Raw genomic sequence first — 60599 nt, forward strand, 5'->3', positions numbered from 1 at the left:
GAAAATGCGATTTAAGCAATAAAACTAAAAATGCTTATAAAACATAAACCAAACGTTGCAGGTGGTCATTTCTGCATGCGCAGTGATAAACTGGGCACTCTGAAGCCCCCAAGAGCGCTTTTTACTATGCCAACCTAACCAGAGTGACGGGAGAGGCACCATCCAGAAAACGTGCTCAGCTCGTCGAGAAAATGCGATTTAAGCAATAAAACAAAAAATGCTTATAAAACATAAACCAAACGTTGCAGGTGGTCATTTCTGCATGCGCAGTGATAAACCCGGCACTCTGAAGCACCCAAGAGCGCTTTTTACTAGCAATAGTTCTCAGCTCGTCGAGAAAATGCGCTCTAAGCAATACAATTAAAAATGCTCATAAAACATAAACCAAACGTTGCAGGTGGTCATTTCTTTATGTGCAGTGATAAACTCGGCACTCTGAAGCACCCAAGAGCGCTTTTTACTTTGCCAACCTAACCAGAGTGACGGGAGAGGCACCATCCAGAAAACGTGCTCAGCTCGTCGAGAAAATGCGATTTAAGCAATAAAACTAAAAATGCTTATAAAACATAAACCAAACGTTGCAGGTGGTCATTTCTGCATGCGCAGTGATAAACTGGGCACTCTGAAGCCCCCAAGAGCACTTTTTACTATGCCAACCTAACCAGAGTGACGGGAGAGGCACCATCCAGAAAACGTGCTCAGCTCGTCGAGAAAATGCGATTTAAGAAATAAAACAAAAAATGCTTATAAAACATAAACCAAACGTTGCAGGTGGTCATTTCTGCATGCGCAGTGATAAACCCGGCACTGTGAAGCACCCAAGAGCGCTTTTTACTAGAAATAGTGCTCAGCTCGTCGAGAAAATGCGCTCTAAGCAATACAATTAAAAATGCTCATAAAACATAAACCAAACGTTGCAGGTGGTCATTTCTTTATGTGCAGTGATAAACTCGGCACTCTGAAGCACCCAAGAGCGCTTTTTACTTTGCCAACCTAACCAGAGTGACGGGAGAGGCACCATCCAGAAAACGTGCTCAGCTCGTCGAGAAAATGCGATTTAAGCAATAAAACTAAAAATGCTTATAAAACATAAACCAAACGTTGCAGGTTGTCATTTCTTCATGCGCAGTGATAAACTCCGCACTCTGAAGGACCCAAGAGCGCTTTTTACTATGCCAACTTAACCACAGTGACGTGAGGCGACCGGGCGCGGACGCTAACTCACGCCCGGCAAGAGCGCTCGGAAGGCGGATAGGCTTTCACGGAAGCCCCGCCAGCAGGTCCGCGGGCCATTTAGGGTCCCATAAGTGACCGTGCGCGGTCTCTAACTCACGCCCGGCAGGAGTGCTGGGAGGGCGGATAGGCTTTCACGGAGGTACCGCCAGCCGGTCCGCGGGCTATTTAGGGTCCCATAACTGACCGGGCGCGGTCTCAAACCCACGCCCGGCAGGAGTGCTCGGAGGGCGGATAGGCATTCACGGAGGTCCCGCCAGCCGGTCCGCGGGCTATTTAGGGTCCCATAACTGACCGGGCGCGGTCTCAAACTCAGGCCCGGCAGGAGTGCTCGGAGGGCGGATAGGCATTCACGGAAGTCCCGCCAGCCGGTCCGCGGGCTATTTAGGGTCCCAACACTGACCGGGCGCGGTCTCAAACTCAGGACCGGCAGGAGTGCTCGGAGGGCGGATAGGCATTCACGGAGGTCCCGCCAGCCGGTCCGCGGGCTATTGAGGGTCCCATAACTGACCGGGCGCGGTCTCTAACCCACGCCCGGCAGGAGTGCTCGGAGGGCGGATAGGCATTCACGGAGGTCCCGCCAGCCGGTCCGCGGGCCATTCAGGGTCCCATACATGACCGGGCGCGGTCTCTAACCCACGCCCGGCGGGAGTGCTCGGAGGGCGGATAGGCATCCACGGACGTCCCGCCAGCCGGTCCGCGGGCCATTCAGGGTCCCATACATGACCGGGCGCGGTCTCGAACTCAGGCCCGGCAGGAGTGCTCGGAGGGTGGATAGGCATTCACGGAGGTACCGCCAGCAGGTCCGCGGGCCATTTAGGGTCCCATAAGTGACCGGGCGCGGTCTCGAACTCACGCCCGGCAGGAGTGCTCGGAGGGCGGATAGGCTTTCACGGTGGTACCGCCAGCCGGTCCGCGGGCCATTTAGGGTCCCATAAGTGACCGGGCGCGGTCTCTAACCCACGCCCGGCAGGAGTGCTCGGAGGGCGGACAGGCTTTCACGGAGCTCCAGCCAACAGGTCCGCGGGCCATTTAGGGTCCCATAAGTGACCGGGCGCGGTCTCGAACTCACGCCCGGCAGGAGTGCTCGGAGGGCGTATAGGCTTTCACGGTGGTACCGCCAGCCGGTCCGCGGGCCATTTAGGGTCCCATAAGTGACCGGGCGCGGTCTCTAACTCAGGCCCGGCAGGAGTGCTCGGACGGCGGATAGGCATTCACGGAGGTACCGCCAGCCGGTCCGCGGGCCAATTAGGGTCCCGTAAGTGACCGGGCGCGGTCTCTAACCCACGCCCGGCAGGAGTGCTCGGAGGGCGGACAGGCTTTCACGGAGCTCCCGCCAGCCGGTCCGCGGGCCAAATAGGGTCCCATAAGGGACCGGGGGCGGACGCTAAACCACGCACTCAACTCGGCACTCTGAAGCACCCAAGAGCGCTTTTTACTAGAAAACGTGCTCAGCTCGTCGAGAAAATGCACTCTAAGCAATACAATTAAAAATGCTTATAAAACATAAACCAAACGTTGCAGGTGGTCATTTCTTCATGCGCAGTGATAAACTCGGCACTCTGAAGCACCCAAGAGCGCTTTTTACTTTGCCAACCTAACCAGAGTGACGGGAGAGGCACCATCCAGAAAACGTGCTCAGCTCGTCGAGAAAATGCGATTTAAGCAATAAAACTAAAAATGCTTATAAAACATAAACCAAACGTTGCAGGTGGTCATTTCTGCATGCGCAGTGATAAACTGGGCACTCTGAAGCCCCCAAGAGCGCTTTTTACTATGCCAACCTAACCAGAGTGACGGGAGAGGCACCATCCAGAAAACGTGCTCAGCTCGTCGAGAAAATGCGATTTAAGCAATAAAACAAAAAATGCTTATAAAACATAAACCAAACGTTGCAGGTGGTCATTTCTGCATGCGCAGTGATAAACCCGGCACTCTGAAGCACCCAAGAGCGCTTTTTACTAGAAATAGTGCTCAGCTCGTCGAGAAAATGCGCTCTAAGCAATACAATTAAAAATGCTCATAAAACATAAACCAAACGTTGCAGGTGGTCATTTCTTTATGTGCAGTGATAAACTCGGCACTCTGAAGCACCCAAGAGCGCTTTTTACTTTGCCAACCTAACCAGAGTGACGGGAGAGGCACCATCCAGAAAACGTGCTCAGCTCGTCGAGAAAATGCGATTTAAGCAATAAAACTAAAAATGCTTATAAAACATAAACCAAACGTTGCAGGTGGTCATTTCTGCATGCGCAGTGATAAACTGGGCACTCTGAAGCCCCCAAGAGCACTTTTTACTATGCCAACCTAACCAGAGTGACGGGAGAGGCACCATCCAGAAAACGTGCTCAGCTCGTCGAGAAAATGCGATTTAAGCAATAAAACAAAAAATGCTTATAAAACATAAACCAAACGTTGCAGGTGGTCATTTCTGCATGCGCAGTGATAAACCCGGCACTCTGAAGCACCCAAGAGCGCTTTTTACTAGAAATAGTGCTCAGCTCGTCGAGAAAATGCGCTCTAAGCAATACAATTAAAAATGCTCATAAAACATAAACCAAACGTTGCAGGTGGTCATTTCTTTATGTGCAGTGATAAACTCGGCACTCTGAAGCACCCAAGAGCGCTTTTTACTTTGCCAACCTAACCAGAGTGACGGGAGAGGCACCATCCAGAAAACGTGCTCAGCTCGTCGAGAAAATGCGATTTAAGCAATAAAACTAAAAATGCTTATAAAACATAAACCAAACGTTGCAGGTGGTCATTTCTGCATGCGCAGTGATAAACTGGGCACTCTGAAGCCCCCAAGAGCGCTTTTTACTATGCCAACCTAACCAGAGTGACGGGAGAGGCACCATCCAGAAAACGTGCTCAGCTCGTCGAGAAAATGCGATTTAAGCAATAAAACAAAAAATGCTTATAAAACATAAACCAAACGTTGCAGGTGGTCATTTCTGCATGCGCAGTGATAAACCCGGCACTCTGAAGCACCCAAGAGCGCTTTTTACTAGAAATAGTGCTCAGCTCGTCGAGAAAATGCGCTCTAAGCAATACAATTAAAAATGCTCATAAAACATAAACCAAACGTTGCAGGTGGTCATTTCTTTATGTGCAGTGATAAACTCGGCACTCTGAAGCACCCAAGAGCGCTTTTTACTTTGCCAACCTAACCAGAGTGACGGGAGAGGCACCATCCAGAAAACGTGCTCAGCTCGTCGAGAAAATGCGATTTAAGCAATAAAACTAAAAATGCTTATAAAACATAAACCAAACGTTGCAGGTGGTCATTTCTGCATGCGCAGTGATAAACTGGGCACTCTGAAGCCCCCAAGAGCGCTTTTTACTATGCCAACCTAACCAGAGTGACGGGAGAGGCACCATCCAGAAAACGTGCTCAGCTCGTCGAGAAAATGCGATTTAAGCAATAAAACAAAAAATGCTTATAAAACATAAACCAAACGTTGCAGGTGGTCATTTCTGCATGCGCAGTGATAAACCCGGCACTCTGAAGCACCCAAGAGCGCTTTTTACTAGAAATAGTGCTCAGCTCGTCGAGAAAATGCGCTCTAAGCAATACAATTAAAAATGCTCATAAAACATAAACCAAACGTTGCAGGTGGTCATTTCTTTATGTGCAGTGATAAACTCGGCACTCTGAAGCACCCAAGAGCGCTTTTTACTTTGCCAACCTAACCAGAGTGACGGGAGAGGCACCATCCAGAAAACGTGCTCAGCTCGTCGAGAAAATGCGATTTAAGCAATAAAACTAAAAATGCTTATAAAACATAAACCAAACGTTGCAGGTGGTCATTTCTGCATGCGCAGTGATAAACTGGGCACTCTGAAGCCCCCAAGAGCGCTTTTTACTATGCCAACCTAACCAGAGTGACGGGAGAGGCACCATCCAGAAAACGTGCTCAGCTCGTCGAGAAAATGCGATTTAAGCAATAAAACAAAAAATGCTTATAAAACATAAACCAAACGTTGCAGGTGGTCATTTCTGCATGCGCAGTGATAAACCCGGCACTTTGAAGCACCCAAGAGCGCTTTTTACTAGAAATAGTGCTCAGCTCGTCGAGAAAATGCGCTCTAAGCAATACAATTAAAAATGCTCATAAAACATAAACCAAACGTTGCAGGTGGTCATTTCTTTATGTGCAGTGATAAACTCGGCACTCTGAAGCACCCAAGAGCGCTTTTTACTTTGCCAACCTAACCAGAGTGACGGGAGAGGCACCATCCAGAAAACGTGCTCAGCTCGTCGAGAAAATGCGATTTAAGCAATAAAACTAAAAATGCTTATAAAACATAAACCAAACGTTGCAGGTTGTCATTTCTTCATGCGCAGTGATAAACTCCGCACTCTGAAGGACCCAAGAGCGCTTTTTACTATGCCAACTTAACCACAGTGACGTGAGGCGACCGGGCGCGGACGCTAACTCACGCCCGGCAAGAGCGCTCGGAAGGCGGATAGGCTTTCACGGAAGCCCCGCCAGCAGGTCCGCGGGCCATTTAGGGTCCCATAAGTGACCGTGCGCGGTCTCTAACTCACGCCCGGCAGGAGTGCTCGGAGGGCGGATAGGCTTTCACGGAGGTACCGCCAGCCGGTCCGCGGGCTATTTAGGGTCCCATAACTGACCGGGCGCGGTCTCAAACTCAGGCCCGGCAGGAGTGCTCGGAGGGCGGATAGGCATTCACGGAAGTCCCGCCAGCCGGTCCGCGGGCTATTTAGGGTCCCATAACTGACCGGGCGCGGTCTCAAACTCAGGCCCGGCAGGAGTGCTCGGAGGGCGGATAGGCATTCACGGAGGTCCCGCCAGCCGGTCCGCGGGCTATTTAGGGTCCCATAACTGACCGGGCGCGGTCTCTAACCCACGCCCGGCAGGAGTGCTCGGAGGGCGGATAGGCATTCACGGAGATCCCGCCAGCCGGTCCGCGGGCCATTCAGGGTCCCATACATGACCGGGCGCGGTCTCTAACCCACGCCCGGCGGGAGTGCTCGGAGGGCGGATAGGCATCCACGGACGTCCCGCCAGCCGGTCCGCGGGCCATTCAGGGTCCCATACATGACCGGGCGCGGTCTCGAACTCAGGCCCGGCAGGAGTGCTCGGAGGGCGGATAGGCATTCACGGAGGTACCGCCAGCAGGTCCGCGGGCCATTTAGGGTCCCATAAGTGACCGGGCGCGGTCTCGAACTCACGTCCGGCAGGAGTGCTCGGAGGGCGGATAGGCTTTCACGGTGGTACCGCCAGCCGGTCCGCGTGCCATTTAGGGTCCCATAAGTGACCGGGCGCGGTCTCTAACCCACGCCCGGCAGGAGTGCTCGGAGGGCGGACAGGCTTTCACGGTGGTACCGCCAGCCGGTCCGCGGGCCAATTAGGGTCCCATAAGTGACCGGGCGCGGTCTCTAACCCACGCCCGGCAGGAGTGCTCGGAGGGCGGACAGGCTTTCACGGAGCTCCCGCCAGCCGGTCCGCGGGTCAAATAGGGTCCCATAAGGGACCGGGGGCGGACGCTAAACCACGCACTCAACTCGGCACTCTGAAGCACCCAAGAGCGCTTTTTACTAGAAAACGTGCTCAGCTCGTCGAGAAAATGCACTCTAAGCAATACAATTAAAAATGCTTATAAAACATAAACCAAACGTTGCAGGTGGTCATTTCTTCATGCGCAGTGATAAACTCGGCACTCTGAAGCACCCAAGAGCGCTTTTTACTTTGCCAACCTAACCAGAGTGACGGGAGAGGCACCATCCAGAAAACGTGCTCAGCTCGTCGAGAAAATGCGATTTAAGCAATAAAACTAAAAATGCTTATAAAACATAAACCAAACGTTGCAGGTGGTCATTTCTGCATGCGCAGTGATAAACTGGGCACTCTGAAGCCCCCAAGAGCACTTTTTACTATGCCAACCTAACCAGAGTAACGGGAGAGGCTACATCCAGAAAACGTGCTCAGCTCGTCGAGAAAATGCGATTTAAGCAATAAAACAAAAAATGCTTATAAAACATAAACCAAACGTTGCAGGTGGTCATTTCTGCATGCGCAGTGATAAACCCGGCACTCTGAAGCACCCAAGAGCGCTTTTTACTAGAAATAGTGCTCAGCTCGTCGAGAAAATGCGCTCTAAGCAATACAATTAAAAATGCTCATAAAACATAAACCAAACGTTGCAGGTGGTCATTTCTTTATGTGCAGTGATAAACTCGGCACTCTGAAGCACCCAAGAGCGCTTTTTACTTTGCCAACCTAACCAGAGTGACGGGAGAGGCACCATCCAGAAAACGTGCTCAGCTCGTCGAGAAAATGCGATTTAAGCAATAAAACTAAAAATGCTTATAAAACATAAACCAAACGTTGCAGGTGGTCATTTCTGCATGCGCAGTGATAAACTGGGCACTCTGAAGCCCCCAAGAGCGCTTTTTACTATGCCAACCTAACCAGAGTGACGGGAGAGGCACCATCCAGAAAACGTGCTCAGCTCGTCGAGAAAATGCGATTTAAGCAATAAAACAAAAAATGCTTATAAAACATAAACCAAACGTTGCAGGTGGTCATTTCTGCATGCGCAGTGATAAACCCGGCACTCTGAAGCACCCAAGAGCGCTTTTTACTAGAAATAGTGCTCAGCTCGTCGAGAAAATGCGCTCTAAGCAATACAATTAAAAATGCTCATAAAACATAAACCAAACGTTGCAGGTGGTCATTTCTTTATGTGCAGTGATAAACTCGGCACTCTGAAGCACCCAAGAGCGCTTTTTACTTTGCCAACCTAACCAGAGTGACGGGAGAGGCACCATCCAGAAAACGTGCTCAGCTCGTCGAGAAAATGCGATTTAAGCAATAAAACTAAAAATGCTTATAAAACATAAACCAAACGTTGCAGGTGGTCTTTTCTGCATGCGCAGTGATAAACTGGACACTCTGAAGCCCCCAAGAGCGCTTTTTACTATGCCAACCTAACCAGAGTGACGGGAGAGGCACCATCCAGAAAACGTGCTCAGCTCGTCGAGAAAATGCGATTTAAGCAATAAAACAAAAAATGCTTATAAAACATAAACCAAACGTTGCAGGTGGTCATTTCTGCATGCGCAGTGATAAACCCGGCACTCTGAAGCACCCAAGAGCGCTTTTTACTAGAAATAGTGCTCAGCTCGTCGAGAAAATGCGCTCTAAGCAATACAATTAAAAATGCTCATAAAACATAAACCAAACGTTGCAGGTGGTCATTTCTTTATGTGCAGTGATAAACTCGGCACTCTGAAGCACCCAAGAGCGCTTTTTACTTTGCCAACCTAACCAGAGTGACGGGAGAGGCACCATCCAGAAAACGTGCTCAGCTCGTCGAGAAAATTCGATTTAAGCAATAAAACTAAAAATGCTTATAAAACATAAACCAAACGTTGCAGGTGGTCATTTCTGCATGCGCAGTGATAAACTGGGCACTCTGAAGCCCCCAAGAGCGCTTTTTACTATGCCAACCTAACCAGAGTGACGGGAGAGGCACCATCCAGAAAACGTGCTCAGCTCGTCGAGAAAATGCGATTTAAGCAATAAAACAAAAAATGCTTATAAAACATAAACCAAACGTTGCAGGTGGTCATTTCTGCATGCGCAGTGATAAACCCGGCACTCTGAAGCACCCAAGAGCGCTTTTTACTAGAAATAGTGCTCAGCTCGTCGAGAAAATGCGCTCTAAGCAATACAATTAAAAATGCTCATAAAACATAAACCAAACGTTGCAGGTGGTCATTTCTTTATGTGCAGTGATAAACTCGGCACTCTGAAGCACCCAAGAGCGCTTTTTACTTTGCCAACCTAACCAGAGTGACGGGAGAGGCACCATCCAGAAAACGTGCTCAGCTCGTCGAGAAAATGCGATTTAAGCAATAAAACTAAAAATGCTTATAAAACATAAACCAAACGTTGCAGGTGGTCATTTCTGCATGCGCAGTGATAAACTGGGCACTCTGAAGCCCCCAAGAGCGCTTTTTACTATGCCAACCTAACCAGAGTGACGGGAGAGGCACCATCCAGAAAACGTGCTCAGCTCGTCGAGAAAATGCGATTTAAGCAATAAAACAAAAAAGGCTTATAAAACATAAACCAAACGTTGCAGGTGGTCATTTCTGCATGCGCAGTGATAAACCCAGCACTCTGAAGCACCCAAGAGCGCTTTTTACTAGAAATAGTGCTCAGCTCGTCGAGAAAATGCGCTCTAAGCAATACAATTAAAAATGCTCATAAAACATAAACCAAACGTTGCAGGTGGTCATTTCTTTATGTGCAGTGATAAACTCGGCACTCTGAAGCACCCAAGAGCGCTTTTTACTTTGCCAACCTAACCAGAGTGACGGGAGAGGCACCATCCAGAAAACGTGCTCAGCTCGTCGAGAAAATGCGATTTAAGCAATAAAACTAAAAATGCTTATAAAACATAAACCAAACGTTGCAGGTGGTCATTTCTGCATGCGCAGTGATAAACTGGGCACTCTGAAGCCCCCAAGAGCGCTTTTTAGTTTGCCAACCTAACCAGAGTGACGGGAGAGGCACCATCCAGAAAACGTGCTCAGCTCGTCGAGAAAATGCGATTTAAGCAATAAAACTAAAAATGCTTATAAAACATAAACCAAACGTTGCAGGTGGTCATTTCTGCATGCGCAGTGATAAACTGGGCACTCTGAAGCCCCCAAGAGCGCTTTTTACTATGCCAACCTAACCAGAGTGACGGGAGAGGCACCATCCAGAAAACGTGCTCAGCTCGTCGAGAAAATGCGATTTAAGCAATAAAACAAAAAATGCTTATAAAACATAAACCAAACGTTGCAGGTGGTCATTTCTGCATGCGCAGTGATAAACCCGGCACTCTGAAGCACCCAAGAGCGCTTTTTACTAGAAATAGTGCTCAGCTCGTCGAGAAAATGCGCTCTAAGCAATACAATTAAAAATGCTCATAAAACATAAACCAAACGTTGCAGGTGGTCATTTCTTTATGTGCAGTGATAAACTCGGCACTCTGAAGCACCCAAGAGCGCTTTTTACTTTGCCAACCTAACCAGAGTGACGGGAGAGGCACCATCCAGAAAACGTGCTCAGCTCGTCGAGAAAATGCGATTTAAGCAATAAAACTAAAAATGCTTATAAAACATAAACCAAACGTTGCAGGTGGTCATTTCTGCATGCGCAGTGATAAACTGGGCACTCTGAAGCCCCCAAGAGCGCTTTTTACTTTGCCAACCTAACCAGAGTGACGGGAGAGGCACCATCCAGAAAACGTGCTCAGCTCGTCGAGAAAATAAGATTTAAGCAATAAAACAAAAAATGCTTATAAAACATAAACCAAACGTTGCAGGTGGTCATTTCTGCATGCGCAGTGATAAACTGGGCACTCTCAAGCCCCCAAGAGCACTTTTTACTATGCCAACCTAACCAGAGTGACGGGAGAGGCACCATCCAGAAAACGTGCTCAGCTCGTCGAGAAAATGCGATTTAAGCAATAAAACAAAAAATGCTTATAAAACATAAACCAAACGTTGCAGGTGGTCATTTCTTCATGCGCAGTGATAAACTCGGCACTCTGAAGCACCCAAGAGCGCTTTTTACTTTGCCAACCTAACCAGAGTGACGGGAGAGGCACCATCCAGAAAACGTGCTCAGCTCATCGAGAAAATGCGATTTAAGCAATAAAAGTAAAAATGCTTATAAAACATAAACCAAACGTTGCAGGTGGTCATTTCTGCATGCGCAGTGATAAACTGGGCACTCTGAAGCCCCCAAGAGCACTTTTTACTATGCCAACCTAACCGGAGTGACGGGAGAGGCACCATCCAGAAAACGTGCTCAGCTCGTCGAGAAAATGCGATTTAAGCAATAAAACAAAAAATGCTTATAAAACATAAACCAAACGTTGCAAGTGGTCATTTCTGCATGCGCAGTGATAAACTCGGCACTCTGAAGCACCCAAGAGCGCTTTTTACTAGAAAACGTGCTCAGCTCGTCGAGAAAATGCGCTCTAAGCAATACAATTAAAAATGCTTATAAAACATAAACCAAACGTTGCAGGTGGTCATTTCTGCATGCGCAGTGATAAACTGGGCACTCTCAAGCCCCCAAGAGCACTTTTTACTATGCCAACCTAACTATAGTGACGGGAGAGGCACCATCCAGAAAACGTGCTCAGCTCGTCGAGAAAATGCGATTTAAGCAATAAAACAAAAAATGCTTATAAAACATAAACCAAAAGTTGCAGGTGGTCATTTCTTCATGCGCAGTGATAAACTCGGCACTCTGAAGCACCCAAGAGCACTTTTTACTTTGCCAACCTAACCAGAGTGACGGGAGAGGCACCATCCAGAAAACGTGCTCAGCTCGTCGAGAAAATGCGATTTAAGCAATAAAACTAAAAATGCTTATAAAACATAAACCAAACGTTGCAGGTGGTCATTTCTGCATGCGCAGTGATAAACTGGGCACTCTGAAGCCCCCAAGAGCGCTTTTTACTTTGCCAACCTAACCAGAGTGACGGGAGAGGCACCATCCAGAAAACGTGCTCAGCTCGTCGAGAAAATAAGATTTAAGCAATAAAACAAAAAATGCTTATAAAACATAAACCAAACGTTGCAGGTGGTCATTTCTGCATGCGCAGTGATAAACTGGGCACTCTCAAGCCCCCAAGAGCACTTTTTACTATGCCAACCTAACCAGAGTGACGGGAGAGGCACCATCCAGAAAACGTGCTCAGCTCGTCGAGAAAATGCGATTTAAGCAATAAAACAAAAAATGCTTATAAAACATAAACCAAACGTTGCAGGTGGTCATTTCTTCATGCGCAGTGATAAACTCGGCACTCTGAAGCACCCAAGAGCGCTTTTTACTTTGCCAACCTAACCAGAGTGACGGGAGAGGCACCATCCAGAAAACGTGCTCAGCTCATCGAGAAAATGCGATTTAAGCAATAAAAGTAAAAATGCTTATAAAACATAAACCAAACGTTGCAGGTGGTCATTTCTGCATGCGCAGTGATAAACTGGGCACTCTGAAGCCCCCAAGAGCACTTTTTACTATGCCAACCTAACCGGAGTGACGGGAGAGGCACCATCCAGAAAACGTGCTCAGCTCGTCGAGAAAATGCGATTTAAGCAATAAAACAAAAAATGCTTATAAAACATAAACCAAACGTTGCAAGTGGTCATTTCTGCATGCGCAGTGATAAACTCGGCACTCTGAAGCACCCAAGAGCGCTTTTTACTAGAAAACGTGCTCAGCTCGTCGAGAAAATGCGCTCTAAGCAATACAATTAAAAATGCTTATAAAACATAAACCAAACGTTGCAGGTGGTCATTTCTGCATGCGCAGTGATAAACTGGGCACTCTCAAGCCCCCAAGAGCACTTTTTACTATGCCAACCTAACTATAGTGACGGGAGAGGCACCATCCAGAAAACGTGCTCAGCTCGTCGAGAAAATGCGATTTAAGCAATAAAACAAAAAATGCTTATAAAACATAAACCAAAAGTTGCAGGTGGTCATTTCTTCATGCGCAGTGATAAACTCGGCACTCTGAAGCACCCAAGAGCACTTTTTACTTTGCCAACCTAACCAGAGTGACGGGAGAGGCACCATCCAGAAAACGTGCTCAGCTCGTCGAGAAAATGCGATTTAAGCAATAAAACTAAAAATGCTTATAAAACATAAACCAAACGTTGCAGGTGGTCATTTCTGCATGCGCAGTGATAAACTGGGCACTCTGAAGCCCCCAAGAGCACTTTTTACTATGCCAACCTAACCAGAGTGACGGGAGAGGCACCATCCAGAAAACGTGCTCAGCTCGTCGAGAAAATGCGATTTAAGCAATAAAATTAAAAATGCTTATAAAACATAAACCAAACGTTGCAGGTGGTCATTTCTTCATGCGCAGTGATAAACTCGGCACTCTGAAGCACCCAAGAGCGCTTTTAACTAGAAAACGTGCTCAGCTCGTCGAGAAAATGCGCTCTAAGCAATACAATTAAAAATGCTCATAAAACATAAACCAAACGTTGCAGGTGGTCATTTCTTCATGTGCAGTGATAAACTCGGCACTCTGAAGCACCCAAGAGCGCTTTTTACTTTGCCAACCTAACCAGAGTGACGGGAGAGGCACCATCCAGAAAACGTGCTCAGCTCATCGAGAAAATGCGATTTAAGCAATAAAACTAAAAATGCTTATAAAACATAAACCAAACGTTGCAGGTGGTCATTTCTGCATGCGCAGTGATAAACTGGGCACTCTGAAGCCCCCAAGAGCACTTTTTACTATGCCAACCTAACCAGAGTGACGGGAGAGGGACCATCCAGAAAACGTGCTCAGCTCGTCGAGAAAATGCGATTTAAGCAATAAAACAAAAAATGCTTATAAAACATAAACCAAACGTTGCAGGTGGTCATTTCTGCATGCGCAGTGATAAACTCGGCACTCTGAAGCACCCAAGAGCGCTTTTAACTAGAAAACGTGCTCAGCTCGTCGAGAAAATGCGCTCTAAGCAATACAATTAAAAATGCTTATAAAACATAAACCAAACGTTGCAGGTGGTCATTTCTGCATGCGCAGTGATAAACTGGGCACTCTCAAGCCCCCAAGAGCACTTTTTACTATGCCAACCTAACCAGAGTGACGGGAGAGGCACCATCCAGAAAACGTGCTCAGCTCGTCGAGAAAATGCGATTTAAGCAATAAAACAAAAAATGCTTATAAAACATAAACCAAACGTTGCAGGTGGTCATTTCTTCATGCGCAGTGATAAACTCGGCACTCTGAAGCACCCAAGAGCGCTTTTTACTTTGCCAACCTAACCAGAGTGACGGGAGAGGCACCATCCAGAAAACGTGCTCAGCTCGTCGAGAAAATGCGATTTAAGCAATAAAACTAAAAATGCTTATAAAACATAAACCAAACGTTGCAGGTGGTCATTTCTGCATGCGCAGTGATAAACTGGGCACTCTGAAGCCCCCAAGAGCACTTTTTACTATGCCAACCTAACCAGAGTGACGGGAGAGGCACCATCCAGAAAACGTGCTCAGCTCGTCGAGAAAATGCGATTTAAGCAATAAAATTAAAAATGCTTATGAAACATAAACCAAACGTTGCAGGTGGTCATTTCTTCATGCGCAGTGATAAACTCGGCACTCTGAAGCACCCAAGAGCGCTTTTAACTAGAAAACGTGCTCAGCTCGTCGAGAAAATGCGCTCTAAGCAATACAATAAAAAATGCTTATAAAACATAAACCAAACGTTGCAGGTGGTCATTTCTTCATGCGCAGTGATAAACTCGGCACTCTGAAGCACCCAAGAGCACTTTTTACTTTGCCAACCTAACCAGAGTGACGGGAGAGGCACCATCCAGAAAACGTGCTCAGCTCGTCGAGAAAATGCGATTTAAGCAATAAAACTAAAAATGCTTATAAAACATAAACCAAACGTTGCAGGTTGTCATTTCTTCATGCGCAGTGATAAACTCCGCACTCTGAAGGACCCAAGAGCGCTTTTTACTTTGCCAACTTAACCAGAGTGACGTGAGGCGACCGGGTGCGGACGCTAACTCACGCCCGGCAAGAGCGCTCGGAAGGCGGATAGGCTTTCACGGAAGCCCCGCCAGCTGGTCCGCGGGCCAAATAGGGTTCCATAAGGGACCGGGCGCGGACGCTAACCCACGCCAGGCATGAGAGCTCGGAAGGCGGATAGGCTTTCACGGACATCCCGCCGGCCGGTCCGCGGGCCAAATAGGGTCCCATAAAGAACCGGGCGCGGTCTCTAACTCACGCCCGGCAGGAGTGCTCGGAGGGCGGATAGGCTTTCACGGAGGTACCGCCAGCCGGTCCGCGGTCTATTTAGGGTCCCATAACTGACCGGGCGCGGTCTCAAACCCACGCCCGGCAGGAGTGCTCGGAGGGCGGATAGGCATTCACGGAGGTCCCGCCAGCCGGTCCGCGGGCTATTTAGGGTCCCATAACTGACCGGGCGCGGTCTCAAACTCAGGCCCGGCAGGAGTGCTCGGAGGGCGGATAGGCATTCACGGAAGTCCCGCCAGCAAGTCCGCGGGCCATTTAGGGTCCCATAAGTGACCGGGCGCGGTCTCTAACTCAGGCCCGGCAGGAGTGCTCGGACGGCGGATAGGCATTCACGGAGGTACCGCCAGCCGGTCCGCGGGCCAATTAGGGTCCCATAAGTGACCGGGCGCGGTCTCTAACCCACGCCCGGCAGGAGTGCTCGGAGGGCGGACAGGCTTTCACGGAGCTCCCGCCAGCCGGTCCGCGGGCCAAATAGGGTCCCATAAGGGACCGGGGGCGGACGCTAAACCACGCACTCAACTCGGCACTCTGAAGCACCCAAGAGCGCTTTTTACTAGAAAACGTGCTCAGCTCGTCGAGAAAATGCACTCTAAGCAATACAATTAAAAATGCTTATAAAACATAAACCAAACGTTGCAGGTGGTCATTTCTTCATGCGCAGTGATAAACTCGGCACTCTGAAGCACCCAAGAGCGCTTTTTACTTTGCCAACCTAACCAGAGTGACGGGAGAGGCACCATCCAGAAAACGTGCTCAGCTCGTCGAGAAAATTCGATTTAAGCAATAAAACTAAAAATGCTTATAAAACATAAACCAAACGTTGCAGGTGGTCATTTCTGCATGCGCAGTGATAAACTGGGCACTCTGAAGCCCCCAAGAGCACTTTTTACTATGCCAACCTAACCAGAGTGACGGGAGAGGCACCATCCAGAAAACGTGCTCAGCTCGTCGAGAAAATGCGATTTAAGCAATAAAACAAAAAATGCTTATAAAACATAAACCAAACGTTGCAGGTGGTCATTTCTGCATGCGCAGTGATAAACCCGGCACTCTGAAGCACCCAAGAGCGCTTTTTACTAGAAATAGTGCTCAGCTCGTCGAGAAAATGCGCTCTAAGCAATACAATTAAAAATGCTCATAAAACATAAACCAAATGTTGCAGGTGGTCATTTCTTTATGTGCAGTGATAAACTCGGCACTCTGAAGCACCCAAGAGCGCTTTTTACTTTGCCAACCTAACCAGAGTGACGGGAGAGGCACCATCCAGAAAACGTGCTCAGCTCGTCGAGAAAATGCGATTTAAGCAATAAAACTAAAAATGCTTATAAAACATAAACCAAACGTTGCAGGTGGTCATTTCTGCATGCGCAGTGATAAACTGGGCACTCTGAAGCCCCCAAGAGCGCTTTTTACTATGCCAACCTAACCAGAGTGACGGGAGAGGCACCATCCAGAAAACGTGCTCAGCTCGTCGAGAAAATGCGATTTAAGCAATAAAACAAAAAATGCTTATAAAACATAAACCAAACGTTGCAGGTGGTCATTTCTGCATGCGCAGTGATAAACCCGGCACTCTGAAGCACCCAAGAGCGCTTTTTACTAGAAATAGTGCTCAGCTCGTCGAGAAAATGCGCTCTAAGCAATACAATTAAAAATGCTCATAAAACATAAACCAAACGTTGCAGGTGGTCATTTCTTCATGCGCAGTGATAAACTCGGCACTCTGAAGCACCCAAGAGCGCTTTTTACTTTGCCAACCTAACCAGAGTGACGGGAGAGGCACCATCCAGAAAACGTGCTCAGCTCGTCGAGAAAATGCGATTTAAGCAATAAAACTAAAAATGCTTATAAAACATAAACCAAACGTTGCAGGTGGTCATTTCTGCATGCACAGTGATAAACTGGGCACTCTGAAGCCCCCAAGAGCGCTTTTTACTTTGCCAACCTAACCAGAGTGACGGGAGAGGCACCATCCAGAAAACGTGCTCAGCTCGTCGAGAAAATGCGATTTAAGCAATAAAACAAAAAATGCTTATAAAACATAAACCAAACGTTGCAGGTGGTCATTTCTGCATGCGAAGTGATAAACCCGGCACTCTGAAGCACCCAAGAGCGCTTTTTACTAGAAATAGTGCTCAGCTCGTCGAGAAAATGCGCTCTAAGCAATACAATTAAAAATGCTCATAAAACATAAACCAAACGTTGCAGGTGGTCATTTCTTTATGTGCAGTGATAAACTCGGCACTCTGAAGCACCCAAGAGCGCTTTTTACTTTGCCAACCTAACCAGAGTGACGGGAGAGGCACCATCCAGAAAACGTGCTCAGCTCGTCGAGAAAATGCGATTTAAGCAATAAAACTAAAAATGCTTATAAAACATAAACCAAACGTTGCAGGTTGTCATTTCTTCATGCGCAGTGATAAACTCCGCACTCTGAAGGACCCAAGAGCGCTTTTTACTATGCCAACTTAACCACAGTGACGTGAGGCGACCGGGCGCGGACGCTAACTCACGCCCGGCAAGAGCGCTCGGAAGGCGGATAGGCTTTCACGGAAGCCCCGCCAGCAGGTCCGCGGGCCATTTAGGGTCCCATAAGTGACCGTGCGCGGTCTCTAACTCACGCCCGGCAGGAGTGCTCGGAGGGCGGATAGGCTTTCACGGAGGTACCGCCAGCCGGTCCGCGGTCTATTTAGGGTCCCATAACTGACCGGGCGCGGTCTCAAACCCACGCCCGGCAGGAGTGCTCGGAGGGCGGATAGGCATTCACGGAGGTCCCGCCAGCCGGTCCGCGGGCTATTTAGGGTCCCATAACTGACCGGGCGCGGTCTCAAACTCAGGCCCGGCAGGAGTGCTCGGAGGGCGGATAGGCATTCACGGAAGTCCCGCCAGCCGGTCCGCGGGCTATTTAGGGTCCCATAACTGACCGGGCGCGGTCTCAAACTCAGGCCCGGCAGGAGTGCTCGGAGGGCGGATAGGCATTCACGGAGGTCCCGCCAGCCGGTCCGCGGGCTATTTAGGGTCCCATAACTGACCGGGCGCGGTCTCTAACCCACGCCCGGCAGGAGTGCTCGGAGGGCGGATAGGCATTCACGGAGGTCCCGCCAGCCGGTCCGCAGGCCATTTAGGGTCCCATACATGACCGGGCGCGGTCTCTAACCCACGCCCGGCGGGAGTGCTCGGAGGGCGGATAGGCATCCACGGACGTCCCGCCAGCCGGTCCGCGGGCCATTCAGGGTCCCATACATGACTCGGCGCGGTCTCGAACTCAGGCCCGGCAGGAGTGCTCAGAGGGCGAATAGGCATTCACGGAGGTACCGCCAGCAGGTCCGCGGGCCATTTAGGGTCCCATAAGTGACCGGGCGCGGTCTCGAACTCACGCCCGGCAGGAGTGCTCGGAGGGCGGATAGGCTTTCACGGTGGTACCGCCAGCCGGTCCGCGGGCCATTTAGGGTCCCATAAGTGACCGGGCGCGGTCTCTAACCCACGCCCGGCAGGAGTGCTCGGAGGGCGGACAGGCTTTCACGGAGCTCCCGCCAGCCGGTCCGCGGGCCATTTAGGGTCCCATAAGTGACCGGGCGCGGTCTCGAACTCACGCCCGGCAGGAGTGCTCGGAGGGCGGATAGGCTTTCACGGTGGTACCGCCAGCCGGTCCGCGGGCCATTTAGGGTCCCATAAGTGACCGGGCGCGGTCTCTAACTCAGGCCCGGCAGGAGTGCTCGGACGGCGGATAGGCATTCACGGAGGTACCGCCAGCCGGTCCGCGGGCCAATTAGGGTCCCATAAGTGACCGGGCGCGGTCTCTAACCCACGCCCGGCAGGAGTGCTCGGAGGGCGGACAGGCTTTCACGGAGCTCCCGCCAGCCGGTCCGCGGGCCAAATAGGGTCCCATAAGGGACCGGGGGCGGACGCTAAACCACGCACTCAACTCGGCACTCTGAAGCACCCAAGAGCGCTTTTTACTAGAAAACGTGCTCAGCTCGTCGAGAAAATGCACTCTAAGCCAGTGGTCCCCAACCTTTTTTGCACCACGGACCGGTTACGTGTCAGAAATATTTTCGCGGACCGGCCTTTATATAAATAAATATATTTATATATTTATTATTTAAATATTTATATATATAAATAGGATGAAATAAAATGATACGACTGGCATAAAAACAAATATAAACCACATAAAAATAAAACGTTGAATTAGTGGGAGCACCGAGCTCTTTTCTCAGAAATGAGCCGTTCCCATCTAGGCGTAATCGGAGACAATGACACCCGAAGTGGTTAAGGTTTGTCTTTAAATGCAGGATGCTTGGTCTCCATGTGCCGAAGCAGGTTTGAAGGCTTCATTGCCTCGTTAGCTAGCCTTTCGCCACATATGCGGAGTGCACTTGGCGCGTCAGAGTCACCTGTGGCGATAAATCCATATTTTAAGTAGGACTCCAGAAATGTTCTTTTAAATGCAGCTTTCCTTTTCTTAGAAGTCGTAGCCTCTTCTTCTTCAGTGTCCTCATTGGACGTTTTTCCCTTTCCGAAGAAGCTTTCCAAACTTCTCTGTTTCTTGCTCATTTTTGCTTGCCTCGCGGGCTTGACTGTGGTGACATGTCACGTGACCGAGACGAGCGCCCTGTGTCAAGAGTCCTTATTTTTCAGTTATTTTGCACCGACAGATGTAATTGGGAGAGATTCGCCAAATTTTTTATATTTTTCAAAATAAATTCTTACTCATTTTTTCTAGCTTTGCGGGCTCGACTGGGGAAACATGTCACGTGACCGGGACGAGCGTCTTAACCTGAATGAATTGATCGTCAATGAAAAAACAAACAAAAAAAAAAAATTATTATTATTATTTTATTTTTTTGTTCTTCCTGTGCGGCTCCGCGGCCCGGTACCAAGTGACCCACGGACCGGTACCGGTCCGCGGCCCGGTGGTTGGGGACCACTGTATTAAGGTACCAATTCTGTTTACCTTTTTGTTGTTATATACGGTAATGACGTCACTACATTGATGCTACCGGGGAAGAAAGTCCTGTCACAACGGACATGCGGATTGTTGTATGGGATTGACTGACGGAGAAGTTGTTGCGTTTAGCGCCAGTGTGTTTGTTAAATAAATACGCTGTGTTTTCAGCTGAAAAAGGAACCACGCATCGTCCTACTTTTCTCCACCACGCAGACAGCGGAAAAGTCACCGCTGCACACCATTTATTTGGTTAAGAAAAAGGACCCCCCCCCCCCCTTTTTTCACTTTACAGTACCGTTCGTTTGTGCTGGTTTGTGCCGTAAAAACGTTCGTTTGAGCTGCGACGGTTTTGTAGCTGAGACATTTAATGTCTAGCGATGACGTCACCGCATTGCGTCGCGTATTGCAAGCTCCTGGAATGCCACTGACGCAGGACGAACTTTAGCTCAATATGTTGCTTGAAATCTTCTACCTTGAAACTAGATCAAGCCCAAAATAAGCACCAAGAAGGGCATGGATCGATGTGTTCTTTGTATTTCTTACAAGTATTCTGGTTTTGTTGCAAGTTAAAAAGTCGAGAGCATCGGAAATGTGGAAGTATGTTTAAAGAAGCAAAATGTCGCCATCTGTCAGTGGCTCAAGTCCACTGCATTAAGGATCCGTCGTCATCTGACACTCAAGACAGAGGCTGTCAAAAAGAACGTTCTTTTATACTATATTGTGTGCTTATGATATTTATAGTATTGTTTGCCTGCAATTAGATCTTTATGATGTGACCATTTGTTATTTCTGCTTGCGTATGCTAAATGTATGTTTTGAGTTAGTTTGCTTCCCTTGTATTATGATATGTGAAGGTTTGTCCAATCCTAGCATTACCACTAATGGTCTGTACAATCAAAAGCTTTCAAAAGCAAAAAATAAAAAGAGGTACCGCAGTGAGCATGAAAAAAAAAAAAAAAACAGATGTATATTACGTAGCCTAGTTGCAATTTGGGTCAGTTCGGTTCAGTGCTTCAAAAGTGCAGTGCACATCTTTGCATGAACCAGTCAGGGGTCATGATGCCATCAATTTGTTTCCATGGTTGTCATCTTGACTTTTTTTTTTTTTTTTTTACATGACACTAGTGTGGTGGGATTTTGATATCTAATGCTTGATTTGTGCAGTACGTTAAGCGCAGGCTTTAGTGCCATCTCGTGTGGGGTTTGCACGTTTGCATGCGTAGGTTTCCTCCCACGTTTCAAAAACATTCATGATAGGCCGATTGACCGCTCCTACTTGTTTTCTGTTTTTTTTGGAAGGGGGGTGATGGGAATGATGTGGGTCCTGCCACTGCCTGGCACCCAGTTCAGGATGTGCCCCCAGCTGGAATAGGCTAGCCGCGACCCTCGTGAGGATAAGCACTTCAGGACAATGGATGGATTTCATGCCGTGGAAAGCAATAGAGTACATCTTTTTTTCCAAATTGTTACAAAAGCAATAGAGTACATCTTTTTTTCCAAATTGTTACAAAGAGCCATGCAAAAATGCACCAAAATGGCGTCATGAGGAGGTCTGACTAATACTCGTACATCAGGAGTAATAAAGTATGATCTAATTGACCAGATTATAAAATTGCCCTGTCCAAAACAGTAAACTATTCAATGAGTTAACAGGTGACACCAATTGTCTTTATTATTTTATTGTTTTTTTGGGGTCAATTAAACATGACAGATGGAATAATAATGCATGGTAAGTAAATGAAATATAAGAAATCAATTATGAAAATGCATGGTAAATCTAAGAGAATAATAACATGTTAAATTGAACAAAATAATATCACATGTTAAGTCAAGAAGAAGAATGCATGGTTAATCAATCATAATAATGCATGGTAAATTGAACAAAATAATAATAATGCATGGTAAATCATAATATCACATGTTAAGTCAAAAAGAAGAATGCATGGTAACTTAAACAGAATAATAACATGGTAAATCTAACAAAAAGACTAATGCATGGTTCATCAATCATAATAATGCATGGTAAATTGAACAAAATAATAATAATGCATGGTAAATCATAATATCACGTTAAGTCAAGAAGAAGAAGAATGCATGGTAACTTACAGAATAATAACACATGGTAAATCATAATATCACGTTAAGTCAAGAAGAAGAATGCATGGTAACTTAAACAGAATAATAACACATGGTAACTCTAACAAGATGACTACTGCATGGTAAATCAATCATAAGAATGCATGGTAAATCAATCAGTCAATCAAAATGCATGGTAAACCAAGCAGAATGATCATGCAAGGTCAATTGCATTCATATGATTACTCGCAACTTCCATTGGCGCCTTTTATATCCCGCGTGTAACGCGCTGTGGGCATCTTGCACACGTAGCCGTTTAATTCCATGCAGGACATCTTCTTCCATTTGCCAGACTGAAAGTCAAAATGAGATTGATTTTAAATCTAAACTTGTCTTCGGCGAGCGGGTCAATCTTTTCTGCACCTACCTGGCTCAAGGTGGCCACGCAATTCTCCATCAGGCCGGTAGGTTTTCCCGGAGCCCAGTTTGTGAAGGTCACCTTCTGGCGGTCCGACCACACGAATCTGCCGCGATTGACCAGGTCGTTCAGTCCGGTCCACGTCGTGTTTCCAGGGGCTGCAGAGGACAAACGGCAACAGAGCTCTCATTCGTTTTCCAGATATGGCAGATATCGAGCCGATGTGAGCGACGCTTAGCGCGCACGCACCAAGCTTCACGAGGTCGTGCTGCCAATCCCGCTCAGCCTCGGAGAGGATAGAGACCAGCTCTGCATCGAGACTCCTGCAGAAGTGTTGAGCGTCGTACCACTTCTTTGTATCATCAAAACGTTTGTAGCAGAAGTCCGCAAACTCCTCCCAGTCAGGTCCCAAGCATCTCGGCTCTGCGTGCAAGATAGCGTCACGTGAAGAAATGCTTTCTATTCTGGACATTCTACTCACCCGTGTCAGCAAAAGTGTAAGACGGAGACGGAGCCAATTTGTTAACATATCTGCAGACAGTAAAGTGAGAATGAGCCGGGCATCTTTAAGTGGACTCGCCAGTGAAAGCGGAGCACGCACACTTTTGAGGTGATTCCGTTACAGGTGGAGCCGTTGTAGGCTTTCTGTGGCAGTGTCTTCAGCAAAGTCACATCTCCTCCAATCTCAATGATGCCCGAGTGAATAGCGGCCGCGCAGATGTTTGAGTCCTGCACTCAGAGAACGTCTCAGACATAGAACAAGAACTCCGCTTGCAGGTCGTGCGGTAATTAACATACTTGGTCGTAGAGCCGTGTTCCGTAGACCTTGTAGCCGGCTTGGGCGCAGCCCAGTGGGCACCGCACCCTGCGGAAGTAGTTTGTCTAGTAAGGAGGAGGCTTTTCGGCAAGAAACGTCTTATCAAGTCCGACTCACGTCATTGAACCGTTGAGGCCGAGGTTGGCGGCTGTGCTGCTGCATAAGATGTCTGTGGGTCAGAAGGGAAAATCAAAGCCCGTTTCTTGCTAGTTTCTCACTGCACTCCAAACGTCGTACTCACTGCGAGGGGTGTCGTCAGACGTGCACCCTAAGACGTCAAAGCGTAGGCCCAAAAACTTTGGCAGGAGGCGGACGTACTGGGCGAACACGGGCCTGGTTAGAATATACGTCCCCACAGAAGGCTGGAAACAAAACACGCGCGTTTGCAAGGAACGACAGCAGCCTGGACGACAAAGTCGAGAGTCAGCGGCCACTCACCTGCTTTGGGTGGTCATACCAAGTCATTCCGTCAATACTGAACTGCATCGCAAATACGCTGGAACTTTGCAATCGGTATGTACAGCTCTGGGTCTCAATGCCTGTCACCTTGAAGTTCTGACCGAGGTTCACCTGGATCCAGCTGCCGACTGAGGGCGGAAGGAATTCCATTGCTCAGGATACCAAACCACAACTTTTGTTTTTACGTACACATTTCGGAGGGTCTCCAGCAACCGCTGCCCCCCCGACGCGCTTTGTGAGGTTTGGCATTGATCGCAGAGGAAGAGGCGGAAAAAGAGGAGTCTGGGATTCTCCCGTCAGCGATGCCCAGACTATCAAGACACACTGAGGAAAGACAAAAAAAGACAATGTGGAAGGCACGCTCGCTCATTCATTCTCATGTCTGGTCACCCGTTCCTAGCCGACGCTCTATCTGGGGATCCGTTGGATTCTTTCCTTGCACATCATCGGCAAGTGTCAGGATGTGAAGCCCACCTTTCTTCTCACAGCTGTAGACGACGCGGAGGTATTTGGAGACACCAGGGCAGGAGCCCGTAACCGTAAGGGAAATGGGGTAAATGGGGCAAATCTGATAGTTGTCACACAATCCTCTGAAGTGACGGAGAGCCCCTTCCACCCTGCAGTCATCTGCAAGTGACAACACACCACCATTTCACGCGCATTTTATTCGCACACTTACATACTGACTTCAACTTGTCACAGGACGTAGGGGATTTTAATGGTTAATGACTATTAGAAAAAGAGGAATCCAAAAAGCGCCCGGTCTAGCTCTTTTTCATCGTTTTCTATTTTTATTCAAGAAAAGGTCAAATAAACATTTTCTATTGCCATCGCTCACACGTCCATGCATTTTTATATTGAGTTATATGTTACAAACGAGTTACCGCCAACGCTGACGGCGTGTGAAAACCTCGTGACAGAAACGGCTCCAGGACAGCGAGCCAAAAACAACGATGCCACTGGAGGATTCTTACCGCGTGATCCGCCGCCACTCGGACAGACGTCGCCACGCTCCCGTCCATGGAAAGCCGACCGTATGCGGATGACTCTTTCATCGGGACATTCGAGGGATTTCCAATCGTCTTGGCAGACAAGCTTCTTCTTGTAGCCTGTGAGAGCACAACCGTTGACTTCTCTCCGTCTTTTTTTACACAGACGTTGAAGGCGACTTACCGTCATGTGGCGGCAGCTGATGTGTCTTTCCTAGAAGCGGGAACCAGAAAGTGGATGTCGACACGTGATGACGGTCCACCGCGGGGCGTCACATCTCACTTACCTCTTTTCTTGCAGACGTAGCCTCTCTTCTTGTCGCACGTGTCGCGCTTCCAGTCGCCGCTGCCAGTGAGCATGAAAAGACATTTCCCCCCTTCAGGGACACCTGGAGGGAGGGAGGCAAACAAGATCTGAGCGCTCATCCGTTCCTCCAAAGTGCAGCTGACAACCGCCTCAGCCCGACCTGCACTCGAGCGGAGGTAAGAGAAGGGGGATCCGTCAGTCCACTTGTCGCCGTCACGCTTGATGGAGGCGTCGGCGCCCAACCACAGGGAGGTGTCATCATTCATCGCCAGAAGCTTGGCGATACCTTTGGATCCCAAGGAGAACATGCAAGATTATTCCAAAACGACTCACACTTGACTCTGCACTACAACCTGATGGGTGCGGCACAGCCGTGACAAAGCGCTAACAAGACTGCAACAGAGAGTGAAACAACAAAAAAAACAACAACAACCGAGCAACGCTGGCCATATCTCGCTCGGGTTTATCAGGTTTTGAGTTGGAAAGGAAGGCGTAGCAGGAAAAAAAGGTTTTTCTCAAAGACTTAGCAAATTCATGGCCAGCCTACCGCGTATGAAGACCGCGTACGAAGACATGACGCCTTTTTCGATTTACTTTAGCTTCTATTTCTCGTTTGCTTCATGTCGGAGAATAAGGATTGATCCACTTGTTTATGGCCAATATATTTTAATTCATGGCCCCCTACCGTGTACGAAGCCCTGCTCGCGCGAGTCGGCGATGCTGAGCAGGTTCCCTTGGCGGCCTTTGCAGTCGGCTTGCGCCTCTTGCCAGGTCTTGGTGGGCTGAAAGTTGAACAGGTAGCAGAAGTCGTCCGAGGGGTTGTCCAGCCACCAGCCGCATTTGTCAGTCCAGCCTGCGAGACAGACAAAACAGCATAAGACAGTGTAGAAGACGGCGACGGTGCGAGACACCTACCATGTTGGCTGGCTAATGGTGGCAGCTGTCGAGGCCCTCCACGCTTGGCTGCAGGGGGTAAAGGAGCGCGAATGAGTAAATGCATGAAGGAGTGCTCAGAAGGGACATTTTTGCACCTGTTTTGCAGACAAATGGCCGCTTCGTTGTGCAGGGGCTGCCGCCGATCTTCCCAACAGAATTTGGGAATGCGCAGTCCCCCGTGGTGTCATCTTGCCAGACCTTGTAGTCCTGCGGACGACATGAGGGTGTTGGACTCTCGGCTTCCCAACGCCCTTCCTCCGCGCAATTGTTGTGCTCAAATTTCAACTTTCCCAACCTAGCTCGTGCAGAATGACTTTTCCAAAGTCCATCAACAATTTACTTACAAAAGCTGTTCCGTCACTATGCTCATAGTCGTTGCTTTTCTTCTTCAGTCCCAGCCAAGAAAACCAAACGCTTTGCGAGTGATCTTGAGGAAAGGAAGGACAACAAGAGCTTCAGGGCAAGAAGAGCTTCGGCTAAATGACGGCAGCTTTGTGGGACCGACGACTGCGGCGGTTCGTCTTAGCGCTCACCAAACACGAATTGAGCCTCTTGCCATGAGTGGACGCTAGCCAGGTGGCCTTTCTGGGCAACACAGAACTTCTCGGCATCCTCCCAATCTTTGTACAGCTTCGAGTAAAAGTAGCAATGATCGCCATACAGTAGGTTGCCCGTGTCGCAGGTGGAAGCTGAGGCCACAATGGAGAACATTGAGGAGGAAACCATGACCACATGGTTAAAGTGCAAATAAGCGTGCTGCAACTCACTCTCCACTACAGCAAGACCACCTTTGGGGGAATACGTCCGGCCCTCCAAGGAGCCTGCAAAAAAAAAAAAAAGACCGTTTGCGCCTTTCAACGGCAACGTGACCGCAGACGTGGAGGCTTACTCAGCGGCCGTTTGCACATGTAGGCCAACGAGGAATCACAGGAGCCAGACCTCCACTTGCCGGGCTGACCCCTTCCCCCTTGGTTGACGTAGGCGCAGGACGCGACGTCGGCGCTGTCGGTAGATTATAAAAAAAAAAAAAGAATTTTCCTTGAGTGGTCCTTCTCAAAATTGGTTCCAGAACCTTTACGCGTCTCCGCCTGACAACAGCATGCAAAGTTGTTACGGCTTACCTTTCGAGTTGATTTGAGGTCCAGTTGGTGTGTGCCGTTCTCTCGCCATCGGACCAGGTCAGCTTCTGGCTCCCGCCTTCAAAGCGACACCAGACGTCGTCGCATTTCTGGGGGGGGGGGGGGGAAGAAAACGGTTCCAGTTGTTGCTGCAGAGTCCACGACTGCTTGCGCTTCCGTCTCACCAGGTTGGAGAGTCCCAGCCAGAAGCGGGTGTCCTTGCCCATGGTGTCCTTCACAAAGTCCTCCTCGCCCGAGGTGGTGATGGAGAGAAGGTCGCCGCCCTCCCAGACGCAGCGGTGCCAGGCCCCCAGCCAACCGTTGGGCTCCTCCACCTTCTTGTAGCAGTTGGTGCTGTGCTCGAGCCACCCGGGAGCACACTTGCTGGCTGAGGGCACAATTTGGGGAACAGATCAGAGCACACTCCTTGTTTTGGCCTTCAGTCCACCATTTTGAGCAAAGGGCAATTTGCAGGTCACGGGTGGCCAAAACTTGTCTCGCACATGTTCTCAGGCAAAGATCCGGGACTCGACTTGTTAGGTTAGCCCAGTGCGGCGCGATACCAAGGGGGGCGCGTGTGACACCAGGGAACATGCTTTTCTTTTGGCTGTACTAGATGAAAGGGTAATTAGACATCCATCACTGGAAGAGTGTGCGCAAGGAGTCTCCGCTCTACAGTGGAGAGTGCACGGAACGTTCGCACAACCAGCACAGACAGAGCAGGGGAAAAAAAGTGCAGTGGGACACCATGGAAAAATATTGAGCAGGGTTGCCAACAATCATCCCACTTTGTGAATGCAACTTTAGTCAATCAGCAAGCACTGTAAGCATCGTTTAAAGCAGCGTACCATATTGCTCAGTGCAAAACAAAAACACCATTGCAGAAGAGCTGATACTACCTGCAGCCGTGGAATGCTGCCTCATTTTGATTAAAGAACAGCACAAATTGTTTTATTCATTTTTGTAGGTTACATTCTTTTATATATTGTGCTCCTCCTGAGTTAATGTTGCTGATTACTTTGAATTGAATCTTATTTATTGCTGTTATTATGTATGTTTATTATTATTTTATTGTATTTATTTGTATTGCGGCTCGGTGGCGCACTGGGTAGCACGTCCGCCTCACAGCTAGGAGGGTGCGGGTTCGATTCCACCTCCGGCCCTCCCTGTGTGGAGTTTGCATGTTCTCCCCGGGCCCGCGTGGGGGTTCTCCTGGCACTCCGGTTTCCTCCCACATCCCAAAAACATGCTTGGTAGGCCGATTGAGCACTCCAAATCGTCCCTAGGTGTGAGTGCGAGTGCGTATGGATGTTTGTTTCCGTGTGCCCTGCGATTGGCTGGCAACCGGTTCAGGATGTCCCCCGTCTACTGCCCGATGAGGGCTGGGATAGGCTCCAGCATGCCCGCGACCCCCGTGGGGACTAAGCGGTAAAGAAAATGGATGGATGGATGGATGGATGGATGGATGTATTTTCTTCATCATAAAATGGCAGTTGGTCAAGAATGTTTATAGTTTGAATACTTATAATTGATTTTTTAATTTCAGGCAGTGATGCACTTTGATCTGTTACAGACTAAAAACAATGTTAATAATAAAGTTATTCTTTATTGTAAGTTGATCTTTTTTTTATTTTTATATATTTTTTTTTAATGTTAATAACATGGAAGGGGGGGTGCGCGAAATATTTTCTTCTCCCTAGGGGGGGGGCATCACAGAAAATAATTGAGAAGCACTGGGTTAGCCCAATGGCATCAGAGACGTTTACAATTCTAAATGATCCCTAAAAAAAAAAAATCACCTTTATAAAGCACGGTTGTGAAACAAACATTGCCACATGCGAGTCAACGCGAAAAACATTCAAGTACATTTGCGTACTTAATAAAATAAGAACAATTGCACAGAATTTGTGACTAATTTTGTCAGGCTACTTACCGTCAGAAGACAGCGAAGGTTCTGCCACTCCTGCAAGAGGAAAGGCAAAGACAGACGTCAGGGCAAAGACGGACGTCGGGGCAAAGACAAACGTCGGGGCAAAGACAAACGTCAGGGCAAAGACGGACGTCAGGGCACAGACGGACGTCAATGCACGATGACGGCCAGCGGAGCATCACAACTTACTCACCTTTTTTCATCTTCTTGCAGACGTAGCTTCTCTTCTTGTCGCACGTGTCGTGCTTCCAGGCGCCACTGTCAGTGAATAAGGAAAGACACTTCCCCTCTTCGGGGTCACCTAGAGGAAGGGAGACAAGATCTCAGCGCTGCGCCGTTCCTCCAAAGTGCAGCCGACAAGCATCAGACATGCTTTCAGACCGACCTGCACTCGAGTGGCTGTAAGTGAACGGGGATCCGTCAGTCCATTGGGCGTCATCTTCCGTGGTGGAGACATCGGCGCCCAACCACAGAGAGGGCAGAGACCTGACGTAACCTGTGGACCCAAGGCAAAGGTGGAACAGGATCTAATAATAATAATAATACATTATATTTATAACGCACTTTACATTCGGAGGAATCTCAAAGTGCTACATGGCAAGTAAAAACAAGAAAACAAAGCAAGGACAAGTATAAAACAACTGGACGACAACCAGGATATGGGAACAGGAATTACGGAAATGCTAGAGTAAAGAGGTGAGTTTTAAGTCCGGTTTTGAAAGAGTCAGTGGATTGGGGTGCTCTTAGGTGGATCTTCCAGAGATGCGCTTTACTGACCCGCTCATTGAGCCCATGAGGCGCATTTTGGAACGACACCATTCATTCGTTTGTTCGATTCATTCATCCATTCATCCATCAATCCATTCATCCATCCGTCCATCCATCCGTCCATCCATTCATTCGTGACACCAACAAATGGCCGCCTACCATGCACAAAGACCTGCTCATCGCGGTCGGTGATGCTGAGCAGGTTCCCGTGGAGGCGTTGGCAGTTGGCTTGCGCCTCCTTCCAAGTCTTGGTGGGCTGGCGGATCATCAGGTAGCAGAAGTCGTTGATTGGGTCGTCCAGCCACCAGCCGCATGTAACAGTCCATTCTGCGAGCCAGACGGCGTAAGATGGCCCAAGACAGCGTAAGACGGCGGCAGTGCGGGACACCTACCCGGTTGGCCGACTAATGAGGGCAGCTGTGGAACCCCTCCGTGCTTGGCTGTAGGGGAAGAGGGGGGAATGGTGTTTACAAATATGAGCAAATGCTTGATGTGTGCAGAAGGAGCGCTCGGGAGGGGCGTTTGCACCTGTTTTGCAGACAAATGGCCGCTCCGTTGTGCAGGAGCTGGCACTCAACTCCCCAACAGAATTTGGGAACGCGCAGTCCCCCTTGGTGTCATTTTTACACTTGTAGTCCTGCGGACGACATGAGCATGTTGGACTCTGTCTGCTCGGCTTCCCAACGCCCTTCCTCGGCAATCGCGCCCAAGTTTTGCCCATTTCCCCTCCAAAACAATCCAAAATTTGAAGCCTCGAGCAACATTTCTCCTATGTCCACTTTTATTTTTATCCTACTCAAATTTGGACTTTGCCAGCTCAGATTTTGAAAAATGACTTTTTCAAAGGCATTTCACTTACGTAAGTTGTTCCGTCACTCCACTCGTAGTCGTCGTCCTCCTTCTTGAGTCCCACGAAAGCAGATTGTAAGGTTTGCGAGTGATCTTGAGGAAAGGAAGGAGAACACGAGCTTCAGGGCAAGAAGAGCTTCAGTCAAATGACGACTGCGGCGGTTCCTCTTGGTGCTCACCATACACAAATTGGGCCTCTTTCTTGGAGTGGACGCTAGCCAGGCGGCCTCCCCAGGCAAGACAGAACTTCTCGGCATCGTCAAAGGTTTTAACCGTCTTCTCGTAATGATAACAATAGTGGCCATAGTGGAAGGTGTTTTCGTGGCAGTCGGAGGCTGGGGCCACAAAGAAAAACATGACCATGACAAGATGTTCAAGTGCAAATAAGTGTGCTGCAACTCACTCGTCACTACAGCGGGACCACTCTTGGGCTTACACTTCGAGCAGTCTGCACAAAAAAAAAGACCTGTTGGAGCTTTTCTCTTTTCAAAGTCAACCTGATTACAAACGTGCAGGCTTACTCAGCGGCCGTTTGCACATGTAGGCCAACGAGGAAAGACAGGAGCCAGACCGCCACTTGCCGGGCTCACCCCTTCCCCCTTGGTTGACGTAGGCGCAGGATGCAACGTCGGCGCTGTCGGGAGAAAAGACACAAGCAATTATTTTCCCATTTTTATTTTCTTTTTTTTCACTTTCCCCAAATGGCCCTTTTCAAAATTGGCTCCTCCACCTGACAACAGCAGTTACGTCTTACCTTTCGAGTTGATTTGAGGCCCAGTTGGTGTGATTCATTGTCTCGCCATCGGACCAGGTCAGATTCTGGCTCCCGTCTTCAAAGCGACACCAGAACTTGTCGCATTTCTGGGGGGAAAAAGAACAACAGTCCCACTTGTCGCAGCAGTCGACGGCCGCTTGCGCTTCCGTCTCACCTGGTTGGAGAGTCCCAGCCAGAAGGGGGTGTCCTCGCCCATGGTGCCCTTCACAAAGTCCTCCTCGGCCGAGGAGGTGATGGAGAGCAGGTCGCCGCCCATCCGGACGCAGTGGTGCCAGGCCCCCAGCCAACCATTGGGCGTCACCACCTCCTTCTTGTAGCAGCTGGAGTCGTGCTCGAGCCACCCGGGAGCACACTTGTTGGCTGAGGGCACAATTTGGGGAACAGATCAGAGCACACTCCTGTTTTTGCCCTTCAGTCCACCATTTTGAGCAAAGGGCAATTTGCGGGTCACGTCTGGCCAAATCTACATTTTCTCGGGCAAATTGGAAGATCCGGGACTCGACTTGGTTAGCTTAGCCCAATGGCATCAAGAGACGTTTACATTTTGAAAGGATTCCGGAACATTCACCTTGGCGCTTCAGAAACAACCAAAGTGCCGTTGTACAAGGTAAAACGATGCAAAAAACATTCAACACATGGCTGAGTACTTCATAAAAACGAAAAAGGACAGAATTTGTTGGTTGGCATGGTGTGACTCCAGGGTCATTGTTTTCAACGCAGTCGAAGGCGACTTACACTCAGGAGCCGGCGTAGCCTTTACTGCAAGAGGAAAGAAAAAGAGACATCAAGGCACAGACGTCAAGGGGCGATGACAGTCAGTCGGTGGGGCGCTGCCTCTCACTTACCATTTCCTCTTTTCTTGCAGACGTAACCTCTCTTCTTGTTGCACGAGTCGTAGTGCCAGTTGCCGTTGCCAGTGAGGAAGGAAAGACAATTTCCATCGGGGGTACCTGGGGGGCGGGAGAGAAGATCTCAGTGCTCCTCCGTTCCTCCAAATTGCAGCAGACAACCGTCTCCGACAGACCTGAAGTCGAGTGGACGTAAGTGAACGAGGCTCCGTCAGCCCACGTGCTGCCTTCGTCACTGATGGCGACATTGGCGCCCAACCACAGAGAGGATGCTTTCATCAGAGCCTTGATGTAACCTGTACCAGAATGAACGACATCATCAAGAGGAGCCGAGTGAGGAGGACGCGTCATCCGTTGAGCTCCGGGTGATCGACTTTCTCAGCTCAAAAGGAATTGAGTTAGACAGGGGGACCATCGAGAAATATTAAAACCAAAGCAGCAATAACAGTGCGGTTTGCAAACACAAATTGGAGCTACTGAAACAGGGTAGACGGCTGAGGGGATCAGACCTCAACCAGCATCTGACCAAAAAAATGCGGATATTGCATATATATGTGTGTGTGTGTGTGTGATAAAACTGATAAAAAAAAAACTGTTCACAGAAAAACGAGAAAACGAGATTGAAGAAAAAAAAAAAAAAAGCTTTTAGCTGACAGTCAATATGGATTCCGGAAGGACACTAATGGATCTTAATAGAGATCATCAGATGATCAAAAAACAAGTTATTGGGATTTTCATCAACCAAAAGCATTTGACCCGGTAAATCATGGCATCATGGACTGGCTGAGGAGCTACTTAAGCAACAGGCAGCAATTTGTAAAAAGTCTGGAGATCATGTATCCCATAAACAGGTGAACAACCTCTGCCCTTGGTCCTCTTCAACGACTTGTGTATCCAACATCATGAAATGATGATGATACAAACATCTATTGCGCTGGGGACAATTTACAGCAGCTTATGGAAACCAACAATCACCACAGAAATGAATACGTGGTTTAATGTAAAACCAAACTGCCAACAACAAAATTATTTGTCAGGTATAAATCGAAGCCTCGTTTGGAAGTGAAAATTGACAATGGTATGAAAGAAAGAGTTTCTGAAAGAAAATTCCTGAGCGTGCCTGTTGACAATAAAAAGCTGCTGGAAATCACACATTAATTAATCATGTAAAAACAAAAATGTCAAAGGTTATTGCAATTCTGAGGAAAGCAAGAAGCAGTCCGGACTCCAGATACCTACATATTGCCATATCTGAACTACTGCGTGGAAATACGGGGTAACACCGAATAAGTCAAGCAATAGGAAAAATAACAAGGAGCATACAAACGCACTTTTTATAATACCCGACAAACTTTTGTCACTCAGGGATGTGATCAAACACAAGACAGCTCAAATTATATGTACACAGCAAGGTATAAAAGGTATAAATTTGTTTCTGGAAAGGCAAGCATGGTGGCTATCATCTGAGAAGGGAAGAGAATTTTCAGAGTGGAAAAGTCTTAACAACGATAAAAAGTAAGGGTGTGACCGTCGTTTGTGGGGTGAAATTATGGAATGGTCTGGAAAATGAGCATGAAAATAGGGCAAACACAAGTGTTCCAAAAAAAGTGTCGAAAAACTGGTTTCTTAACATGTATGAGGGGAAAAAAAAAAGACAAAACTGACTACACACAGACTGACTACACTCGAGCATTCTTTGTTGTTGGCGGTTTTGGGTTGTTTGTTTCAGTGACTTAGATATGGCACTTTAAAGTGGTGTTTTATTTTCCTATTTTCATGTTTTAAATAGGTTCGAAATGAACATATAACAACAACAACAACAACTTGTTCATGGCCAATATTTCAATTCATGGCCGCCTACCGCGTACGAAGGTCTGCTCCTCGCGGTCGGTGATGCTGAGCAGGTTCCCTTGGAGGCGTTGGCAGTCGTCTTGCGCCTTCTCCCAGGTCTTAGTGGGCTGGCGGATCATCAGGTAGCAGAAGTCGCTCTCGGAGTTGTCCAGCCACCAGCCGCATTTCTGAGTCCAGTCTGCGAGCCAGACGGCGTAAGACAGCGCAAGACAGCGCAAGACGGCGGCAGTGCGGGACACCTACCCGGCTGGCCGACTAATGGTGGCAGCTGTGGAGGCCCTCCGCGCTTGGCTGCAGAAAAAGCGGAGCGAATATGAGCAAATGCTTCACGCATCCAAAAGGGGCGCTCGGGAGGGACGTTTGCACCTGTTTTGCAGACCGGTGGGCGTGTCCAGCGGCAATTACGGTTTCTGTACAGGTCTTCGTTGGTATGCAAATAAGAACAGTCACCACCGGAGGGGTGGTAAGTTTTTTCGTAGTCCTGCGGATGAGATTTTGGACAGAACTTTAGCGTGTTGCATTCGATGTGGTCATGTTCCCGCCGCATTTCCTCACTTGCACCGTTTCCGTACCTTCTCTCATTAAAGTTTCACTTTGGTTGTTGGTTTCACTTTGTCAGTCATAGTAGTATGAACATTGCAATAAAACATTGTGCCCGCCCTGGCAACCCAAATAAATGTCTGGGGAAAAACATGCGCAAAGCAACTAACCCTGTCAGTCAAAGTAGTATGAACATTGCCATAAAACATTGTGCCCGCCCTGGCAACCCAAATGTCTGGGGAAAACGTGCACAAAGCAACTAACCCTGAAGACCTAAAGACAAACCCGAGCCACCGTCCAGGATATATCATCTTAACCGCCTCCTCTCTAAAATCAGAGCGCCAATACTTTGTAAGCGGGCTGCCCGATGCTTCTAGACAAGACGGATGCCTGCAACATGACTTTTCCAAAGGCCTTCAGCAATCCACTTACAAAGAGAGCTGTTCCGTCAGTCCACTCGTAGTTGTTGCCCTTCTTCTTTTCTCCCATCCAAGTAGAATAGTAATATGCGTGATCTTGATGAAAGGAAGGAGAACAAGAGCTTCAGGGCAAGAAGAGCTTCAGCCAAATGACGACTGTGGCGGTTCTTCTTGGTGCTCACCAATAATGAATAGGGCATCTTGCTCAGAGTGTATGCTAGCCAGGTGGCCTCGCCGGGCGAGACAAAACTTCTCGCCTTCCTCCCAAGTTCTATGCGTCGTGTCAAAAAGATAGCAATCATCGCCATAAAGGAAGTTGCCATCGTCGCAGTCGGAAGCTGAGGCCACAAGGAAAAACATTGAGGAGGAAACCATGACGAGATGGTTAAAGCGCAAATAAGCGTGCTGCAACTCACTCTTCATTACAGCAGTAACACTATTGGAGGTACACGTCCGTCCCTCCGGGCAGCCTACAAAAAAAGACCCGTTTGTGCATCTCACCTTTCATCAGCAACGTGACCACGGACGTGCAGACTTACTCTGCGGCCGTTTGCACATGTAGGCCAACGAGGAGGCGCAGGAGCCAGACCTCCACTTCCCAGGCGACAACTGAACTCCTTGGTTGACGTAGGCGCAGGACGCGACGTCGGCGCTGTCGGTAGATTATAAAAAGGAACATTTTCCTATTTTTCCTTGAGTGCTCGTTCTCAAAATTGGTTCCAGAACCTTTACGCGTGTCCGCCTGACAACAGCATGCGAAGATGTGACTTCTTACCTTTTAAATTGGTCTGAGGTCCAGTTGGTGTATGTCGTTGTCTCACCATCGGACCAGATCAGCTTCTGGCTCCCGCCTTCAAAGCCACACCAGACGTCGTCGCATTTCTGGGGGGGAAAGAAGAAAACAGTTCCAGTTGTCGCTGCAGAGTCCACGACTGCTTCCGTCTCACCTGGTTGGAGAGTCCCAGCCAGAAGCGGGTCTTGCCCATGGTGCGCTTCACAAATTTTTCCTCGGCCGAGGTGGTGATGGAGAGCAGGTCGCCGCCCTGCCAGACGCAGTGGTGCCGGGCCCCCAGCCAACCGTTGGGCGTCACCACCTTCTTGTAGCAGCTGGAGTCGTGCTCGAGCCACCCGGAAAGACACTTGTTGGCTGAAGGCACAATTTGGGGATCAGGCGGACAGATCAGAGCACATTGATGGAACACTTGCATGTTTTTATTCTGTGCTCTTCATTGGGGGTCGCTTTGGCCCCTTCCAAAAACATGCCTGTCCTCCATTTTTGGGTTCAGCCAGCGCCATGCAGCAACGTGGAGCGGCTGATTGTTTGCATAAAAGCATCACTTACGCCTGCCAAGGATTGCACACAATGGCCCCAAAGTGATGATACTAAGCTTCAGATGTACAGTGGGGCAAAAAGTATGTCGTCAGCCACCAATGGTGCAAGTTGTTCCACTTAAAAGATGCCATCATCATCATCATCATCTTCACCCTCAGCAATTACCCCACCCACCAGTTACGCACGTGTGGCATATCGATGACCAATGAGCTAAGCTCAAATCAGGTCATCGCACATTTCACCACTGGAGGGTGCTAAAGCACAACGCAACTCAATCGAATGGAACACGTTGCAACAGTTGGACCGCTCCCCCCTTCTTAGCTCAAGAAGCCCGCCCGCCCTTCCTTATATCAAAGTACAAAGCCAAACAAGCCAGGCCTGACTTTCATGGAGAAGAAGGGCTTTTAAACTGCGGGCTCAATCAATCAATCAATCAATCAATCAATCAATCAATCAATCAATCAATCAATCCTAATAAGCATGGACTCTGAGGGGCAAATGCAATTATTCAGAAATGAACACGAATTGAAATCAGAGTCTCCTAAAAGTCCTACTCAATTTTGCAATCTTTGAAAACATTATGCCGACACATTTTGATGATGCACTGCGATATTATGAACTGCACAACTGTGTTGCAACTTTTGTGTGTGATGATAACAGACCAGACACGAAGGTGTATTATTAATAATATAATTACAATATAATTATTAATATAACAATGATTATGATCTAGATTTAGATCATAATAACCATGATTTTTTTTATAACAGAGGTGCTAAGAAATATCTATTGTATAAAGGGGCTGTAAGAAATTATTGCTACAACTTTTTGGTGTGTGATGATAACAGACCAGACACGAAGGTGTATTATTAATAATATAATTACAATTATTAATATAACATAACGATTATTATCTGTATTTAGATCATAATAACCATGATTTTTTTTATAACAGAGGTGCTAAGAAATATCTATTGTATAAAGGGGCTGTAAGAAATTATTGCTAATACTCTATCGAGGACTGTAAGAAACTATTAATAATAATGACTAATAATGATTGATTATTATTCATTATAATTAGCTCATATAAATCATGAAAATGTTCGTATCATAGGGGCGCCAAGAAATATCTTGTCTATATACACTTGTGCATAATATATTGTATAAAGGGGTGTAAGAAATGATTATTCTTATTTATTATTATCATTATCATTATTAATGATAATAAATGTTATTATTATTATATATCATTTATTCTTCTTCTTGTGTCTTATTGTCATTCTGTGTCTTAAACCCTAACGGTGCAACTCATCTAAGTGTCACAAAGTCCAATCAGCCGCTCCTGAATTCCAAGCGTGCCCATGTTTTAGGAATAAAAAAATAGAAAAAATAAAAAATAACAGAGCGAAAGAAAAACAAAAGTATACACGGAAAAAAGAGATGGAAGGAAAAGCCCAGTAAAAACACATTCGGCTTCCAAAATAAAAGGGCCAATTTTAGATTGGATATTTTGAAGTTATATGCTCAACTTCAATACGTCATCCTGACAGCCAGTGCGCACTTAAAATTCACAAGCGGGGCTCGTTTGCCGCCGTAAGAAAACGCAAAGACACTTGACTCAACGGTTTTAGCTCGTCATTTCAAAGTCACGTTGCTCGGATGTTCGGACACAACAGCTTCCCACATGAATGATGAAAATGATGATGATAAAGGCAAGCCTCGATAACAAGAAAGGTCCGGTCCGGGACAATTGACGTACACAGCAACTACATCAAAGTGTCCGAATAATGAGGATTCTTCAAAGTTCCTCAAAGTGTTTGTCGTCCAAATGTGTGACATTGCAATGATTATTTTTTTTCTCTCAGGCACCGTAATGTTAGAATAGAAGCAGATGCAGTCGTGCTAACTCACAGTACAGTACATTCCAGCTCTTTACTGTTGTTTCGATGGACTAAAGATACAAATTGCTTACCTGAAGCACATGCCCAATATATGCCAATCAGGAGAAGAACACGGTTTAATTCTTCCCACATGTTGGAGGAATATCCCCCTCTCACTGAGGGTCGCAACGGTTCTAGTCGGGAGAAAAGAAATGATAAGTCGCCTCACTGCGAGTAGCCAGTGGTTCAAGTACAGAGGAAAAATGAACGTTTGGTCCACCCTGCTCCGAGCCAAAGGCAGGCCACGCCCACACGACGCAGTACGTCAAACACGTCACATTCGAAGGTAGTCATCTCAAAGCACTCTCAAGCGACGTGGGGAGTGGCGCGCGCGTGTGTGCATGACCAAAAAAAAAAAAAAAAAAAAAAAAAAAAAAGCCTTTGATTCCTTTTGTTTTTGTGACTTTGTAAATGTTCTGGAAGGGAACAACAGCGAAAAGCAGTCAACTCGTTTAACAGTAAATACAAATAATTAAATCCAAGTATGAAAGTTGGAATTCAATGAGGTGTCACTCAATTTATGTTCAAGTATACACAAGACTACAGAAGCTTTTCCATTCACGCCTCTCAGAATTCGTGTTGATTTTCAGAGAACATGAGAAAATACATTTAGCGGACGTGCTTTTGAATGAAAATGAACGAGGAGACGATGAGCAAATGAATCTGGGAGAAATGAAGGGAAAGCGTCTCCAATTGAGCCTCGCAGGCCTCGAATGCAAAAGCACAAAACATATGTAGAATACTTTTTATTCATAATATCTATCATATAAATAGGATCATTAAAAGTATCATATTTTTTATTGAATCTTTGATTCAACTCCTCTGTGAACGTGCCTTTTCCTTTCGGCATTGCTTGTAAACACTCGGTGTAGACTGGCCAGCTCATCCTACTTTGTAGCAAAGTGACTCGATTTGAGGAGAAGGGGGTGACTTATTTGCCACCCGTGCAGAGAAACCTGCAATTGAGTGAAATGGAACCGAGTGGCAATTCTATTGACAATGTACTTAATAAAGAATGCAAATTTTGAAAACCAACGTGACATTTTCTTTCATTTTTACTGCAGGTCACAATGGGAAGCAATTGATCAGTATTAAGCAACAAGGGGGCTCGGTTTTCAACAAGAGGGAGCAGACAAACAAACGGCACCGCTGCTTGTTCCTTATGTTGCGAGTCCAAGGTTGCCTGAAACCAGGGGGCGGGGCCGAGTCGTTCCTTCCGACGGGCAGACACGTGACAGCACCACACCGCAATGGCGAACAAATTGAAAAATGACTTTGGACTCATCACACTCCTTTGGCTTTGCTGCGGGGGAGTCGTCAGAACGTTCAAGGCTTCTTCCACAACGATACGTTTGTTTTACAAGAGCACAGACACATAGTTGTTCACTATTGGTCAAATTGATAATAACTAAAAAGTATCCACTTAGGGACAAAATTCCCCACATGAAATGTCTCGAGTGGCATGGCTGCGCGCTCAATAAATGTCCATAAAAAAAAGAAATAACAGTTGAATAAATAATGCAAATTTTGAAAACAAACGTGACATTTCTTTCATTTTCACTGCAGGTCACAATGGGGACCCAGTGTCGTTTTTGCGGACGATCGTTATTCAACAAAAACAACAACAACAACAACAACAGCAGCAGAGAACCAAAATCCACGGATAGACGGATAAGCCTTTCAACAAGAGGGCGCAGACACACAAACGGCCACGGCGCTTGCTATTACTTGAATTTAATTTCGATCGTGACGTCGACCCTCCCCCCATTGACTGGCAAATGGATCCAGAATGGTACCTGTTAAGTATTATTGTTTATGTCCGCCCTTAGACTCACTGTGTGTATTAAGGCAGTGGTCCCCAACCTTTTTTGCACCACGGACCGGTTACGTGTCAGAAATATTTTTGCGGACCGGCCTTTATATAAATAAATATATTTATATATTTATTATTTAAATATTTATATATATAAATAGGATGAAATAAAATGATACGACTGGCATGAAAACAAATATAAACCACATAAAAATAAAACGTTGAATTAGTGGGAGCACCGAGCTCTTTTCTCAGAAATGAGCCGTTCCCATCTAGGCGTAATCGGAGACAATGACACCCGAAGTGGTTAAGGTTTGTCTTTAAATGCAGGATGCTTGGTCTCCATGTGCCGAAGCAGGTTTGAAGGCTTCATTGCCTCGTTAGCTAGCCTTTCGCCACATATGCGGAGTGCACTTGGCGCGTCAGAGTCACCTGTGGCGATAAATCCATATTTTAAGTAGGACTCCAGAAATGTTCTTTTAAATGCAGCTTTCCTTTTCTTAGAAGTCGTAGCCTCTTCTTCTTCAGTGTCCTCATTGGACGTTTTTCCCTTTCCGAAGAAGCTTTCCAAACTTCTCTGTTTCTTGCTCATTTTTGCTTGCCTCGCGGGCTTGACTGTGGTGACATGTCACGTGACCGAGACGAGCGCCCTGTGTCAAGAGTCCTTATTTTTCAGATGCACCGACAGATGTAATTGGGAGAGATTCGCCAAATTTTTTATATTTTTCAAAATAAATTCTTACTCATTTTTTCTAGCTTTGCGGGCTCGACTGGGGAAACATGTCACGTGACCGGGACGAGCGTCTTAACCTGAATGAATTGATCGTCAATGAAAAAACAAACAAAAAAAAAAATTATTATTATTATTATTTTTTTTTTTTTTTCCTGTGCGGCTCCGCGGCCCGGTACCAAGTGACCCACGGACCGGTACCGGTCCGCGGCCCGGTGGTTGGGGACCACTGCTCTAAGCAATACAATTAAAAATGCTTATAAAACATAAACCAAACGTTGCAGGTGGTCATTTCTTCATGCGCAGTGATAAACTCGGCACTCTGAAGCACCCAAGAGCGCTTTTTACTTTGCCAACCTAACCAGAGTGACGGGAGAGGCACCATCCAGAAAACGTGCTCAGCTCGTCGAGAAAATTCGATTTAAGCAATAAAACTAAAAATGCTTATAAAACATAAACCAAACGTTGCAGGTGGTCATTTCTGCATGCGCAGTGATAAACTGGGCACTCTGAAGCCCCCAAGAGCACTTTTTACTATGCCAACCTAACCAGAGTGACGGGAGAGGCACCATCCAGAAAACGTGCTCAGCTCGTCGAGAAAATGCGATTTAAGCAATAAAACAAAAAATGCTTATAAAACATAAACCAAACGTTGCAGGTGGTCATTTCTGCATGCGCAGTGATAAACCCGGCACTCTGAAGCACCCAAGAGCGCTTTTTACTAGAAATAGTGCTCAGCTCGTCGAGAAAATGCGCTCTAAGCAATACAATTAAAAATGCTCATAAAACATAAACCAAACGTTGCAGGTGGTCATTTCTTTATGTGCAGTGATAAACTCGGCACTCTGAAGCACCCAAGAGCGCTTTTTACTTTGCCAACCTAACCAGAGTGACGGGAGAGGCACCATCCAGAAAACGTGCTCAGCTCGTCGAGAAAATGCGATTTAAGCAATAAAACTAAAAATGCTTATAAAACATAAACCAAACGTTGCAGGTGGTCTTTTCTGCATGCGCAGTGATAAACTGGGCACTCTGAAGCCCCCAAGAGCGCTTTTTACTATGCCAACCTAACCAGAGTGACGGGAGAGGCACCATCCAGAAAACGTTCTCAGCTCGTCGAGAAAATGCGATTTAAGCAATAAAACAAAAAATGCTTATAAAACATAAACCAAACGTTGCAGGTGGTCATTTCTGCATGCGCAGTGATAAACCCGGCACTCTGAAGCACCCAAGAGCGCTTTTTACTAGAAATAGTGCTCAGCTCGTCGAGAAAATGCGCTCTAAGCAATACAATTAAAAATGCTCATAAAACATAAACCAAACGTTGCAGGTGGTCATTTCTTTATGTGCAGTGATAAACTCGGCACTCTGAAGCACCCAAGAGCGCTTTTTACTTTGCCAACCTAACCAGAGTGACGGGAGAGGCACCATCCAGAAAACGTGCTCAGCTCGTCGAGAAAATGCGATTTAAGCAATAAAACTAAAAATGCTTATAAAACATAAACCAAACGTTGCAGGTGGTCATTTCTGCATGCGCAGTGATAAACTGGGCACTCTGAAGCCCCCAAGAGCGCTTTTTACTATGCCAACCTAACCAGAGTGACGGGAGAGGCACCATCCAGAAAACGTGCTCAGCTCGTCGAGAAAATGCGATTTAAGCAATAAAACAAAAAATGCTTATAAAACATAAACCAAACGTTGCAGGTGGTCATTTCTGCATGCGCAGTGATAAACCCGGCACTCTGAAGCACCCAAGAGCGCTTTTTACTAGAAATAGTGCTCAGCTCGTCGAGAAAATGCGCTCTAAGCAATACAATTAAAAATGCTCATAAAACATAAACCAAACGTTGCAGGTGGTCATTTCTTTATGTGCAGTGATAAACTCGGCACTCTGAAGCACCCAAGAGCGCTTTTTACTTTGCCAACCTAACCAGAGTGACGGGAGAGGCACCATCCAGAAAACGTGCTCAGCTCGTCGAGAAAATGCGATTTAAGCAATAAAACTAAAAATGCTTATAAAACATAAACCAAACGTTGCAGGTGGTCATTTCTGCATGCGCAGTGATAAACTGGGCACTCTGAAGCCCCCAAGAGCGCTTTTTACTATGCCAACCTAACCAGAGTGACGGGAGAGGCACCATCCAGAAAACGTGCTCAGCTCGTCGAGAAAATGCGATTTAAGCAATAAAACAAAAAATGCTTATAAAACATAAACCAAACGTTGCAGGTGGTCATTTCTGCATGCGCAGTGATAAACCCGGCACTCTGAAGCACCCAAGAGCGCTTTTTACTAGAAATAGTGCTCAGCTCGTCGAGAAAATGCGCTCTAAGCAATACAATTAAAAATGCTCATAAAACATAAACCAAACGTTGCAGGTGGTCATTTCTTTATGTGCAGTGATAAACTCGGCACTCTGAAGCACCCAAGAGCGCTTTTTACTTTGCCAACCTAACCAGAGTGACGGGAGAGGCACCATCCAGAAAACGTGCTCAGCTCGTCGAGAAAATGCGATTTAAGCAATAAAACTAAAAATGCTTATAAAACATAAACCAAACGTTGCAGGTGGTCATTTCTGCATGCGCAGTGATAAACTGGGCACTCTGAAGCCCCCAAGAGCGCTTTTTACTATGCCAACCTAACCAGAGTGACGGGAGAGGCACCATCCAGAAAACGTGCTCAGCTCGTCGAGAAAATGCGATTTAAGCAATAAAACAAAAAATGCTTATAAAACATAAACCAAACGTTGCAGGTGGTCATTTCTGCATGCGCAGTGATAAACCCGGCACTCTGAAGCACCCAAGAGCGCTTTTTACTAGAAATAGTGCTCAGCTCGTCGAGAAAATGCGCTCTAAGCAATACAATTAAAAATGCTCATAAAACATAAACCAAACGTTGCAGGTGGTCATTTCTTTATGTGCAGTGATAAACTCGGCACTCTGAAGCACCCAAGAGCGCTTTTTACTTTGCCAACCTAACCAGAGTGACGGGAGAGGCACCATCCAGAAAACGTGCTCAGCTCGTCGAGAAAATGCGATTTAAGCAATAAAACTAAAAATGCTTATAAAACATAAACCAAACGTTGCAGGTGGTCATTTCTGCATGCGCAGTGATAAACTGGGCACTCTGAAGCCCCCAAGAGCGCTTTTTACTATGCCAACCTAACCAGAGTGACGGGAGAGGCACCATCCAGAAAACGTGCTCAGCTCGTCGAGAAAATGCGATTTAAGCAATAAAACAAAAAATGCTTATAAAACATAAACCAAACGTTGCAGGTGGTCATTTCTGCATGCGCAGTGATAAACCCGGCACTCTGAAGCACCCAAGAGCGCTTTTTACTAGAAATAGTGCTCAGCTCGTCGAGAAAATGCGCTCTAAGCAATACAATTAAAAATGCTCATAAAACATAAACCAAACGTTGCAGGTGGTCATTTCTTTATGTGCAGTGATAAACTCGGCACTCTGAAGCACCCAAGAGCGCTTTTTACTTTGCCAACCTAACCAGAGTGACGGGAGAGGCACCATCCAGAAAACGTGCTCAGCTCGTCGAGAAAATGCGATTTAAGCAATAAAACTAAAAATGCTTATAAAACATAAACCAAACGTTGCAGGTGGTCATTTCTGCATGCGCAGTGATAAACTGGGCACTCTGAAGCCCCCAAGAGCGCTTTTTACTATGCCAACCTAACCAGAGTGACGGGAGAGGCACCATCCAGAAAACGTGCTCAGCTCGTCGAGAAAATGCGATTTAAGCAATAAAACAAAAAATGCTTATAAAACATAAACCAAACGTTGCAGGTGGTCATTTCTGCATGCGCAGTGATAAACCCGGCACTCTGAAGCACCCAAGAGCGCTTTTTACTAGAAATAGTGCTCAGCTCGTCGAGAAAATGCGCTCTAAGCAATACAATTAAAAATGCTCATAAAACATAAACCAAACGTTGCAGGTGGTCATTTCTTTATGTGCAGTGATAAACTCGGCACTCTGAAGCACCCAAGAGCGCTTTTTACTTTGCCAACCTAACCAGAGTGACGGGAGAGGCACCATCCAGAAAACGTGCTCAGCTCGTCGAGAAAATGCGATTTAAGCAATAAAACTAAAAATGCTTATAAAACATAAACCAAACGTTGCAGGTTGTCATTTCTTCATGCGCAGTGATAAACTCCGCACTCTGAAGGACCCAAGAGCGCTTTTTACTATGCCAACTTAACCACAGTGACGTGAGGTGACCGGGCGCGGACGCTAACTCACGCCCGGCAAGAGCGCTCGGAAGGCGGATATGCTTTCACGGAAGCCCCGCCAGCGGGTCCGCGGGCCATTTAGGGTCCCATAAGTGACCGTGCGCGGTCTCTAACTCACGCCCGGCAGGAGTGCTCGGAGGGCGGATAGGCTTTCACGGTGGTACCGCCAGCCGGTCCGCGGGCTATTTAGGGTCCCATAACTGACCGGGCGCGGTCTCAAACCCACGCCCGGCAGGAGTGCTCGGAGGGCGGATAGGCATTCACGGACGTTCCGCCAGCGGGTCCGCGGGCTATTTAGGGTCCCATAACTGACCGGGCGCGGTCTCAAACTCAGGCCCGGCAGGAGTGCTCGGAGGGCGGATAGGCATTCACGGAGGTCCCGCCAGCCGGTCCGCGGGCTATTTAGGGTCCCATAACTGACCGGGCGCGGTCTCTAACCCACGCCCGGCAGGAGTGCTCGGAGGGCGGATAGGCATTCACGGAGGTCCCGCCAGCCGGTCCGCGGGCCATTCAGGGTCCCATACATGACCGGGCGCGGTCTCTAACCCACGCCCGGCGGGAGTGCTCGGAGGGCGGATAGGCATCCACGGACGTCCCGCCAGCAGGTCCGCGGGCCATTCAGGGTCCCATACATGACTCGGCGCGGTCTCGAACTCAGGCCCGGCAGGAGTGCTCGGAGGGCGGATAGGCATTCACGGAGGTACCGCCAGCAGGTCCGCGGGCCATTTAGGGTCCCATAAGTGACCGGGCGCGGTCTCGAACTCACGCCCGGCAGGAGTGCTCGGAGGGCGGATAGGCTTTCACGGTGGTACCTCCAGCCGGTCCGCGGGCCATTTAGGGTCCCATAAGTGACCGGGCGCGGTCTCTAACCCACGCCCGGCAGGAGTGCTCGGAGGGCGGACAGGCTTTCACGGAGCTCCCGCCAGCCGGTCCGCGGGCCATTTAGGGTCCCATAAGTGACCGGGCGCGGTCTCGAACTCACGCCCGGCAGGAGTGCTCGGAGGGCGGATAGGCTTTCACGGTGGTACCGCCAGCCGGTCCGCGGGCCATTTAGTGTCCCATAAGTGACCAGGCGCGGTCTCTAACTCAGGCCCGGCAGGAGTGCTCGGACGGCGGAAAGGCATTTGTTGGGTTCACAACATTTGTCTGAAAAGAATCTCACAGAGGCAGGATATGTCTTCGATGGCAAGCGATCATCTGCAGATGGGCACAATCCAGACTCACACAGCAAGTGTGGCTGAGATCTGCGCCCTTCCTTCAGTTTGGTCGTGCCTTTTATTGAGGAACAAACAATGGGGCAAGTGTACATGAATGCATAGCTTCTTTAGACAGGAAGGACATTCCACAGCACAACAAGATACTATCTCGGACAGAAGCGGTATGGTCAGCTCATGACTTTAGCTAAAAGAAAGACGTAGTCCTAATGCCTATGGGACGGATACGCCTGTGGCGTTCTCATGACCTCCACTTAAATAGGACCTTTGTCTGCTTCAGCTACCGCACGACAACCTCATGTCCTGTTTAAGAGAAATAGAAATGGGGCTTATTGTATAGCGCGGCTCGTGACTCCAAACATGCGCTCCTTAGCCAGCCATCTGCTTCCAAGTCAACATCACGAGGTCAAAATGTCACATCCTGTAGAAGACTTGCACACGAGTAGATACATAGAATCCAATGATAAAAAGTATATTTTTCCCAACAGCATTCACGGAGGTACCGCCAGCCGGTCCGCGGGCCAATTAGGGTCCCATAAGTGACCGGGCGCGGTCTCTAACCCACGCCCGGCAGGAGTGCTCGGAGGGCGGACAGGCTTTCACGGAGCTCCCGCCAGCCGGTCCGCGGGCCAAATAGGGTCCCATAAGGGACCGGGGGCGGACGCTAAACCACGCACTCAACTCGGCACTCCGAAGCACCCAAGAGCGCTTTTTACTAGAAAACGTGCTCAGCTCGTCGAGAAAATGCACTCTAAGCAATACAATTAAAAATGCTTATAAAACATAAACCAAACGTTGCAGGTGGTCATTTCTTCATGCGCAGTGATAAACTCGGCACTCTGAAGCACCCAAGAGCGCTTTTTACTTTACCAACCTAACCAGAGTGACGGGAGAGGCACCATCCAGAAAACGTGCTCAGCTCGTCGAGAAAATGCGATTTAAGCAATAAAACAAAAAATGCTTATAAAACATAAACCAAACGTTGCAGGTGGTCATTTCTGCATGCGCAGTGATAAACCCGGCACTCTGAAGCACCCAAGAGCGATTTTTACTAGAAATAGTGCTCAGCTCGTCGAGAAAATGCGCTCTAAGCAATACAATTAAAAATGCTCATAAAACATAAACCAAACGTTGCAGGTGGTCATTTCTTTATGTGCAGTGATAAACTCGGCACTCTGAAGCACCCAAGAGCGCTTTTTACTTTGCCAACCTAACCAGAGTGACGGGAGAGGCACCATCCAGAAAACGTGCTCAGCTCGTCGAGAAAATGCGATTTAAGCAATAAAACTAAAAATGCTTATAAAACATAAACCAAACGTTGCAGGTGGTCTTTTCTGCATGCGCAGTGATAAACTGGGCACTCTGAAGCCCCCAAGAGCGCTTTTTACTATGCCAACCTAACCAGAGTGACGGGAGAGGCACCATCCAGAAAACGTGCTCAGCTCGTCGAGAAAATGCGATTTAAGCAATAAAACAAAAAATGCTTATAAAACATAAACCAAACGTTGCAGGTGGTCATTTCTGCATGCGCAGTGATAAACCCGGCACTCTGAAGCACCCAAGAGCGCTTTTTACTAGAAATAGTGCTCAGCTCGTCGAGAAAATGCGCTCTAAGCAATACAATTAAAAATGCTCATAAAACATAAACCAAACGTTGCAGGTGGTCATTTCTTTATGTGCAGTGATAAACTCGGCACTCTGAAGCACCCAAGAGCGCTTTTTACTTTGCCAACCTAACCAGAGTGACGGGAGAGGCACCATCCAGAAAACGTGCTCAGCTCGTCGAGAAAATGCGATTTAAGCAATAAAACTAAAAATGCTTATAAAACATAAACCAAACGTTGCAGGTGGTCATTTCTGCATGCGCAGTGATAAACTGGGCACTCTGAAGCCCCCAAGAGCGCTTTTTACTATGCCAACCTAACCAGAGTGACGGGAGAGGCACCATCCAGAAAACGTGCTCAGCTCGTCGAGAAAATGCGATTTAAGCAATAAAACAAAAAATGCTTATAAAACATAAACCAAACGTTGCAGGTGGTCATTTCTGCATGCGCAGTGATAAACCCGGCACTCTGAAGCACCCAAGAGCGCATTTTACTAGAAATAGTGCTCAGCTCGTCGAGAAAATGCGCTCTAAGCAATACAATTAAAAATGCTCATAAAACATAAACCAAACGTTGCAGGTGGTCATTTCTTTATGTGCAGTGATAAACTCGGCACTCTGAAGCACCCAAGAGCGCTTTTTACTTTGCCAACCTAACCAGAGTGACGGGAGAGGCACCATCCAGAAAACGTGCTCAGCTCGTCGAGAAAATGCGATTTAAGCAATAAAACAAAAAATGCTTATAAAACATAAACCAAACGTTGCAGGTGGTCATTTCTGCATGCGCAGTGATAAACCCGGCACTCTGAAGCACCCAAGAGCGCTTTTTACTAGAAATAGTGCTCAGCTCGTCGAGAAAATGCGCTCTAAGCAATACAATTAAAAATGCTCATAAAACATAAACCAAACGTTGCAGGTGGTCATTTCTTTATGTGCAGTGATAAACTCGGCACTCTGAAGCACCCAAGAGCGCTTTTTACTTTGCCAACCTAACCAGAGTGACGGGAGAGGCACCATCCAGAAAACGTGCTCAGCTCGTCGAGAAAATGCGATTTAAGCAATAAAACAAAAAATGCTTATAAAACATAAACCAAACGTTGCAGGTGGTCATTTCTGCATGCGCAGTGATAAACCCGGCACTCTGAAGCACCCAAGAGCGCTTTTTACTAGAAATAGTGCTCAGCTCGTCGAGAAAATGCGCTCTAAGCAATACAATTAAAAATGCTCATAAAACATAAACCAAACGTTGCAGGTGGTCATTTCTTTATGTGCAGTGATAAACTCGGCACTCTGAAGCACCCAAGAGCGCTTTTTACTTTGCCAACCTAACCAGAGTGACGGGAGAGGCACCATCCAGAAAACGTGCTCAGCTCGTCGAGAAAATGCGATTTAAGCAATAAAACTAAAAATGCTTATAAAACATAAACCAAACGTTGCAGGTGGTCATTTCTGCATGCGCAGTGATAAACTGGGCACTCTGAAGCCCCCAAGAGCGCTTTTTACTATGCCAACCTAACCAGAGTGACGGGAGAGGCACCATCCAGAAAACGTGCTCAGCTCGTCGAGAAAATGCGATTTAAGCAATAAAACAAAAAATGCTTATAAAACATAAACCAAACGTTGCAGGTGGTCATTTCTGCATGCGCAGTGATAAACCCGGCACTCTGAAGCACCCAAGAGCGCTTTTTACTAGAAATAGTGCTCAGCTCGTCGAGAAAATGCGCTCTAAGCAATACAATTAAAAATGCTCATAAAACATAAACCAAACGTTGCAGGTGGTCATTTCTTTATGTGCAGTGATAAACTCGGCACTCTGAAGCACCCAAGAGCGCTTTTTACTTTGCCAACCTAACCAGAGTGACGGGAGAGGCACCATCCAGAAAACGTGCTCAGCTCGTCGAGAAAATGCGATTTAAGCAATAAAACTAAAAATGCTTATAAAACATAAACCAAACGTTGCAGGTGGTCATTTCTGCATGCGCAGTGATAAACTGGGCACTCTGAAGCCCCCAAGAGCGCTTTTTACTATGCCAACCTAACCAGAGTGACGGGAGAGGCACCATCCAGAAAACGTGCTCAGCTCGTCGAGAAAATGCGATTTAAGCAATAAAACAAAAAATGCTTATAAAACATAAACCAAACGTTGCAGGTGGTCATTTCTGCATGCGCAGTGATAAACCCGGCACTCTGAAGCACCCAAGAGCGCTTTTTACTAGAAATAGTGCTCAGCTCGTCGAGAAAATGCGCTCTAAGCAATACAATTAAAAATGCTCATAAAACATAAACCAAACGTTGCAGGTGGTCATTTCTTTATGTGCAGTGATAAACTCGGCACTCTGAAGCACCCAAGAGCGCTTTTTACTTTGCCAACCTAACCAGAGTGACGGGAGAGGCACCATCCAGAAAACGTGCTCAGCTCGTCGAGAAAATGCGATTTAAGCAATAAAACTAAAAATGCTTATAAAACATAAACCAAACGTTGCAGGTGGTCATTTCTGCATGCGCAGTGATAAACTGGGCACTCTGAAGCCCCCAAGAGCGCTTTTTACTATGCCAACCTAACCAGAGTGACGGGAGAGGCACCATCCAGAAAACGTGCTCAGCTCGTCGACAAAATGCGATTTAAGCAATAAAACAAAAAATGCTTATAAAACATAAACCAAACGTTGCAGGTGGTCATTTCTGCATGCGCAGTGATAAACCCGGCACTCTGAAGCACCCAAGAGCGCTTTTTACTAGAAATAGTGCTCAGCTCGTCGAGAAAATGCGCTCTAAGCAATACAATTAAAAATGCTCATAAAACATAAACCAAACGTTGCAGGTGGTCATTTCTTTATGTGCAGTGATAAACTCGGCACTCTGAAGCACCCAAGAGCGCTTTTTACTTTGCCAACCTAACCAGAGTGACGGGAGAGGCACCATCCAGAAAACGTGCTCAGCTCGTCGAGAAAATGCGATTTAAGCAATAAAACTAAAAATGCTTATAAAACATAAACCAAACGTTGCAGGTGGTCATTTCTGCATGCGCAGTGATAAACTGGGCACTCTGAAGCCCCCAAGAGCGCTTTTTACTATGCCAACCTAACCAGAGTGACGGGAGAGGCACCATCCAGAAAACGTGCTCAGCTCGTCGAGAAAATGCGATTTAAGCAATAAAACAAAAAATGCTTATAAAACATAAACCAAACGTTGCAGGTGGTCATTTCTGCATGCGCAGTGATAAACCCGGCACTCTGAAGCACCCAAGAGCGCTTTTTACTAGAAATAGTGCTCAGCTCGTCGAGAAAATGCGCTCTAAGCAATACAATTAAAAATGCTCATAAAACATAAACCAAACGTTGCAGGTGGTCATTTCTTTATGTGCAGTGATAAACTCGGCACTCTGAAGCACCCAAGAGCGCTTTTTACTTTGCCAACCTAACCAGAGTGACGGGAGAGGCACCATCCAGAAAACGTGCTCAGCTCGTCGAGAAAATGCGATTTAAGCAATAAAACTAAAAATGCTTATAAAACATAAACCAAACGTTGCAGGTGGTCATTTCTGCATGCGCAGTGATAAACTGGGCACTCTGAAGCCCCCAAGAGCGCTTTTTACTATGCCAACCTAACCAGAGTGACGGGAGAGGCACCATCCAGAAAACGTGCTCAGCTCGTCGAGAAAATGCGATTTAAGCAATAAAACAAAAAATGCTTATAAAACATAAACCAAACGTTGCAGGTGGTCATTTCTGCATGCGCAGTGATAAACCCGGCACTCTGAAGCACCCAAGAGCGCTTTTTACTAGAAATAGTGCTCAGCTCGTCGAGAAAATGCGCTCTAAGCAATACAATTAAAAATGCTCATAAAACATAAACCAAACGTTGCAGGTGGTCATTTCTTTATGTGCAGTGATAAACTCGGCACTCTGAAGCACCCAAGAGCGCTTTGTACTTTGCCAACCTAACCAGAGTGACGGGAGAGGCACCATCCAGAAAACGTGCTCAGCTCGTCGAGAAAATGCGATTTAAGCAATAAAACTAAAAATGCTTATAAAACATAAACCAAACGTTGCAGGTGGTCATTTCTGCATGCGCAGTGATAAACTGGGCACTCTGAAGCCCCCAAGAGCGCTTTTTACTATGCCAACCTAACCAGAGTGACGGGAGAGGCACCATCCAGAAAACGTGCTCAGCTCGTCGAGAAAATGCGATTTAAGCAATAAAACAAAAAATGCTTATAAAACATAAACCAAACGTTGCAGGTGGTCATTTCTGCATGCGCAGTGATAAACCCGGCACTCTGAAGCACCCAAGAGCGCTTTTTACTAGAAATAGTGCTCAGCTCGTCGAGAAAATGCGCTCTAAGCAATACAATTAAAAATGCTCATAAAACATAAACCAAACGTTGCAGGTGGTCATTTCTTTATGTGCAGTGATAAACTCGGCACTCTGAAGCACCCAAGAGCGCTTTTTACTTTGCCAACCTAACCAGAGTGACGGGAGAGGCACCATCCACAAAACGTGCTCAGCTCGTCGAGAAAATGCGATTTAAGCAATAAAACTAAAAATGCTTATAAAACATAAACCAAACGTTGCAGGTGGTCATTTCTGCATGCGCAGTGATAAACTGGGCACTCTGAAGCCCCCAAGAGCGCTTTTTACTATGCCAACCTAACCAGAGTGACGGGAGAGGCACCATCCAGAAAACGTGCTCAGCTCGTCGAGAAAATGCGATTTAAGCAATAAAACAAAAAATGCTTATAAAACATAAACCAAACGTTGCAGGTGGTCATTTCTGCATGCGCAGTGATAAACCCGGCACTCTGAAGCACCCAAGAGCGCTTTTTACTAGAAATAGTGCTCAGCTCGTCGAGAAAATGCGCTCTAAGCAATACAATTAAAAATGCTCATAAAACATAAACCAAACGTTGCAGGTGGTCATTTCTTTATGTGCAGTGATAAACTCGGCACTCTGAAGCACCCAAGAGCGCTTTGTACTTTGCCAACCTAACCAGAGTGACGGGAGAGGCACCATCCAGAAAACGTGCTCAGCTCGTCGAGAAAATGCGATTTAAGCAATAAAACTAAAAATGCTTATAAACATAAACAAACGTTGCAGGTGGTCATTTCTGCATGCGCAGTGATAAACTGGGCACTCTGAAGCCCCCAAGAGCGCTTTTTACTATGCCAACCTAACCAGAGTGACGGGAGAGGCACCATCCAGAAAACGTGCTCAGCTCGTCGAGAAAATGCGATTTAAGCAATAAAACAAAAAATGCTTATAAAACATAAACCAAACGTTGCAGGTGGTCATTTCTGCATGCGCAGTGATAAAACCCGGCACTCTGAAGCACCCAAGAGCGCTTTTTACTAGAAATAGTGCTCAGCTCGTCGAGAAAATGCGCTCTAAGCAATACAATTAAAATGCTCATAAAACATAAACCAAACGTTGCAGGTGGTCATTTCTTTATGTGCAGTGATAAACTCGGCACTCTGAAGCACCCAAGAGCGCTTTTTACTTTGCCAACCTAACCAGAGTGACGGGAGAGGCACCATCCAGAAAACGTGCTCAGCTCGTCGAGAAAATGCGATTTAAGCAATAAAACTAAAAATGCTTATAAAACATAAACCAAACGTTGCAGGTGGTCATTTCTGCATGCGCAGTGATAAACTGGGCACTCTGAAGCCCCCAAGAGCGCTTTTTACTATGCCAACCTAACCAGAGTGACGGGAGAGGCACCATCCAGAAAACGTGCTCAGCTCGTCGAGAAAATGCGATTTAAGCAATAAAACAAAAAATGCTTATAAAACATAAACCAAACGTTGCAGGTGGTCATTTCTGCATGCGCAGTGATAAACCCGGCACTCTGAAGCACCCAAGAGCGCTTTTTACTAGAAATAGTGCTCAGCTCGTCGAGAAAATGCGCTCTAAGCAATACAATTAAAAATGCTCATAAAACATAAACCAAACGTTGCAGGTGGTCATTTCTTTATGTGCAGTGATAAACTCGGCACTCTGAAGCACCCAAGAGCGCTTTTACTTTGCCAACCTAACCAGAGTGACGGGAGAGGCACCATCCAGAAAACGTGCTCAGCTCGTCGAGAAAATGCGATTTAAGCAATAAAACTAAAAATGCTTATAAAACATAAACCAAACGTTGCAGGTGGTCATTTCTGCATGCGCAGTGATAAACTGGGCACTCTGAAGCCCCCAAGAGCGCTTTTTACTATGCCAACCTAACCAGAGTGACGGGAGAGGCACCATCCAGAAAACGTGCTCAGCTCGTCGAGAAAATGCGATTTAAGCAATAAAACAAAAAATGCTTATAAAACATAAACCAAACGTTGCAGGTGGTCATTTCTGCATGCGCAGTGATAAACCCGGCACTCTGAAGCACCCAAGAGCGCTTTTTACTAGAAATAGTGCTCAGCTCGTCGAGAAAATGCGCTCTAAGCAATACAATTAAAAATGCTCATAAAACATAAACCAAACGTTGCAGGTGGTCATTTCTTTATGTGCAGTGATAAACTCGGCACTCTGAAGCACCCAAGAGCGCTTTTTACTTTGCCAACCTAACCAGAGTGACGGGAGAGGCACCATCCAGAAAACGTGCTCAGCTCGTCGAGAAAATGCGATTTAAGCAATAAAACTAAAAATGCTTATAAAACATAAACCAAACGTTGCAGGTGGTCATTTCTGCATGCGCAGTGATAAACTGGGCACTCTGAAGCCCCCAAGAGCGCTTTTACTATGCCAACCTAACCAGAGTGACGGGAGAGGCACCATCCAGAAAACGTGCTCAGCTCGTCGAGAAAATGCGATTTAAGCAATAAAACAAAAAATGCTTATAAAACATAAACCAAACGTTGCAGGTGGTCATTTCTGCATGCGCAGTGATAAACCCGGCACTCTGAAGCACCCAAGAGCGCTTTTTACTAGAAATAGTGCTCAGCTCGTCGAGAAAATGCGCTCTAAGCAATACAATTAAAAATGCTCATAAAACATAAACCAAACGTTGCAGGTGGTCATTTCTTTATGTGCAGTGATAAACTCGGCACTCTGAAGCACCCAAGAGCGCTTTTTACTTTGCCAACCTAACCAGAGTGACGGGAGAGGCACCATCCAGAAAACGTGCTCAGCTCGTCGAGAAAATGCGATTTAAGCAATAAAACTAAAAATGCTTATAAAACATAAACCAAACGTTGCAGGTGGTCATTTCTGCATGCGCAGTGATAAACTGGGCACTCTGAAGCCCCCAAGAGCACTTTTTACTATGCCAACCTAACCAGAGTGACGGGAGAGGCACCATCCAGAAAACGTGCTCAGCTCGTCGAGAAAATGCGATTTAAGCAATAAAACAAAAAATGCTTATAAAACATAAACCAAACGTTGCAGGTGGTCATTTCTGCATGCGCAGTGATAAACCCGGCACTCTGAAGCACCCAAGAGCGCTTTTACTAGAAATAGTGCTCAGCTCGTCGAGAAAATGCGCTCTAAGCAATACAATTAAAAATGCTCATAAAACATAAACCAAACGTTGCAGGTGGTCATTTCTTTATGTGCAGTGATAAACTCGGCACTCTGAAGCACCCAAGAGCGCTTTTTACTTTGCCAACCTAACCAGAGTGACGGGAGAGGCACCATCCAGAAAACGTGCTCAGCTCGTCGAGAAAATGCGATTTAAGCAATAAAACTAAAAATGCTTATAAAACATAAACCAAACGTTGCAGGTGGTCATTTCTGCATGCGCAGTGATAAACTGGGCACTCTGAAGCCCCCAAGAGCACTTTTTACTATGCCAACCTAACCAGAGTGACGGGAGAGGCACCATCCAGAAAACGTGCTCAGCTCGTCGAGAAAATGCGATTTAAGCAATAAAACAAAAAATGCTTATAAAACATAAACCAAACGTTGCAGGTGGTCATTTCTGCATGCGCAGTGATAAACCCGGCACTCTGAAGCACCCAAGAGCGCTTTTTACTAGAAATAGTGCTCAGCTCGTCGAGAAAATGCGCTCTAAGCAATACAATTAAAAATGCTCATAAAACATAAACCAAACGTTGCAGGTGGTCATTTCTTTATGTGCAGTGATAAACTCGGCACTCTGAAGCACCCAAGAGCGCTTTTTACTTTGCCAACCTAACCAGAGTGACGGGAGAGGCACCATCCAGAAAACGTGCTCAGCTCGTCGAGAAAATGCGATTTAAGCAATAAAACTAAAAATGCTTATAAAACATAAACCAAACGTTGCAGGTGGTCATTTCTGCATGCGCAGTGATAAACTGGGCACTCTGAAGCCCCCAAGAGCGCTTTTTACTATGCCAACCTAACCAGAGTGACGGGAGAGGCACCATCCAGAAAACGTGCTCAGCTCGTCGAGAAAATGCGATTTAAGCAATAAAACAAAAAATGCTTATAAAACATAAACCAAACGTTGCAGGTGGTCATTTCTGCATGCGCAGTGATAAACCCGGCACTCTGAAGCACCCAAGAGCGCTTTTTACTAGAAATAGTGCTCAGCTCGTCGAGAAAATGCGCTCTAAGCAATACAATTAAAAATGCTCATAAAACATAAACCAAACGTTGCAGGTGGTCATTTCTTTATGTGCAGTGATAAACTCGGCACTCTGAAGCACCCAAGAGCGCTTTTTACTTTGCCAACCTAACCAGAGTGACGGGAGAGGCACCATCCAGAAAACGTGCTCAGCTCGTCGAGAAAATGCGATTTAAGCAATAAAACTAAAAATGCTTATAAAACATAAACCAAACGTTGCAGGTGGTCATTTCTGCATGCGCAGTGATAAACCCGGCACTCTGAAGCACCCAAGAGCGCTTTTTACTAGAAATAGTGCTCAGCTCGTCGAGAAAATGCGCTCTAAGCAATACAATTAAAAATGCTCATAAAACATAAACCAAACGTTGCAGGTGGTCATTTCTTTATGTGCAGTGATAAACTCGGCACTCTGAAGCACCCAAGAGCGCTTTTTACTTTGCCAACCTAACCAGAGTGACGGGAGAGGCACCATCCAGAAAACGTGCTCAGCTCGTCGAGAAAATGCGATTTAAGCAATAAAACTAAAAATGCTTATAAAACATAAACCAAACGTTGCAGGTGGTCATTTCTGCATGCGCAGTGATAAACTGGGCACTCTGAAGCCCCCAAGAGCACTTTTTACTTTGCCAACCTAACCAGAGTGACGGGAGAGGCACCATCCAGAAAACGTGCTCAGCTCGTCGAGAAAATGCGATTTAAGCAATAAAACTAAAAAATGCTTATAAAACATAAACCAAACGTTGCAGGTGGTCATTTCTGCATGCGCAGTGATAAACTGGGCACTCTGAAGCCCCCAAGAGCGCTTTTTACTATGCCAACCTAACCAGAGTGACGGGAGAGGCACCATCCAGAAAACGTGCTCAGCTCGTCGAGAAAATGCGATTTAAGCAATAAAACTAAAAATGCTTATAAAACATAAACCAAACGTTGCAGGTGGTCATTTCTGCATGCGCAGTGATAAACCCGGCACTCTGAAGCACCCAAGAGCGCTTTTTACTAGAAATAGTGCTCAGCTCGTCGAGAAAATGCGCTCTAAGCAATACAATTAAAAATGCTCATAAAACATAAACCAAACGTTGCAGGTGGTCATTTCTTTATGTGCAGTGATAAACTCGGCACTCTGAAGCACCCAAGAGCGCTTTTTACTTTGCCAACCTAACCAGAGTGACGGGAGAGGCACCATCCAGAAAACGTGCTCAGCTCGTCGAGAAAATGCGATTTAAGCAATAAAACTAAAAATGCTTATAAAACATAAACCAAACGTTGCAGGTGGTCATTTCTGCATGCGCAGTGATAAACTGGGCACTCTGAAGCCCCCAAGAGCAGCTTTTTACTATGCCAACCTAACCAGAGTGACGGGAGAGGCACCATCCAGAAAACGTGCTCAGCTCGTCGAGAAAATGCGATTTAAGCAATAAAACAAAAAATGCTTATAAAACATAAACCAAACGTTGCAGGTGGTCATTTCTGCATGCGCAGTGATAAACCCGGCACTCTGAAGCACCCAAGAGCGCTTTTTACTAGAAATAGTGCTCAGCTCGTCGAGAAAATGCGCTCTAAGCAATACAATTAAAAATGCTCATAAAACATAAACCAAACGTTGCAGGTGGTCATTTCTTTATGTGCAGTGATAAACTCGGCACTCTGAAGCACCCAAGAGCGCTTTTTACTTTGCCAACCTAACCAGAGTGACGGGAGAGGCACCATCCAGAAAACGTGCTCAGCTCGTCGAGAAAATGCGATTTAAGCAATAAAACTAAAATGCTTATAAAACATAAACCAAACGTTGCAGGTGGTCATTTCTGCATGCGCAGTGATAAACTGGGCACTCTGAAGCCCCCAAGAGCGCTTTTTACTATGCCAACCTAACCAGAGTGACGGGAGAGGCACCATCCAGAAAACGTGCTCAGCTCGTCGAGAAAATGCGATTTAAGCAATAAAACAAAAAATGCTTATAAAACATAAACCAAACGTTGCAGGTGGTCATTTCTGCATGCGCAGTGATAAACCCGGCACTCTGAAGCACCCAAGAGCGCTTTTTACTAGAAATAGTGCTCAGCTCGTCGAGAAAATGCGCTCTAAGCAATACAATTAAAAATGCTCATAAAACATAAACCAAACGTTGCAGGTGGTCATTTCTTTATGTGCAGTGATAAACTCGGCACTCTGAAGCACCCAAGAGCGCTTTTTACTTTGCCAACCTAACCAGAGTGACGGGAGAGGCACCATCCAGAAAACGTGCTCAGCTCGTCGAGAAAATGCGATTTAAGCAATAAAACTAAAAATGCTTATAAAACATAAACCAAACGTTGCAGGTGGTCATTTCTGCATGCGCAGTGATAAACTGGGCACTCTGAAGCCCCCAAGAGCGCTTTTTACTATGCCAACCTAACCAGAGTGACGGGAGAGGCACCATCCAGAAAACGTGCTCAGCTCGTCGAGAAAATGCGATTTAAGCAATAAAACAAAAAATGCTTATAAAACATAAACCAAACGTTGCAGGTGGTCATTTCTGCATGCGCAGTGATAAACCCGGCACTCTGAAGCACCCAAGAGCGCTTTTTACTAGAAATAGTGCTCAGCTCGTCGAGAAAATGCGCTCTAAGCAATACAATTAAAAATGCTCATAAAACATAAACCAAACGTTGCAGGTGGTCATTTCTTTATGTGCAGTGATAAACTCGGCACTCTGAAGCACCCAAGAGCGCTTTTTACTTTGCCAACCTAACCAGAGTGACGGGAGAGGCACCATCCAGAAAACGTGCTCAGCTCGTCGAGAAAATGCGATTTAAGCAATAAAACTAAAAATGCTTATAAAACATAAACCAAACGTTGCAGGTGGTCATTTCTGCATGCGCAGTGATAAACTGGGCACTCTGAAGCCCCCAAGAGCGCTTTTTACTATGCCAACCTAACCAGAGTGACGGGAGAGGCACCATCCAGAAAACGTGCTCAGCTCGTCGAGAAAATGCGATTTAAGCAATAAAACAAAAAATGCTTATAAAACATAAACCAAACGTTGCAGGTGGTCATTTCTGCATGCGCAGTGATAAACCCGGCACTCTGAAGCACCCAAGAGCGCTTTTTACTAGAAATAGTGCTCAGCTCGTCGAGAAAATGCGCTCTAAGCAATACAATTAAAAATGCTCATAAAACATAAACCAAACGTTGTAGGTGGTCATTTCTTTATGTGCAGTGATAAACTCGGCACTCTGAAGCACCCAAGAGCGCTTTTTACTTTGCCAACCTAACCAGAGTGACGGGAGAGGCACCATCCAGAAAACGTGCTCAGCTCGTCGAGAAAATGCGATTTAAGCAATAAAACTAAAAATGCTTATAAAACATAAACCAAACGTTGCAGGTGGTCATTTCTGCATGCGCAGTGATAAACTGGGCACTCTGAAGCCCCCAAGAGCACTTTTTACTATGCCAACCTAACCAGAGTGACGGGAGAGGCACCATCCAGAAAACGTGCTCAGCTCGTCGAGAAAATGCGATTTAAGCAGTAAAACAAAAAATGCTTATAAAACATAAACCAAACGTTGCAGGTGGTCATTTCTGCATGCGCAGTGATAAACCCGGCACTCTGAAGCACCCAAGAGCGCTTTTTACTAGAAATAGTGCTCAGCTCGTCGAGAAAATGCGCTCTAAGCAATACAATTAAAAATGCTCATAAAACATAAACCAAACGTTGCAGGTGGTCATTTCTTTATGTGCAGTGATAAACTCGGCACTCTGAAGCACCCAAGAGCGCTTTTTACTTTGCCAACCTAACCAGAGTGACGGGAGAGGCACCATCCAGAAAACGTGCTCAGCTCGTCGAGAAAATGCGATTTAAGCAATAAAACTAAAAATGCTTATAAAACATAAACCAAACGTTGCAGGTGGTCATTTCTGCATGCGCAGTGATAAACTGGGCACTCTGAAGCCCCCAAGAGCGCTTTTTACTATGCCAACCTAACCAGAGTGACGGGAGAGGCACCATCCAGAAAACGTGCTCAGCTCGTCGAGAATATGCGATTTTAGCAATAAAACTAAAAAATGCTTATAAAACATAAACCAAACGTTGCAGGTGGTCATTTT

The 60599-nt window shown here is 46.9% G+C and overlaps 3 protein-coding genes and 3 long non-coding RNA genes across 7 annotated transcripts; all 6 read right to left on the reverse strand.

Moving 5' to 3' along the window:
- Positions 1-22737: 22737 nt before the first annotated feature.
- On the reverse strand, positions 22738-26231 carry LOC119119363. Its single transcript, XM_037245721.1, has 16 exons — positions 26210-26231; positions 25761-25928; positions 25236-25361; positions 25056-25157; positions 24953-24982; positions 24754-24888; positions 24254-24406; positions 23969-24103; positions 23759-23907; positions 23562-23682; positions 23438-23489; positions 23302-23368; positions 23105-23232; positions 22985-23034; positions 22812-22926; positions 22738-22756 (listed from the first exon to the last, which is right to left on the reverse strand). Exons 1-16 carry the CDS (start codon positions 26229-26231, stop codon positions 22738-22740), a joined length of 1572 nt encoding a protein of 523 aa, XP_037101616.1.
- Positions 26232-26865: 634 nt separating this feature from the next.
- On the reverse strand, positions 26866-30147 carry LOC119119357 (macrophage mannose receptor 1-like). The gene is made up of 7 exons (XM_037245719.1): positions 29987-30147; positions 29445-29555; positions 29253-29360; positions 29063-29092; positions 27315-27517; positions 27133-27239; positions 26866-27013 (listed from the first exon to the last, which is right to left on the reverse strand). The coding sequence occupies exons 1-7, from the start codon at positions 30093-30095 to the stop codon at positions 26866-26868; spliced, it is 816 nt and encodes a 271-aa protein (XP_037101614.1). The 5' UTR covers positions 30096-30147.
- A 92-nt stretch (positions 30148-30239) lies between these two features.
- LOC119119362 lies at positions 30240-30713 on the reverse strand. The gene is made up of 3 exons (XR_005097262.1): positions 30687-30713; positions 30356-30464; positions 30240-30267 (listed from the first exon to the last, which is right to left on the reverse strand). It is a non-coding gene; the product is annotated as an uncharacterized LOC119119362 (long non-coding RNA).
- Positions 30714-31162: 449 nt separating this feature from the next.
- LOC119119358 (lymphocyte antigen 75-like) lies at positions 31163-31729 on the reverse strand. The gene is made up of 3 exons (XM_037245720.1): positions 31606-31729; positions 31431-31537; positions 31163-31310 (listed from the first exon to the last, which is right to left on the reverse strand). The coding sequence occupies exons 1-3, from the start codon at positions 31705-31707 to the stop codon at positions 31178-31180; spliced, it is 342 nt and encodes a 113-aa protein (XP_037101615.1). The 5' UTR covers positions 31708-31729; the 3' UTR covers positions 31163-31177.
- A 20-nt stretch (positions 31730-31749) lies between these two features.
- LOC119119361 lies at positions 31750-32568 on the reverse strand. 2 transcript variants are annotated; one of them, XR_005097260.1, is made up of 4 exons: positions 32476-32568; positions 32297-32401; positions 32187-32210; positions 31750-31811 (listed from the first exon to the last, which is right to left on the reverse strand). It is a non-coding gene; the product is annotated as an uncharacterized LOC119119361 (long non-coding RNA). The 2 variants fall into 2 exon arrangements; XR_005097261.1 differs by lacking the exon at positions 32187-32210 and having other exon boundaries at positions 31753-31811.
- Positions 32569-35297: 2729 nt separating this feature from the next.
- On the reverse strand, positions 35298-35719 carry LOC119119359. The gene is made up of 3 exons (XR_005097259.1): positions 35649-35719; positions 35526-35579; positions 35298-35447 (listed from the first exon to the last, which is right to left on the reverse strand). It is a non-coding gene; the product is annotated as an uncharacterized LOC119119359 (long non-coding RNA).
- Positions 35720-60599: the final 24880 nt, after the last annotated feature.

This window comes from Syngnathus acus, unplaced genomic scaffold (genome assembly GCF_901709675.1).
Source record: "Syngnathus acus unplaced genomic scaffold, fSynAcu1.2, whole genome shotgun sequence".
Taxonomy (NCBI): Eukaryota; Metazoa; Chordata; class Actinopteri; order Syngnathiformes; family Syngnathidae; genus Syngnathus; species Syngnathus acus.

What these genes read in the sequence shown, in the direction of transcription:
- LOC119119363 (XM_037245721.1), bottom strand. Translation starts at nt 26,231, where the DNA reads ATGTCGTCCGCAGGACTACAAG. An exon ending in CTACGTCTGCAAGAAAAGAG is followed by an intron (nt 24,983 to 25,055) that starts GTAAGTGAGATG and finishes TCCCGCTTCTAG; the next exon opens with GAAAGACACATCAGCTGCCG. An exon ending in GGTATGACCACCCAAAGCAG is followed by an intron (nt 23,683 to 23,758) that starts GTGAGTGGCCGC and finishes TTTTGTTTCCAG; the next exon opens with CCTTCTGTGGGGACGTATAT.
- LOC119119357 (XM_037245719.1), bottom strand. Translation starts at nt 30,095, where the DNA reads ATGATCCGCCAGCCCACCAAGACTTGGAAGGAGGCGCAAGCCAACTGC. An exon ending in TGAGCAGGTCTTTGTGCATG is followed by an intron (nt 29,556 to 29,986) that starts GTAGGCGGCCAT and finishes TTGGGTCCACAG; the next exon opens with GTTACGTCAGGTCTCTGCCC. An exon ending in ACCTCAAATCAACTCGAAAG is followed by an intron (nt 27,014 to 27,132) that starts GTAAGCCGTAAC and finishes ATCTACCGACAG; the next exon opens with CGCCGACGTCGCGTCCTGCG.
- LOC119119358 (XM_037245720.1), bottom strand. Translation starts at nt 31,707, where the DNA reads ATGGGCGGCGACCTGCTCTCCATCACCTCCTCGGCCGAGGAGGACTTT. An exon ending in GGCTGGGACTCTCCAACCAG is followed by an intron (nt 31,538 to 31,605) that starts GTGAGACGGAAG and finishes TTTTCCCCCCAG; the next exon opens with AAATGCGACAAGTTCTGGTG. An exon ending in GCCTCAAATCAACTCGAAAG is followed by an intron (nt 31,311 to 31,430) that starts GTAAGACGTAAC and finishes TTCTCCCGACAG; the next exon opens with CGCCGACGTTGCATCCTGCG.